Below are 72,089 nucleotides of genomic sequence, written 5' to 3'. Positions count from 1 at the left end.
TTAACAGGTGTAGTTGTGGAGGACCGTTTGAGTACAGGTTATGGAGTTTGAAGCAGAGATTTGTTATGAAAGAATCATTGAGACTGTTTGTCATTAAAGACGAAAGATATGGCGGAGACATCGTGGCGGTCAAATCAAATGATGATTGATTAAGGAGACATGTGATTATACATACTATACACACTTATGTTTCAAATTGCTTTTTGAAATAAATTTTTGCATTTACCTTTGGAACCTTTACCTTTCGCTCGCTAATTTTTCATGTTGATCCACAGGTACCTTGGGCATGATTGATCTTCAAAATTGATTTTTCTTCAATTCTCTGCATACATGATTTTATTATGAACTGTACACTTGTGCCTGAACTGATAAACAAATTGTTGCTACAGAATCAGATTAGCTGCAGAACAGAATCATCTGCAGAACGTGAAACAGAAAGTAAAATATGACTTATGGATCATGAATGAAATGGAAATGGCTATGTAAGTGAAATGAAATGAGATGTAAGACAAGATGACAAATGAAATGAAGATGGAATGAATACTGAAAAAGGAAAAATTTATTGATGAAATATGATAATGGGATGAAGTGAGACTGTAAAATAAACGGAGTGAGGTGAGGTGAAATGATGAATTTTGCATAATCTAAACTACAAAGTCACTGTAGCTTCTTGTCACTACTTATTCAGAAAGAGAAATGGAAAATATAGAGTGTCAGAAACCTCTGATTTTCACTCTGTATTTTCTATATAAGTATGCTAATCAATGATTTGTTTTCAACCTTATACAATTTATTATATATATATATATATATAGGAAAAATAAAGACTAAGTTAGTGGAGAAGAAGAATTCTTCTTCACTAGCTTCATTTTATAGTTGTCTTGGAAAATCTTAATAAACTCCTCTTTTGAAATGGGTTTCTGATATATTTTTAATCTATGACCATTCACAAGAAGAGGAGTTTTGCTTTCATCTATTGTTCTGATCCTCACTGCTCCATTACTAAAGACTTTTTCAATCTCATATGGCCCAAGCCAATGAGTTTGAAACTTCCCTTGAAAATCTTTAAACTTTGAATCAAATAACAATGCCCAATCTCCCACTTGAAACTTCTTGTCCTTGATATATTTGTCATGCCATTTAGCCCTCTGTTGTTGGACTATACCAGTCCTTTGAACTGCTTCTTGCCTGATTTCATCAAGTTCATTTAATTGCTCTAGCCTATGCTTTTGTGCCTCTGATAAATCTAGTCCCAATTGGACTGCCATCTTGAAAGTTCTGATTTGGAACTCTATAGGGAACATAACTTGTTTCCCATAAACAAGTTCATAGGGTGTATGTCCTGTTGTGTTCCTCCATGTAGTTCTATAGGCCCATAAGGCTTCAGGAAGCCTTTCTGCCCAATCTCTTCTATGTAGATGTACAGTCTTAGTGAGGATTCCTTCAATTACTTTATTTGTAGATTCCAATTGACAATTTGCTTGTGGATGATAGGGAGTAGATTTCCTATGCTTAGTCTTGTATTTTTCCACAAGCCCTTCCACCAAGTTAGATGTGAATTGAGATCTCTGATCTGTCACAATTTCTCTTGGAACACCAAAACGAGTGAAGATGTCCTCAAAAAGAAAATTGACTACAGATTTTTCATTAGAAAAAAGTAATTCTTTGGCTTCTACCCATTTAGTGACATAATCAGTGCATACCAATATATACTTTTTCTGCTTAGATGGAGTATTAATTGGTCCAACAAAATCTAAGGCCCACTTTTCAAAAGGTTCGATGAGTACCTGAGTTTTTAATGGCATTTCATTTGAGGGAGCAAGTTTCCCTACCCTTTGGCAGCTGTCACATCTCCTGACATATTCTTTAGCATCTTTGAAGATGGATGGCCAATAATATACTAAAGAAAGGATTTTATAGGTTGTCCTCTTGTTAGCAAAGTTTCCACCACACGGCTCATCATGACATGCCTTAAGAATCTTGGGCATTTCATCTTCCCTTACACATCTTCTGATCATAAGATCTAGCCCTGTTTTATACAATTTGTTAGTGATCCATGAATATCTTGCACTTTCCTGAATAATTCTTCTTTTCTCTCTAGGAAACAAATGTGAAGGTAACTTTCCTGTGGCCAAGTAGTTAGCAATGTCTGCAAACCAAGGAGTTTGAGTAGTTATTGCAAAAAGATATTTATCAGGAAACTTATCTTCAACCGGAGAATCTTCTTTGATATTCTGAATCTTGGACAAGAAATCAACAACTGTGTTTTATTTTCCTGGTCTATCTAACACAGTAATGTTGAATTCTTGCAAAAGTAAAAGCCATCTTGTAACTCTGCCATTATTAATAGGTTTATTCATCAAATATCTAATTTCAGAGTGATCTGTATGAACAAAGATATCATACCCTGTTATATAGTGTCTGAACTTGTTAATTGCATGAACAACAGCTAAAAATTCCTTTTCAGTCACAGTATAATTCAACTCAGTGGGAGTCAAATTCTTACTTGTATAGTAAATGGCATAAGGAACTAAATCTTTTTGTCCCAATACAGCGCCCAAAGTTGTATCTGAAGCATCTGTTGAAATATGGAAAGGGAGTTTCCAGTTTGGACCTCTTAAAATGGGTGCTTCAGAAATTTTTGTTTTCAAGGTTTCAAATGCCAACTGGCAATCAGGATTCCAGTTGAATTCACAATCTTTGTTAAGCAATTTGAAGAGCGGGGATGCTATTTTAGTGAAGTTTTCTATAAATCTTCTATAGTACCCTATAAATCCTAGAAAACATCTAACATCCTTTTGGCAATTTGGAATTGATAATTTAGAGATGACTTCAAATTTAGATTTGTCAACTTTAATCTCATCTCCTGAAATGTGATGTCCTAAAACAATACCTTTTGTAAACATCATAAAACATTTTTCATGGCTTAGTGAAAGGTTTGTTTCCTTACGTCTTTTAAGAACTTTTTCCAAATTTTCCAAAACTTCTTCAAATGTATTTCCATAGACTATAATCATCCATATATACCTCTAGACAATCATGTACCAAATTAGAAAAAAATCATATTATTGCTCTTTGGAATGTTGCAGGTGCATTACATAACCCAAAATGAAGTACTTGGTAGGCATAAGTTCCCCATGGGCAAGTAAATGTGGTCTTATCCTGATCTTCAGGTGCTACCTAAATTTGATTATAACCACTAAAACCATCCAAGAATGAGAAATACTTCTTACCTGCTAATGTATCTAACACTTGATCTATAAAAGTCAAAGGGAAATGATCTTTAAGGGTTGCTTTATTCAATTCTCGGTAATCAATTCACACCCTCCATTTACCGGTCCTTTTGGGCACAATTACCAAAGGAGAAACCCATTGGCTATCTGAAATTGGGTAAACGAAGTTTACATTAAGTAATTTTTGGAGCTCTTCTTTCAAAATCTCTCTAAGATTTGGATTCATCCTTCTTTGAGGTTGTCTGATAGGTTTATTGTTTTCCTCAATATAGATGTGATGGATACAAGTCTTAGGATCAATGCCTTTCATGTCGGTATATTCCCATGCAAATGCAGCAGAAATGTTTTAATTAGCTCTTCTTGTTGTAGTTTCTCCAAGTTTTTGTTTATGTTCAATGTCCTACCTGGAAAAAATTCAATTGTAGAGCTACCAAACTCTTCCATAGAACAGAGAGACATCTGCCTAGATGACAAATATTCAACATTAGATTTTTCTTTAAATTGCTCATGGTCTTATTCTGAAGATGATTCAAAATTTTCCAATGTATTTAAAATTTGACTATCTTCACTAATTTATGAAATAGTAAAGAGAGGTCGGATATCATCTTCATCATCAATCCATTCTTTGTCATCTATTTCTGTGATTTCTTTTGCTGGGGTATATAGAGTAAATTTTTTTGTTGAATTACCATCAGAAATATACATGTCACCAGATCTACAGCTAATAAAAGCATCAGTTGTGGCCAACCAAGGTCTTCCTAATATGAGTGGATGTCCTCCTAGATTGTTCTTAGGAGTTAAGATCATGAAATCAACAAGATATTCCCAAGAATCTAAGGATACTGAAATATCTTCTAGCACACCATTTGGTTTGATTACTGATCTATCTGTTAGTTGCAGTAAGGTAGGTGTGTAAAGAAGATTAGGAAGCTTGAGTTGTTCCATAGTTTGTTTGCTCATGATGTTTATTGTTGCCCCTAAGTCAATCAATGTATTTGGAATTTCAACTCTAGTGATATGTGTTTTTACAATTGGAATTCCTGGATCCACATATTTTTGTATGGCAATTTTTCCCATCATGATGTCTGCTATTTTTCCTACCAGGTGAATTCTTTTTGTTTCTTTTGCTTTTCTTCCTAGTTTTTTTATGCTCAACTCCTTTATTGTTTTGGCTAGAATTGGAATTTCTCTTATGGCTTGTAGCAAAGGAATTTTGATATAGACATTCTTCAATTCATATAGAAAATTATAGTTGGGCAACAAGATCTATTTTTCTACCCCTCTATCAATTTGTAGTCTTTCAGGAAAAGGAGGTGTAGAAGTAGATGCTGGTTGCTCAATGACAGGAGTTGTGTTTACTGATTCTTTTTGTTTTTCTTTTTCAATGTTTTGGTTTTAGAGAGATGTTCCCTCAAAACTTTTATTGACCTTTAGATAATCTTCCTCAGAACTGTCTTATTCCTGAATAAATACAGAAGGTATTTCCTTTTCTAATATCCTTCTAGATCTTAGTTGAACATCATTAAGATCTAGAGGGGTAATCATGTAAGTTGGAAATTCTTTTCCTTCTACCATGTAAGCATTTTAAGGGTTTTTATTGTTGGGGTTTGGTAATGGTTGGGCAGGTAGCTGATTTGGTTTCTGCTAAAATGGCTGTAAGAGTTGAGGATTTTGGTTTTGTTGTGGAGGTTGTTGTGGAAATGGCAATGAAAGTTGAGGATTTTGATTTTGAATTTGTGGTTGTTGATTTTTTTGTTGAATGTGGTGGGGGGGGGGGATAATTCTGATATGATGGAGGATATTGATAATATTGAGAAAATCTCCCATAAGGATTTTGTACTCTTTGTGCCCACAGTTGAGATTAAGGTTGAGGTTGAGGCCAAGGTTGCTGCCAAGAATTCCAGTTTGGTGGAGGCTGAAGATATATTTGATTGTTAAATCCCTGATTTTGTGGCCCCTTCTAAGGTCTTCTAGCAACAAAACAAAGAGGTTCTACAGAATTTGGAACTATTTCTTCTTGAAAGACAACCTTAAGACCTGGGATTGAAGGACAACCCTTGGTCTCATGGTTTTCTGAGCAAATCATACAAGTTTCTACAATTTTCACATCTAAAGGGCATTCCCTTAGAGCATGTTTTTTTTTTTTTGACAAAAAATGGCTAAAGCATTAGCCTCAATTTTCTGCTTGTTTTGTATTTTAAGGGTGTCTAATTGCTCACTAAGGCTCCCCAGAATGTCAGTTTTAAATTCATCAAGCATATTACCAGTTTCTACCCTACTTACGGATCCTGTTGCAAATTTGTTTACTCTAACAAGAGAAGGATCTCTTGGCCCTTTCCCTATTTTAGATTTCCCTCTTGAGAGATGAACACACAATTCTCCTATATCATTTAATTGGAGTTGAGAAATATTCTCCTATGTTATCTTTGGTCTCTGCGTTTGACTTATCCATTGACTGTAGTCTCATGCCATCTCCTTTGTCGACCTGGGCTAAGTGAATGGGACAGGGTCCATGTCACGATGACTTCCAAGCTGTCCATGTAGCTAGTTTCTCCTTCCGACACCTCGAACCTGTTAAAGCATGAAGGTAGTTGTGGAATAGTCGATTAGCTGCAGAATAAGCTGCGTTCCGTAGCTAATATACAAAAACTTATTCAAACAGAAAAACATAAAAGCATAATATGTAAATCACTAAATGTCCTCCTTAAGATAGTATATATCATTCATTCGTAATAAGAATGCATCTTTCTCATGGAAAAACAAAGAAAAAGAATGAAAAGGGTTGCTAAGGAAAGAGTAATTTTGAGGCTCAACAGGTCCAGTCTGAAAATTTGAGGAAACACGACATACAAGTTGTGATGTGTTGTAGCAAGTGGATCTAGTATGAAAATTTATGAAACGTGGTCCATGGAGGTGTTGAGGGTTGGAGCCTTAAATGAGGAAGTCAAAGCTTCCTTCTAGTGGTAGTTGGTAAATCAGATCAAGGGCTTGGAGCTCCCTTCCGGTGGATGTCGGTAAACGAGATCGGGGGGTTGAAGCTCCCTTCCAGTGGATGCTGGAGAACGAGCGAATTTTGTAGCCTTCTGCAAGCGGGTGCTTGTATTCTGGTAAGAGTATGTGCCATTATAATATTGTAAAAATGTTCTATTTATATTAAAGAAGACAGAGACAACAACAACGGTGGTTTTTTCCCACATTGGGTTTCCACCTTAAATCCTGGTGTTCATGTGTGTTGCTTATGTGTGATGGTTTATTTTGTTCTTACTGCACATGGTTACTATCTATTTAATGTTTAATGAAGTACTGATGCACTAGCTCAAGATAAACAAAAGATGAATTAATTGAAAAGTAATTTTACTGGATATACGCTAGTTGTCTTAATAACAATTGCGTACACACGCGGGTTCCCTTCAGTAAAGTCGCGTACAGAAATCAGGATATGAATTTGAAAAGTTTAATGATTTGAAAATACTGATTCACCCACCCGCCCCTCAATATTTTTCCTAACAATTGGTATCAAAGCCAAGTTCTTCGACATAAGCTTGATTACTTGAAGGAGATCTGTCAAGATGAGTAGTCACGAAGGATATCTGTCAAGATGAGTAGTCACGAAGGAGTATTTTCTATCGAACCTCCTATATTTAATGGAACTAACTCTTTCTTTTGGAAATTTAGGATGAGAACATACTTGCTGAAACTAGAGCTGATGTATAGGAAATCATTGAAAGTGGATATCAATATCCAGTCTCTACTCCTTTAGATACTACAAGAAAGAAACTGTATGAAACCAATGCAAAATTTGTAAATGCTATCTTGGGAATTTTGGTTGAGTCCAAGTTTGTGAAGGTAATGCAATTGAACACAACAAAGGGAATGTGGGATAAGATTATCCAAAGTTATGAGGGTGACAACATGGTAAAAAGTGTTAAACTTCAAAAATTCTTAATACAGTATGAGACATTGAAAATGCATGATGATGAAAGCATTGCAACATTTTTTCTTAGAGTAGATGAAATTGTTAAATTCATGAGAAATCTTGGCTAAGAAATAAAAGATGCTACTATTATTGAAAAATATCTTGAGATCTCTGACTTCGAAGTTCGACTCCAAAGTCTCTGCTATTGAAGAAACGTAGGATCTAAAAAGTCTCACACTTGATAAACTCCATGGAATACTTATAGCATTTGAGATGAGGAAAGGTGGTCCTTCAAACATGAGAGAAGCAACCTTCAAAGCTACTGCAAAAGGAAAAGAAAAGGAGGAATAAAATTATGTATCAGAAGAAGAAGAGGCAAACTTTGTAAAGAAACTCCAAGTGGGTACTAGAAGATTCAGAGGTAAGCTTCCTTTCAAATGTTTTGCTTGTGGTAGAGTTGGTCATTATGCTACTAAGTGTCCCTATAAAGAAAATCAGGAGAAAGGAAAAGAAGCTGCAAAAATAAATAGGAAGAGGTTTGAAAACAAGAGAAGTTTTTATACACATGAAGACAATGATGGTCTTTCAAATGGTGAAGAAGGTGAGTTTGATCAATATTGTCACTTACTTATGGCATTTGAAGATAAAAGTAATAATGAGTTTGATGGCCTAGAAGAAGAAGATTGTAATTTTATTGAAAACTTTGACAAGAATATATCAGATGTAGTGACAGTTACAGATGTCAGCAAATATTCAAGTTTGGGAGCAACCCGCTTTCTATTGATCAAGAATGAAGAAGACGAAGCATCATCAGGTATGGGTTTTTGTTCAAAATGTGATCCATTTTCTTGTCTATGCAACAATGATAGTGAAACTACTGAGCTTGCACTTATGGGTAAAAGTGAAAGTAAGCACTCTAAAGAGAAAACAGATTAAAAAATTATGCCTCTTGAAGCAACAGATCAAGGCAAGTTAGAATCAATGGACAATGCAGATGTGCCTATGTTAAGCAAAGATAATTATCAACAATGGAAAGGAAATATGAAGTATAATCTAATGAATCTCGATGTCTGGCATCTAGTGTGAAATGGTTACACCAAGTTTCCTCCATCAGACAAGGAAGTGCAAAAGAACAGTAAGGCTTTGAGTAACATCTTTTGTAGCATATATGATTCAATATTGAATAAGGTTATGCATTATACTACTACAAAGCAAGTGTGGGATAAGCTACAAGCAATACATGAAGAAGTCCCAAAGGAAGATTTCTCAGGTAATCTTATATCTAACAATGTGTCCAAAATGATAGATGGAGTTGTTGATTCAAAAGAAGACAAGTTAGAAGAATTTTTTTTATCTTAGAACAAAACTTGATCTTGCTTTGAAAAAGATTGTTAATCTTAATGATAAGTTGTAGGCTTATGATAACAAGGATCATGTTGGTATGGTATCTAACCAATATTGTGAAGGTCTTGAAGCTAAGGTTGTCTCTCTAAGAGAAAATCTTGAAAAATCAAATAAGCGGAATGAAGAACTACTTCAAGCATTTGAAGAACAAGAAAATGGGTTGAAGGAAGAGATTCTCAAATTAAAACAGTAAATGGAGGAAGGAAGAAGGTTGAAGAAATTATGAAGAAGCAGTGTCTAGGAAAGGAAAAGCAATATCAAGTTGAGGTAAATATCCTAAAAGATAAATTAGAAGAAAAACATAAACATTTGCGATTTCAAGATAGTACTGAGATTTTGGATAATATTCTTAGTAGTCAAAGGTCTCCTGCCATCAAATATGGCCTTGGCTTTCATGAAACTATTGAAGGAGAATCTAGTTCACAAGCTGAGGCAAGAAATTCTAATGTAAAATCTGAAATCTTAGCAAAGAGATAAGAAGTCAACCTCATCAACAACCAAAGAAAGAAAATCTTCAAAGGAAATTATTTACTCCTAACTATAGAAGTGTCAATCGATTTTCTCCTCTGATCAATAATGTTGAATGTTCTATATGTCATAATTATGGACATGTTGTAACCAATTGCAGTAGTAGAATGTTTCAAGCTAATAACCGTCTCACGTAAATATCATCATCTTCTAGGTACTTTAAGGGACATTATTTTGCTTGCAATATATATGGTCACAAAGCCATTGATTGCAATAGAAGAAATATGAAACATATAAGATGTTATGCTTGTAACAAGTTTGGGCATGTAGCAAAAGAATGTAGGAACAAGTCTATGGATTGCCACATACAACATGCTAAGCAACTAGATAAGAACATTAATGGATCCACCAACATTTCTCATAATAAGTAGGAGAAAGAAGAACAAATAAGGTGTGGTCTTGCTCTCTGCTCTTTTGAAGATGAAGCTGAATGGTACATATATAGTGGATGTTCTCATCACATGACTGGAGATAAGAGTAAAATGGAGACTCTCAGGAAAATCCAACATGGTAATGTTATTCTTGGAACTAATGTTTCAGCAAAAATTCTAGGACAAGGTAAAGCCAAAATTAATAAAACTATAGGAGCAGTTGATGCTTTATAGAATAAGTCGAGAGGATATAGAAATCGAGACAAATTATATGTGTTTGAGGAACAAAATTCTCATAGATATGAGAAATATTCAGACTTAGAGTAAAGAAGATGGTGCCTCTTACAGTCCATTATTCTTAAATGAATACTTCTAATAGTGACTACAAAAGTGGTGAGAAGTACTTGACCTCATAAGCACAGAAGATGATTATCAAGTCCTCAGGATCAATGATGTGTAATCTCAGGGGGAGTAATACATGTTATGTCTTGATGATGATTCCCATCACTGACTGTGCCTCTGGTGTAGTAACATTGCACAGGTACAAACATAATAGACTTAGGGGGAGTTGAAGGTGTGAAATTTTAGTATTTCACTATTCGTACACAGACCTTATGAAGACAAGTCGCGTGTATATGCAAGTTCTGAACTGAACAATCGCGTATATCTTGATATGACAAAGAAACAGCAGGATAAACTCAGGAAAAGTGTATGATATGCTTCAATCAATTATTATTTGGATTTTCTTGCTCTGATGGTTGATGGTTACAGTCTGTCGATGCTATTTGGAAGTGCTTTTGGCATGTATAAGTTTTTGATGACTTAATGGATGATTGGTTTATGAATATGCTTTGATGATTCTTACTAATATGTGAGATGATATGATCAGATCTGATAGTGAACAATTGGCACAGGTTCAAGGGAAGCATTTTCTATGCTTCTAATAATGCATTGTTGGCATTATGTTTGCTTCATACATAATGAAGTTTATCGACAAGTTGATGATATTGAAGCTACATTGTCTTACCTTGTGAATTGATGATGGAAATATATAGGTTGTTGTTCTTGGTACTGCTGACAAATGCTCATGATGCAGATCATATGTGGTGTATGATAGTTTTTGATGAATATCATGGTCTTGTTTATTTTGGTTATAAATGTCATATCTATCATTTGATGTAAAGGTAATGTAAAGACCTATGATGTAATCATTGTAAAATTCAGTCATGTATGGACTATTATGGTCAAGTCCTTTTGGACATGTGATGTAATTTGTAACCCCACTGTGCTTGGGAAGTTGATGTAATAATGATGTCAAATATGTAAACCCACTATGATTGGGTGATTGATGTAAGTTTGAGTCCTTGGTGATAGGACAAGTCATATGAGTCATAGAGTCATGTACTTCATTATACATCCTTCAGAAATTTCAGCATGTGCTCAGGGGGAGCATGGTCAGTGTTCATACTCAGCAGTTCAGATCTATGGAAGCCTTCATTCAGCATTGGTCAACCCTTTTCCCTTGATGTCAAAGGGGGAGAGTATCTTGGTGTTTGAAAATCTTGGTGCTTGGCTTGATGTGTTTTACAGTATCTACAAGTTGTGGTGACCAAACACCAAAGTGGTTGCCATCAAGTCCAAAGGGGGAGATTGTTGGCATTATGAATTATGTGTTGTCCTTGATGGAAACCTACCTAATGAGTTGTCCTTGATGACAACCTACTTGATGAGTTGTCCTTTGATGGAAACCTAATTGATGAAGCTGTAAACAGGATGTGTCTACAGATGTGACTGAGTGTTTTGACAAAGGCATAGTCGTTCAGAGGTAGAGGAGTGATAAAGTTGAAATTGCAAGAAGTATACGTGAGTTCAGTTAAGCAAAGTCACGTACACATGTGGGTATGAAGAAGCAAAGGTGCGTAAAGTTTTCGCACCATGGTATTTTAAATACCAAGGGTACTACCATGGTATTTCCCTATGGTATTGAGCCAAACAACGGATGTTTTGATCTCGTCTAAGAAAACCATTAGCTGGAGTATGGTTTTGACCTGTGGTATTGGATAAGGGCTAAGCTATATAAGGAGATGCAGGTCAAAGTGATAGGGAGTGCAAGTGATGAATAGTGTATGAATAATTAGATATGAAGCAAATATGCATGTAATGGGCTATTGATGTTTTGCTTGATCTAAAACTAAGTATGCACTTGGGAATTTGATGATGGATCAGATCCAATAGATCTGAGATGACAATCTTGATTATGAGGTGATTTGATCTGTGTTGATAGTATCTTGACGCGTGATTTTTCTGTGTATGTCGAGATCTGGGTATGTCTGAAGTTTTGTGTTGCAATGAAGATCTGAATAAAAAATTGCAGATATGTACGCGGGTTTTATAGCCTGCAAGGCGCTTACACATGCGAGTGTGATACTAGTAAGTCATGTACGTGTGGGTTTGTCTCCTGAAAAGTGCGTATACATGTAGATATGCTTTGAGGAAAGTGCATACAAAACATAGGGTTTTGATGAAAAGAATGTCTGATTGTTTAAGCAGTCTTTATGTTGTATGTCAATGAAGTCTTCTTGATGGTTTGGGCTTAAAAATTGATGTTTTGCTTATGAATTGACTGATCGAAGAATGATTATGATACTTGTTGATTGTGATTAAAGTTCATTGAATTTTTTGTGGTTGTTTCTTAATGATGCAGTAGATATGAGTACGATTCAATATTTATTTCAGAACGACAATGGTTCACTTTTCAGAAATAAGTGATTGAAGATTTGTACGTGGGTATACTTCATGGAAAGCGCATACACACACGAGGTTGCTACTGTAAAGTAGTGTATATATTTTGACATATGGTTGATTAGCGTTTGTAGTAACAGAATCTGGTTTCTGTGATGTATGTTGATTGGTATTCTAGTTACAATGTTCTGACTATTTTGGTTATTTAAGTTGATTGATTTGGTTGATTCAGTGATTGGTCAGTTCAGTTGGGTCAGAGATTAATGATTGAGTGCAGAGATAAGTTTCAGTTTTTATATTTGGTATTGGGCTTAAATTTTGGTAGTGGGTCCAATCTGAAAATTTGATGAAATGTGGCCTACAAGTTGTGATGTGTTGTAGTAGGTGGATCCATTATGAAAATTTATGAAACATGGTCCAAGGAGGTGTTGAGGGTTGGAGCCTTCAATGAAGAAGTTAAATCTTCCTTCCAGTGGTAGCTGGTAAATCAGATCAAGGGGTTGTATCTCCCTTTTGGTGGGTGTCGGTAAACAACATCAAGGGGTTGAAGCTCCCTTCCAGTGGGTGCTAGAGAACGAGTGAAGGTTATAGCCTTCTGCAGGTGGGTACCTGCGTGTTGGTAAGAATCTACGCCAGTACAAGATTGTAAAAATATTTTCTTTATATTAAAGAAGACAGAGCCAACATCAGCGGTGGTTTTTTCCCACATTGGGTTTCAACCTTAAATCTCAGTGTTCATGTGTGTTGCTTATGTGTGATGGTTTATTTTGTTCTTACTGCACATGGATACTATCCATTTAATGTTTAATGAAGTACTAATGCACTGGCTCAAGATAAACAGAAGATGAATTAACTGAAAAGTAAGTTTACTGGATATACGCTAGTCACACGCTAGTTGTCTTAATAATAGTCATGTACACGTGCAAGTTCCCTTCAGTAAAGTCACGTATATAAATTAGGATATGAATTTGAAAAGTTTAATGATTTAAAAATACTGATTCACCACCCCCCCTAGTATTTTCCCATTAGAAAGTTCGCTTCCCATGGGGCAGCGAAGGGAATTAGACAAATAGGATTGGGAAAAGCACCAAGCTTTGTAATCTTGATATTTTTATTAATGCAAATCTCAAGCTTGTGGCATTATATCCTCCTTTGAGTAGTCTATGTGCTATTTAGTGCATCAACCCCTATTGAGGAGGAAGGGCCCTCCTTCTTAGCAAGGATCGTTGGTTAAGTAGGATACAATAATTATTTTTATTAATTCTTCTCAGTTATGTGAGTGTTGTTACTATTAATTTTATTTATGAGCTGTTGATTGCAGAGAGATTTGAATTGTGTGACAACATAATCCTAGACCATTCCTTCTTAGTAATTTAACAATGAGTCATTTACTTTTTTGTTATAGATTGGATTGCACTTTCTTTGAATGAGTGTGTTCAACATTGACTGAGTGATAAAAAGGTTTGTAGGAGTGTTGTTTATGAATTAGAATGGTTGTGTAACAAAGTAGTTTACTTTGCAATTGTGTGACTCTTTTTTGGTTGTGTTGAAGAGTGTAATGACCTAAATGTTTGTTGAGAGTGAGTGTGCAATGACCTTGGTTTGCAATTTATTTTGCTAATTATCATTTCCCTTGCATAGACTTTGTGTGATAGCCTTAAATCTAGCCTACCTAAATTTCCAATTAATGTGAGAGTGGATCTATTGCTCTGATTTAAAGGAACAATTGTTTCACCTTACACAAACCACCAAGCATCCATAATTGAGATGGAAGTTAAGGTTTGCGATCAATTTATTTTTATTTTTATTGATCTTGGTTCTAATAATAGCTACGTCTGCCCAATGCTTCTGGAACATTGTCAATTGAACGAACAACCACATGACGAATACTATCTAGTTTAATTGGCCACAAGAATAAAGAAGAGGGTCAAGTAATGGGTGAAGGCTTGCCCGATTGAATTAAATGGAATGCCCACTGTGGCAGACATGGATTGGTTGTACAAGCACCACACCAGAAGCATATAACATACTACTAGGCATGGATTGGTTGTACAAGCACCACACCAAGAGGGATTGTTTTGAAAATGAAATTGAGTGCTTAGATAAGCTTGGAGAAAGAAGGGTATTGTAGGGAAAGCGGAAGCCCTTATCTGTGAGGCTAATTTCAACCATGCAAGCCAAGAGAATTAGCACGAAGGGATACATTTTATTTGTTGTGCAATTTTCTAGAATTGAAAAAGTCAAAATCAGCGTTGAGAAAAAGGAGAGTAAGTTCCTATAAAGATATCTTGTTCTACAGAATTATGAAGATGTGTTTCTAGTAGATGTTCATGGATTACCTCCTCATAGAGAGGTGGATTTCTCTATTGAGTTGGTGCTTAGAGCAACACCAACATCTCAAGAACCATACATGATGAGTACTCCTAAATTAGATGAATTAAAATTACAGCTCAAAGAGAGGTTGGATAAAGGTTATATAAGGCCAAGTGTGTCTCCATGGGGAGATCCAATATTTTTTGTGAAGAAAAAGGATGGTACACTCAGACTATGCATTGGTTATAGGTAATTAAACAAGGTGACCATCAAGAATAGGTACCCTTTACCAAGGATCGATAACATGTTAAAACAATTAAGGGGATAAGTAGTCTTTTCCAAGATTGATTCGAGGTCAGGGTATCATCAAGTGTGAATCAAGGAAGAATATATACTTAAGACTACATTCCGGACAAGATACGAGCATTATGAGTTTGTGGAGATACCCTTTAGGATTACTAATTCCCCAGCCACCTTCATGTGTTAAATGAGTAGCATGTTGCATCCTTACTTGGAAAAAATTGTGATAGTCTTCATTGATGATATATTAGTGTACTCGAAGAATGAAGAAGAACATGAAAATCACTTAGCTGCACTATTGCAATTGTTAAGGGAAGACAATATTTTTGCAAAGTTAAGTAAGTGTGAGTTCTTCCAATCACAAATATATTATTTAGGGCACATAATCTCAAAGGACGAGATATCAGTGATCTAGAAAAGATCAAGTCCACAATAGAGTGGCCAACACCGAAAAATATGAATGAGATTAGATCATTCATGGGGTTGGCAGGATACTAAAAAATATTCACCAAAAATTTCTCCAAGATAGGTCACTGAATCACTTCCTTGCGTAAATCGAGTGGATAACTGAATGTGCAACAAGCTTTGAACTATTGAATAAGTTGCTCACTAATGCACCAATGTTAAGGATTGAAGATCCAGACAAATATTTTGTGGTTTGTATAAATGTATGCAAGGAGGGACTCGGTGGAGTCTTAATGTAGGAAGGACATGTAGTTTGCTATGAGTCACAAAATCTAAATGAACATGAGGTAAACTGTATAAATCATGATTTGGAGTTAGCTGCCATCATTCATGCATTGAAAATGTCAAGGAATTACGTTCTCGATAGGAGATTTATGTTCATGACAGATCATGAGGGACTAAAATATTTGTTTGATCAACCTAAGTTGAATGTAAGAAGAGATATGTTGGGTTTTTGTTAGGGGGGTTTGCAGGGGGCAAAAGGCCTAATGCCAAGAATTTTTATTTATTTATTTATTGATGCAGACCCAATAATAGTTGGGCAGGCCCAAAAATGGTGGGCGAACCTACCCATGGTTTTGTGCATGGGTTTTGCACATGGTTTTGGGCATGATGGTTTTCTGTCCATGGTATTTTGTAGATCCGGTCAAGGGAACTACGGTTATGTTCTAATCCATGGTTAGTGGATTAGAGTTTATGAATGCTTCGACATGTATATGTATGTATTGTAACATTGAAAGGAATATAATGAAAAATCAATCTGGTAGTCCTGGTTTTGGGATCTAGGGGAAAATCTTTGTGTATATTTGTTTTATATTCTCACCATTGTATATTTTTCTATTTTAAGAATTCGTTTGCAGGTAATTTTTGTACAAGGTTAAAACTTACAAGCTAGATGGTTGGTCATACTTTGACTTTGAAATCAAGTTCAAAGGCAAGGAAAATAGGGTTGTCAATGCACTCAGTAGAAGGATTCAATCAAATCACATGGTCGTCATAAGCTCTTATGGATTGTACGTAGGCGAACGAGTCAAAAATTAAGGGCAACATGATGAGAAATATCAACAAATAAAGGAAAAACTATAGCAAGATGGTGAGTATGAGGAATATCATCTCACAGAGGATGATCTAATTAGATTCAAGAACATAATATATATGCCAAACAATGAGGAATTGAAGAGGTTCATAATGAGAGAGTTCCATGTTAATCCATATTATGGCCACCCAGGATACCAAAAAACCATCATGGCCATCAAAAAGTTCTATTATTTTCCTAATTTGAAAAGGGAAGTAGTTGATTTTGTTGCCAAATGCATGGAGTTCCAGTAAATGAAGGTCGAGTGTAAACACCCAGTAAGTTTATTGCAGCCCATTCCCATTCTAGAATGGAAGTGAGAAGTGATGTCCATGGATTTCATTACCAACTTGCCAAGAAACTCTAGACAACATGATGCAATTATGGTGGTCGTTGACAAGTTGAGAAAAGTGGCTCATTTTGTAGCAATCGAATCGACCAATTCAACTAGTGAGGTGGATCAACTCTTCATAAAGGATATTGTGAGGTTGCATGGAGTTCCCAAGAAGATAATTTTAGATAAAGATGCCTAGTTTACTTCAAGGTTTTGGAAGGAACCATTTGTAGGCTTGGGGACAAAATTTGCCTTCAGTATAACTTATCGTCCACAAACAGATGTGAAAACAAAGAGGACAAATAGAATCCTTGAAGACATGTTGAGGATGTATGTGATGCACCAACCAAAGAAGTGGGAAGAGTACCTTCCACTTGTAGAGTTTGCATACAACAATGGATACCAAGAATCTCTAAAGATGAGCTCGTTCAAGGCACTTTATGGAAGGAGTTACAATACTCTTATCAGTTGCAATGATCTATTTAATAAGGCTCTTATTGGACCTAATATGTTAAAGAGATGGAGTACAAAATGCAAATCATTAGGCATAATTTAAAGGTAGCACATGATAGGAAAAGAAGCTATCTAGGTCAACATAGGGTGCATAAAGATTTCCAAGTTGGGGAACATGTTTATTTGAGAGTTAGACCCAAGAAAAGTTCCTTGAAGATTGGGTCATGTGCCAAGTTGGCACCACAATTTTGTGGGCCTTTTGAGATACTTGAAAGAATAGGGCCAGTGGCCTATAGGCTGAGCTTACCTCCATTAATAAATGTCCATGATGTTTTCCATGTTTCTTTGCTTAAAAGATATGTACAAGACTCTAATCATCTGATTGCTTGGTATGTGCTACAGGTGGAACCAGAGGGAGAGTTTCAACCAAAGCCACTGTGCATGCAAGACCGAAGGAGCCTCATGCTCCAGATCCGAGCAATAGAATAAGTCAATGTGTAGTGGAGGCACTTTGGGCCCAAGGAATCTACTTTGGAAATGATTGATACAATGCGGGAATCACATCCTTTTTTATTTTTTGGTTGAAGCAAATGTATATAAATGTGTAAATACTATATAGAGTTGTGTGTAAAAGCTCCATAAGTAGTATGTTGGTTTTTAAGCATGTCTTTTGAGTTGGATATGTACAAAGAACATTGAGGATGGTGTTTTCCTAAGGAGGAGGGGTTTGTGATAACCCCGATTATTTCCCACTTACGAAGGCATTGCAAATATTTCATCTATTTTGATCATAAATGAAAAATGGGTTGAGTCAAGGGCCATAGATTCTAGAGATGAGGAGGTTACTTGCTTGGGACGTTAAGGTTTCCTTACAACAAGAAACCTGAATTATTTTATGACAGTCATTGAAGAATGGTTGGTGTGATTTTAATGGATTGGTTTTTTGAAACTGAAGGAGCTGAAGAAGAAGGATGAGAAGCCATGCTACCTTGGAAAAAATTACAAGGCAGAAAGGACATTTTTTTTTATGAAGAATAGGTTGCACTAATAGCAAGGACAATGGAATGTCAACCTAGAAAGAAAAGAAAAGAAAAGTAGGGGATCACTCAAATCAACATGAGGGTGGTCGAGAGTTGAAGGGAAATGTTAGAGGCAGAAACAACACAATAGAGATGATTTTCGGCTAAGTAGTGGCGTGTAGGAGTTTTGAACATCTATAACACTTAGATAAGACATCGATATATGTTGGTTGAGCAATAGGAGCACCAGAAGAATTCCCTTCGGGTGAGGATAAGTCTCTAGGTGCCTTGGGGGTTGGAGGGTGGAGACGATCTTCTCTAGATTCCCTTGATAGCCTGGGGTGGAGATTCGATCCTTGGATTCCTAGTAAGGGAAGATCTTGAGCCTCCTTTGCTTGTTCATCTAGTTTCCGGTAGTGAGTTCTAGATTCCCTTCATTGAGTGGAACCACCGTGTTACATGATTTTGGGGTGGAGGTGAAGACTCTAGACTCCATGGTGTTGATTTTAAGGGTGGAGAGTTGAATCTTTGGAATCCCTTGACATTCTAAGGGTGGAGAATATATCTCTGGATTCATGGAATTTACTAGTTGTTGAACAACTATAGGGTCGAGGCAAGAGGCCTTTGGATTCCCTGTGTAATTTTTGACTACTAAACAGTTGGTGGGTGGAGGTGAGAGAACCTTTGGAGTCCCTGTTTCAACTAGCAATTGGATGCTTGAACCCTTGAGTAAAAACCATCTCAATCTCTGGAATCTGGCTTGGGGTTGACAACTTCAAGTGATGATTGGTTGCAACTTGTCTATGGTTGAGTGGAGAGTCATTGTCCTAGATTTAATTGCCCAATTTTAGCTCAAGATACGTATCTCCCTATGTAAAATTTCCATGAAGTTTGTGTTAGACCGTTAAATGAATTTTGTATTGGTTACATGAAAGGTTCATGGTTTCCTTGTGGTTACAAGAATAAAGTTTTAACAATCTTCCATATAAGAACGTGACTGAATGGATATATATATATATATATATATATATATATATATATATATATATATATATATATATATATACTTTAAGCACAAATAAATACAACAATGCACTTAATGTGTGTAAGCACTAGGAAAGGTGTAACAATTTGTGTTAATTTGATTAAATATGGAACCTAATTGCTGAGCTGAACAATGATGGCTCAAAACCACAATGGGCCTTATGTTAGGAAAAGTGTGTCATATTTCCAACACTGATTAAATTCATTATGATTGATATCCTAAGGTGTATGGACCTCATTGCCATGAATGTAAACATACACAAAGAATTTTTACATTATTGATTGTGTGCAGGAGAGAGAACATGCCCATAAATTAGTAACAACATTGTCGAGTTGAGTATGTGATTCCATAAAAACTAACACTATAAAACAAATAAAGAAAAGATTTTAAACCTCGAAATTACCATCAAATACCAAATAGATCTAACATAAATACCATATAATATCATTATAATTTATTTGAACTTAATAATTAAACCACATTCATATCTTACCATCCTTGTTGAGCCAAGAGACTCATTCTATAGCGTAGTGTGATGTGTAACGATGTCCATCTATAATCAAAATTGAAATTTTGCCCATGTCGGCAAAAAAGAAAAACAAGAAACTATACAAAACATTTAAATAATATAGGCTCATAAAAAAATTTGCACATGAAGAAATTGGATCCCTCTCGACTCATGTTAGATCTATATTTAAAATGAATCTATGTTGGTCGCTATAGCAAATCTCAATATAAACAACCTTGAATGAGAATATATGCTAGCTCTTAGGGGCTTTTGCCCATCAATTATTCGTAATCATGCTATACTACTCTTCTTCACAATATAAATGTATTGAAACTTTAATTAATGAAACACAAATCATGGCAGATGGGGCGGAAGCAATCCCTTTCCATCCATTCTTGACTTACATTCAAACCTATTGTGTTAGGGTCCTATATTTCATAGGAAGAGTTGTTTTCACCCTATGATTTTATATTTGAAAAAGGTAAATAATGTTTCATGTTTGAAATTTATTTTCAAAAGAATATATATATATATATATAGAAAGAAAAAGAAAATAAATTGTAGGGGACAAAAAAAATAGAATAAAGAAAGAGATTAAAGGAAAGAAAAGAAAAGAAAAAACAAAGAAAAGACAAGACAAAAGAAAAAAATATATGAAAAATGTCCCCCTAGGTGAGCAAGTCCAAGTCCCACAAAAAAAAAAAAAAACACATGAAGACGTTCATTTAGAAATGTTTGTATATAAGTGTGTAACTTGTTTAGATGCCACTTAGAACTAAATTATTCATTTAATCATGATGGCTAATCATGATTAAATTTGATCCAATAGGTTAGGTTAGGGAAATAAATCAACCATCTAGCTTAATCTTGGTTGAAATGTTCAGTTAGATTAGAGAAAAGCTAGTCAAACTGTCTAAACTTGGCTAAAGTTGGATTAAGTGTTTTAATAAAATTTCATAGTGTTAAATAGGAAAAATTAATAACAAGGCTTACAAATAGAAATGCGCCTTTAGAATAGATTAATCCTGCTTAGGATAAGTTAATTAGGTTTAGAATAATTAATCGTGTTATTTAATCACAATTAGCAACTTGTAATAAGGCATCTAGTGCTAAAGTTTTCGAGTTTATTATAAATTCAAAAACGACAAAAATGATTATCGTTATGTAATATAGTGGGCACATGATTCAACGACTGTGATCTACCCCACCCGAATCAATGACGAGGGATCGTTTTCGCCCCCCAGTCCATTCTGCCGTTATCGGTGGTTGTGGGGGGGGGGGGTGTTCGAAGAGCGGTAATCAAATCCCCGGGCCCCACGCTATGTGGCGGTCGTTCGTGACTTCACACCTCCCCAGCAAAAAAAAAAGAAACTATACAAAACATTTAAATAATACAGGCTCATAAAAAAATTGCACATGAAGAAATTGGATCCCTCTCGGCTCATGTTAAATCTATATTTAAATTGAATTTATGCTGGTCGCTATAGAAAATCTCAATATAAACAACCTTGAATGAGAATATATGCTAGCCCTTAGGGGCTTTTACCCATCAATTATTCATAATCATGCTATACTACTCTTCTTCACAATACAAATGCACTGAAACTTTAATTAATGAAACATAAATCATGGGATATGGGGTGGAAGCAATCCCTTTCCATCCATTCTGGACTTACATTCGAACCTATTGTGGTAGGGTCCTATGTTTCATACGAAGAGTTGTTTTTACCTGATGATTTTATATTTGGAAAAGGGAAAATAATGTTTCATGTTTGAAATTTATTTCCAAAAGTAATATATATATATATATATATATATATATACAATTTATTTTATTTTTCTTATATATATATATATATATATAAGAAAAATAAAATAAACTATAGGGGACAAAAAAATAGAGTGAAGAAAAAGATTAAAGGAAAGAAAAGAAAAGAAAAAACAACAAAAGAAAGACAAGACAAAAGAAAAAAATATATGAAAAACGTCCCCCTAGGTGAGCAAGTCCAAATGCCAAAAAAAAAAAAGATAATACACGAAGACCTTCATTTAGAAATGTTTGTATATAAGTGTGCAACTTGTTTAAATGCCACTTAGAACTAAATTGTTCATTTAATCATGCTGGCTAATCATGATTAAACTTGATCCAATAGGTTAGGTTAGGGAAATAAATCAACCATCTAGCTTAATCTTGGTTGAAATGGTTAGTTAGATTAGAGAAAAGTTAGCCAAACTGTCTAAACTTGGCTAAAGTTGGATTAAGTATTTCAATAAAATTTCATAGTATTAAATAGGAAAAATTAATAAAAAGGCTTGCAAATCAAAATGCACCTTTAGAATAGATTAATCTTGCTTAGGATAAGTTAATTAGGTTTAGAATAATTAATCATGTTATTTAATCACAATTAACAACTTGTAATAAGGCATCTGGTGCTAACATTTTCGAGTTTATTATAAAGTCAAAAACGACAAAAATGATTTGTCGTTATCTAATATAGTGGGCGCATGATTCAATGGTCGTGATCTACCCCGCTCGGATCAATGACGGGGGATCATTTTCGCACCTACCCAGTCCTTTCTGTCGTTATCAGTGGGGGTGTGGGAGGGGGGCAGGTGGTTTGTAGTCAAATCCCTGGGCCCCACACTACATGGTGGTCATTCGTGACTTCGCACCCCCTGCGCCTAAAACCACATACCACCACCCCCCTCTGAAAGCTGCCTTTCTCGCCTCTGCTCCTGCCAATGGTCCACTACGTCAACTCCCGTATCCTACTCTTCACTCCTATCATCGGGCCACTTGTCTCTCCCTCATTCGCATATCAATCTACCCATTACGCAATAAACCCATTGCAATTTCTCCGTTGTGATTAATCGTTAAATCATTTATTCCCTAATCCACCCATTCTGTAACGGACTTGCATGCAACGACCACCAATCTGATCACTATAAATAAACCCTGGTAAACTTGTGTGAACGTCCTTTGCACTGTTGGTTGTTTTAGTCACAGGTATTGATCTTTGAGATTTCATCTCGCGTCCACCACCAACGCCTGTCATTTCTTGCAATTCAAGGCTAAAATTACTCAGCTAGGTAGCGATCTGATCGAGTCTTTGTCCTCTCTTTTGTCTTTCCACAATTTACAGACATTTCTCCCAAGGGAAAGGGGAAATCTGTCAATCCCAAACCAAACGATGAAAACCCTATGTCCTCTACCACCCCAAACCTCGACCATTTATCCCTGGTTGACCAGTATTACAAAATTGTTGATACAGAGTGTGAATTCGACTTGTTCGAATTGCACCACTGGTTGAAGCAAACTTATCTGGACTAGGGGGATGACATCAATCTCTGGGAATCCCTATTGCCCATGTTTATGTTTCCATAGGTCCACCATTTTCTTGATTTTGTCATATGGTGTCAAACTAAATATAATCCATTTCAAAGAACCATTGTGGCCCAGAATTGAGACATTCTGGTCATTATTTTACCATAAACCATAAATCAAATGTTATTAATTCCTGAAAATGATTCTCTCAATCAGTTTTTTGTAGCTGCCCTAATGGATCTGTATCATAAACTCACTTTCCCTCAAAGAGCACAAATCTTTGAGATTTTCCTCCCAGAGGATGCTCAACTTCCCAAGAAAAGTCCCTCCTATCTGGCTTCCATGTTCCCAGAAAAAACTAAATAAATCATCTCTTTAGTGTCTTGCCTTTTAGAGTACTAGTCAGACCGATGTGTGGATGAGCCTATTCTAGGTTTTCTTTCCATTTTTCTAAAGAGCATAAGCCAGTCACTTTTTGGCTGATAATATGCATGAACAATTGATGAAGATCACTACTGAAGGCATGTTCAAGTATCCATCTATATTAGTTTACATGTTCCTTTTTCAGCAAGGTGACAAATTTCCAATAGCATTGCAAAAGCAAGATGATCAAGGAGTCAGTCAATTAGTAATAGAGTGGACCTCATTGGTGAGAAGAAATTCAATAGAGTTCAGTTTTACATATTTCATAGACAGGTTTATTCATACAGCTACAGGGCTTCTCAACAGTCAGATTGAGCCAAGGATCAGTTCAGAAATTAAGAGGATTTTTCACCTAAGTGAGCAGACCAAAACTGGAGACTGGTATCTGTACTAGAGCTATACAAAAATAAGAGTATATGGGTGTGAACTACCCCCATATAAGCTGCCCAAATATGTTCCAATGAGGATATTTTCTCTGGAATATATTAGGCAAATGATTAACATGGATGAACTCCACTTTGTTTCAGGTAAAAGAAAATCACAATTTAAAATTAAGTCACAAGTGGGACCTTTTATATGTAATAGTAGAGTAGCAAGGAATGAGGCAGATTCAATCCTCAAACAAATGAATTTCCACCCAAGTTTTACCTGGTCATATGACCCCTTCAGTATAATTTCTAATTTAAGGGTGGAGCACAAAACCACACCTTATAATCATACCCCCAGACCAGAGATCGAGAAATTCATGAATCAAGACCAGTGGGAGGAAAACACACTACAAGAAGCAGAGGAGAAGACTCTGTCAACAACCACCTCCCAAACTCTAGTGCCTCAAGAGAAGAAGAACAAAAGACCAAGGGAAGAAAGATCTTCACCAGTTACATAAATCAGTGCCAAGGAATTCATTATTTATCAGAAAAGGCAGAACACTGACCCCAAAATAGTCACCATTCAGCATGAAGAAGGGCAGGAAACCATTGTCATGATTGGTACACAGGTCTCAACAAGGTCAGAGGATATTTTATCTGCAACTCCATCCTCCTCAACCTCACTGGATCCTTCAAAATTAATGCAGTGAACAGAATTGGGAGATAATCAAGATGAGCCAAACATATTCAATAAATTTCTGAAAATCAAACAGAAAAAATGAAACACTCAAGGCCAACACATATGCTCAGTTTTGGAAACAGACCTCTACTTCCCAACATAGACTATTAACAACATTTTCTAGCGAGGAAGGAAGAATGCAGATGGCATTTTTACAAGCTCAAGTGCCATTCCCAAAGTCCCCTTCGGATTACAAGAAGACTATTTTTTCATTTGATGCAAAGCATATACATCCTATAGATCAAATGGATATGCATAGACAATCTGGAGAAATGATTTCCTCCACCATGACCAACACTGCTATGGTAGCTTCAAAGTTAAGGACATCACTCAACAATGTCCAATCATAGTTAAAGCTGGAGAAAATCTCCTCATTAGCAAAAGACAACAAAATCAAATCATTGGAGGACCTGGTGATCAAACTGGGTTATGATCCCAGTGATGTCAAAGCAGTGGAAGAAATTTTGAAGAAAAATAATATAGATATAGCGACACTTATAAAGCAGCTTGAATTACCATCTACAGAGGATCCACATGCAAGAGAGATAGAAGAAAATGAGCAGGATAAAGAAGACATGCTCAAACTCATCATTGAGCAAAATGTACATATTAAGGAGATGGAAGAGCAAATAGAAAAGTTACTGAAAGAAAAAGAAGATGATGTGCAATTAGCTATGACTGTAGTCATAGCTATACCAATTTATGTTGCAGGGACAACCGAAGATTCTATATGAGCATCAAGTGACCTGAACAAACTCATGCAAGACCTGTCTCTTCAAAGACAAGATAATGACAAGCTAAAGAATAAATTGAAGAATCCGGAAGAACATAAGTTGAAAATGAACACTTATATGTCGCTTAGTTGCATAAATCTCACCAGCTTACCTAGAAGATTGAAAGTTTGGAAAATGAGTCACTGATGGCTCAAAATTTGGCACAGGGCAGGGAAAATGTTTGCTGGAAATTAGTCAAGCCATGACTGATATTTGGCCATCCATTCAGATCATTTTTGAGTAAGAAGAGATGATAGAAAGATCTAAGACAACGATAGAACATGTTAGAAATTCCCTGGGACACAAACCAGGTGAGGCCATACCATGATTAAATTGTTAAATTCAAAGACCATATCAGAATTAGAACATATGCAGATCACAAATAGGACAGAGACTATCTTGGATATTAAGAAAGTATTGCAGAAAAGAAACTTGATGACCCAATTGGAGACCAAAACTCAGACTCTGGAAAATGTTGTCCAGAGATTTCACACCAAGTTCAATTTATTGAACCAAAGAGGATTACCAGGATTAGTAGCACCAAATGACAGATTGATCAACTTGGAAGATTACTGTAAAAAACTCTACATTATTGCTACAGATAAATCCAAATTTGCAGGTATCAAGGGACACATCACAGGGAAAGCTTTCTTAGAAGCTTTGGAGTTTGATTTAACTATCAAACATGAAATCAAACACATCTTCATCAACAAGCCAACCTTTGAGAAGTATACTGAAGTCGATGAAGTGTATAGAAAGTTACTCAATCTTTCTATCCCCAGTGATGAAAGATGGGATCAATTGTGTGACACTATTGAGTGAAAGATTTTCATCTCCAATAGACAAACAACAAGGCAACACATTTTGAGGCCAAGTCATCAACAATTTTCCTCGAAGTTAGTACCAACAGTTCCAACAGTTAGAAGATTCCTAAATTTTTGTACTACTTTTGTAATTAGTTGTTAGATATTTTTAGGATCCTATCTTGATATTTTGAATCAAGATATTTTGTAAATTTTTCTATAAGTACTTCATAATTCGAATTATGAAGGGTTGGGATTAATTTTGAAGAAATGACTTATATTGTAAAGAAGCTCACAGAGCTACCTTTGATCATATATAGTAATACAGCGCAAGCATTACAAGACTATTGCATCAATTTCATTGGTGAAGTGCATTTTTCTCTATTAAATGTTTTCATTATTTTTTCATATATGTTTCTACAATCTAAATTATTCTAAGAAGAGTACGAACATAATTTATTTAAAAGTACACTCTGTATCTATCTGACTTATGAATAATTTCTATGTTTTCTACTGAAAATTAAAAATGAATTCTTAATTGCTTTGTTTATTAATTGGATTGCCTTATTTTTTTTTCTCTTTCACATCATAAATATTAAAGGATCCAGTGAAGTTGCCTACCGTGCCCTGTAAGTTTAGCTTGTAAACTTTGTGTTTGATCAACCTAAACCTGTGACTCCATTGCCCAATGGCCTAATTCCACTATCTCAACCCAACAATACATAAAACCCAAACTTGAACATGATAACTAGCCTAATATCATTAATAAAATAAAGCTAAATCATATAGAGATCCCTCTCTAAAACTAGAAGGGCTAGATTCCCAGTTTCTAAAGAAAGTGGCTTTAAAGTTACCTTTGTGATTTACTCTGCAACCTCAAAAATTACGGAGTGATAACATATTGTATTTGTACTTCTTTTAAATCTCGAGTTTTTTTTTTTTTTTTCATTGAAAAATTTATTTATTATTATTCACACTCAATAAATAAAATAAATTTTTCACTATTTCACTCGCCTAAAACAATTCAATTTTTTTTGTTAGATCTTGAGTTTACTAAATAATTGTAAACTAAAAATACATAAATGAATTTAAATTATCAAGCTTTACATTTTTTTTTTTCACAAATAAAAAAACTTATCGATCAAATTACTAAATAAATAAGTGTAAACTAAAAATACAAAATTACTAAATAATTATAAACTAAAAATACAAAAACAAGAAATATTTAAATTATCAAACCTATCATTTTCCACTAATTATTTCACATTTATCTCCTCAAATAGTCCCATTTAAAAAAAAAAAAAAAATAATATCTCGCCAATGGTGCAAGTATTCCAAAACCATGTGAGTGATAAATAAGTATTCCAAAACCATGTGAATGACAATGACAGATTAAAAAGTTATATCTTATGCAAGAATAAAAGAACCTTTGACCAATTCCTTTAATAAGCCAAAGGTAATAAATATCTAATAGAAAAATGATGGAATGCTGTGAGATTAAAATTCTTATATCAATTATTAAATAAAGGAAAATACATAATAATACAATATAAATCTAATAGTACAATCATTAAAGTTAGAAATTATCGTTAGAATCTTTTTTATTAAATTAATAAAATAAAATAAAACATATATAATGTAATAATATATAATATATAACTTTTTAGTTTGACTAATACTTAAACTATTAAAATTAGAATTTTTTATTATTTATTTTAATTAAGATAAAAATAAATTAAAATATATAATAATGAAAATATTAATTAAAATAAATTAAAATATATAATAATGAAAATTTATGTCATGTTTGGTTTTATATATATAAATAATTGGTATTAATTATTTTTTTAAATAATTTACTTAATATATTTTTCCATATAAATATTTTATATATTATAAAAGGAATATATATATATATATGTCATAGCTTATAAAGATTATTAAATAACAAAGTTTTAAATTATTATTATTATTTTACATTTATATATTTATTATGAATTGAATATCTTATATATTTATTATGAACTTAATATGTTATGTGCTAAAATTAATTTTAAGTGAGAAAGATAATAATAAATTTCCAATCACTTAACTATGTTAGTTTAATTGGTGATTGTTATGTTATGAAATATTATGTTAGTTTAATTGAAATTCAAGTCTATGAATTTAAAAAACAATTTTTTAACTACCCAAATTATATTTAATGGAGTAATCTAATTTATAAAGGAAATGATCTTTTCCACCATTATTTTTCAGATTAATTTTATTCAAAATTAAACAATTTTTTTAAAAAACTTGAATTTAAATTATTTAATTTGTGAGAGATTTTTAAAAATACTATACTAAATCCAATTATGTATTCAAAAATATATTTTAAACAACATTATTGACAGATATAAATTATATAAATATTTTTATAAAATTATTATTAAACATTTTTAAATATGGAGATGATTACCTTTCCATTCAAAAGTGTGTGAGATTTTGGAATGTGTATGGTCTAGATGTAGGCCTAATACTTTTGAGGTTTCGGGGTGTTAGTCCCAAATTTTATATAGTTTGTTATAACTTTACAAGGGCACTTCAACATGGATTTCATGATAAACCTTGCGTGTTGTGATAATGGTGGAGAGAGTTGAGGTTGTCTATGTAATGCCCAATAAAGCAAATTCATCTTTATTTTAATGTTGCTCAATCATTTTTTATTTTTATTTATTTATTTTTTCATATAATTTTATTATAAAAACAATATTAAATAATATATTTATTATTTTATAAGTTATTTTTAATTATAAATATTTATTTTTCCATGTATTTTTTAATTGAATATAGAATTTTTTTAGATTAAAGTGTTAATGGTAATTTATTAAAACAATAGATTTGAATCTACTTTATTCATCAATGAAAATAATTAATCGATTAAGAAATCACTAAGCATACAAGAGAAAGAATTTAATAAACACATTAAATAATTATTTCCTGGAGAAAACCACAACTAAAACACCTATATGTATATTGCATTAGTCGAGAAATATGAGAAGATTACAATGTTTTGCTCAAGTGCGAGCAAGAAATCACGAAGCATACAAGAGAAAGAATTCAATCAACACATTACATAATCATTTCTTGGACAACCCTTGGCCAATACTACCAATTTTTTGCTTGCCCAAGTCCCTATTTCATTGCGTTGTTTCCTTGGGAATTAGCCCCCTATTAATTAGGGTAATTCCTCAATATGAATTGTGCAATCCTCATAGGCCTTCCTCTGAGTGCATGTACCACTTGTACAATTTGGATGATTATACAATTGATAGTACGTTGCCCTTGAACTCCAATCTCAAGTGGGTAACTCTCATATCAACCATGCATGTGTTATTTATGAGCGAATCATCAGTTAACACATGAAACAACACCCCTCTATCTAACCTCCTACTAGTTCACAACTAAAACACCTATCATTAGTCGAGAAATATGAGAAGATTACAATGTTTTGCTCAAGTGCGAGCAAGAAATCACTAAGCATGAGAAAGAATTCAATCAACACATTACATAATCATTTCTTGGACAACCCTTGGCCAATACTACCAATTTTTGCTTGCCCAAGTCCCTATTTCATTGCGTTGTTTCCTTGGGAATTAGCCCCCTATTAATTAGGGAAATTCCTTAATATGAATTGTGCAATCCTCATAGGCCTTCCTCTGAGTGCATGTACCACTTGTACAATTTGGATGATTATACAATTGATAGTACGTTGCCCTTGAACTCCAATCTCAAGTGGGTAACTCTCATATCAACCATGCATGTGTTATTTATGAGCGAATCATCAGTTAACACATGAAACAACACCCCTCTATCTAACCTCCTACTAGTTCCTCCATCAGTTGGAACTAGTTTAACTGACTTTGACTTTAACTCAGTTAAACTGAGTTAATTAATTACAACTCAAAATAAAGTCAACCGTGCTCCTAGAAAGTAGGAGATACTCTACTTGCCTCGAGTTAGACCCTCAAAGCCAACTAAGTCAAATTAACTTAGTTAACTTGTACAAGTTGTCTTGTGATGTGGAATTACAATTTTATTCTTAATTTAATTCAAGGGAAAACTAAATCAAGATACAACTAAGTCAAATTGACTTAGTTAACTTGTACAAGTTGTCTTGTGATGTGGAATTATAATTTTATTCCTAATTTAATTCAAGAGAAAACTAAATCAAGATTTTCTTGTTGCATTTTCAACCCAATATACATGTTGTGGTTTATATATATCATAGTTTGAAGTTATCACATCAAAGTTTATAATGTAATTTGTAAAAAAATGATTTTTTTGAGAGATTAATTCTTTCTCTTAACCACAAATAAATCTAATTGATTTTTATAAATATTTACTTATTTACTTAGGCAAACCTTTTGTTTTGTTTTTTAATATATTTATTTATTTTTAATCAATTTATTGATGAAAAATTAAAGTTCCATTACAAAACTAAATAGAGAAGAAAAAACAAAAAAATAGAAAAATCTAAATCAAAATAGAAAAGGTAAGGAAAAAACTTATAACTAATGGAAAAAGCTAAAAACTATTTTATATTTTAAAGACTCCAAAACATCTCTCTTCATCTATTTAATCTAATGCCAAAGATGAACCACACCACACTCTCTTCATCTATTTAATCTAATGCCGAAGATTAACCACACCACACTAGATAGTTCCAAAGGCCCCGACTTAAAGTTTCTTTATATGTTTTTTACCAAAATATCTCTCAACATTCATAATATAAATCACATAAGCCTAATTCATATAAAAACTATTTTATAATATGAATTACAAAAACCTAATTCACATAAAAACTATTTTGTTTAATTTTTATTCTGTGTTTTTTTTAGCATTCTTAATTTTGTGAAATATTTTAACAAAACTATATATATATACACGCACTGATCCATAACTACTCATATGAACTTACTTTTTAAATTTTTTTATTTTTATTTATTTATTTTATTTTTTTAAAATAACCAGTTCAATCTCTTTTACAAATTTTATAAATAAATAATAATTTTCATTTACAAATTTTAAATAATATTTTTCTTATTTTAATTATCTTTTAACAAAAAAAAATACTAACACAAAAACATTCTATACAAAAATCATATAAAATCTAACCATCCATTATATATTTTCCAACTATTTCTATAAACTAAATTACCATATAACACTTATTTTTATTTATTATTATATATACTTCTTTGTAAACTCCAATAATAAAATCAGTACATAAAATCTTTTACCTTTTTTTTTTTTTCCGAACGTGGCAAAACCTATCAAACTCAGGTGTCAAACCAACAGTGAGGACAACCATCTCTGGCTGCTATCCGCGAATGTCGATTTGACTCATCACCGTTATCAAGGAAAACCACGCCACCTGTAATAACCCGCTGGTGGTCCGTAATTTCACTCCTGCCAGATGCCTCTGGGTCTTGGGCCGATGCCTCTGGGTCTTGGGCCGTTAACCTGTTTCCTTAAGTCCGAGGAAGACGAGCTCTTAGCCAAGCAGAAGCAGTTTTACGGCATACTCCAGGCCGAATAAAATCTTTTACCTTACCTTACAAAACAAAACCAAAAAAAAAATTCAATTATCTCACCAACCACTTATTAAAAAAAAAAACTGAGGAAAGAACCATAACTATACCCTTAGAATTAAATCATCATTACAACTTTACAAAACATACTTCACTGCACTTCATCCCAGAATTTCATCCCGCAATGAAGGCTATATATAACATCACATTGGTCGCTGAGTAACATCATATTTAATCCAACTCCAGTGAAGGCCTAACCTGAGGTGGCCCTTAAATTCTGCGGTCCGTCCCCCTCCGAGGTAGCGGGGCATCTTCGTGCACGCCCCGGCTACTTCGCCCATTCGTTCCTTGTTCAACGCGCATCATCCTTTCCCCTTCAAAGTCAACAAAGTCGGATGGTTGAAAGGAAAACATATACAAAGTTACCGAGGGAGGGATTCGAACCCGTGACCTGATCCTGACGCAATTCCCATGTCACAACCGCACTTGCAGTCGACCACCGGACGCGTCGGCTTCCCACTCAAGAATTCCTAGTTAACCACGCCCTAATTTCTTCACAATTTCTGCGTCCTTTCAGTTCCCCAGTCTCAATCCGCGGATCCTTTCTGTAAATCCGAAGCCCTGCGGCTCTTTTATTTTCTCCTCGTCCCTCTAGCCCGCTTCCCAGGTTAACCTATATTGTTCTATACGGAAGTTGCTGTATTCAGTTTGGTGGATTTTCCTTTTTTTGAACCTTTTTTTGTGTACAGACGAGGGTTTGGGACAATTCGGCCACCGTGAGGTTTTTAACGCTCGTTTTTAGTGGTAAGAGTAGGTGCAGGGAATTCGATCCTGTGACATGGAATCACGAGTAGGCAATAAGTACAAACTGGGGCGCAAAATTGGCAGCGGCTCCTTCGGCGAGATCTACTTAGGTTTTGCTCCGTTTTTTTTTTTCGCATTTCCAGAGTAATTGTTTCGTTGACTTTATAACATCTGAATTCGTTTAGTGCTGTGGACTTTTAAGGGAATTATAAGGTTTAATAGGGAAGACTTGCGGAAATTTAACTGATTTTTTTGGTGAATTACAGGAACCAATGACCAAACCAACGAGGAAGTCGCCATTAAACTGGTATGTGCTTTGTGTCATCCTTTGAACATCGATTCAATTTAATTAGCAGTACATAATGGCAAAAATATAATTCATTTTTTAGTTAGAGTTTACAATTTGATTCTCTGGTTTGCGACTTTGTTCTAATATTTGGATTGTGCTCCGGGGTTTGTTTTGTTGGATATTTGTATTATAAATAACAGTATTTAACATGATGAAATCACCTGATTATGTGTGAAAAACCTATGTAGACATGTATACATATACAATTTGAGAACTGGCAATAAACGAGTGTACATGTGGATACAGTGTGTGAGAAGTAATGTAATCAAAGAAGCACACGAACGGAGATCGCAGAGTAACAATTGCAGTAAGTTAAGCATGTATCACCATACTTTGGGGACTCTTACACTCGATGTTCACTCTCAATGCCCTTACATATCTATATCTACTCATCCATAACGCATAAGAGCATATTATCCAATAAAACTTGCCTCTATACATGTATTACATGTACACACACTTTTTTATTATAGTCATCAGTAGAAATATGTAACTCCTCTTCTCAGGATGCTAGATATGACGCATTTTCTATGACATATTTCTCAACTAGTATTATCGGAACTGTTCGGTCTGGGCCAGTTTGCCCCTTCTGGGGTCCGAACCAGTTTTTTAAGTGGATCAGTTGGCTGGTTATCTCCCGTATCAGTGTTCGGTTACCAAACAAGTTGGTTAGAATGGAATGGGCCGTTTGTGATCCGGACCAACCTTCATCATGTTTGTTTTTACTGGGTTTTCAACCCAGTTTTGTGGCTGGCTCCAGTTATGGTATGGGTCAATTCCCGGTCTGACCCTTGTCTAGTTCAGCTTTCAGTTCTGATAACATCGTTCTCAACACTAGGCATATGTAGGTGAAGAGGGGAAGATAGTAGCCCCTTCCACTTCTGTTTGGAGGTCATGATGGTTCAATTAGACATTGAGGGATGCTCAAGAGCGAGTTGAGGCTCCTAGGATCACAATTAGAGAGATTAGACCTTCAAAGAAAATGCTAGAATACATGGCATTGATGAGCAACATTCTAGATTTCAAACCTTCCAATTTTCAAGAGGCAGTAGATTGACAGGTATGGTGGGATGCCATGGTGGAGGAGTACACCTTCAATGTGAAGAATGATGTTTGGGAAATAGTGCCGAGATCAGATGGGGAAGTTAGGTTTGAGTTCCAAGTGGAGTTCTAGGTGGCTCTGCAAGATCAAGCATGTAGTAGATGGAAGCAGTGAGAAATCCAAAGTGAGGTTCATGTCAAGAGGGTTCTCTCAGAAAGAGGGAGTGGACTATGAGGAGACATTTGTTATACTTTCTAGGTACACCTCCATTAGAGCAGTTATGTCCTTAGTTTTATTTAAGGGATGGATGATACAATAGATGGATGTGAAGGCATCTTTCCTAATGGGATCATTGGGGAAGAAGTGTACATAGAACAACCTCAGGGCTTTAGGGTAAATGGGAAGGAGTCCCATGTCTGCAGGCTTAAGAATGCTTTGTATGGGCTCAAATAGGAACTAAGAGGATGGTATTCCAAGATAGATGGATATCTGCAGAGTATGGGCTTCACCAAAAGTAAAGCAAATTCTAACTTATATCATATATTTGTTGGGATTGATTTGCTCATTTTGGTGTTGTTGGGAAGGACTTGTTTCTTACAGGTGTAGAGAAGCTCATTGCAGCTGCAAAGTAGACATGGTAGCTAAGTTGGAGATGAAGGACATCAACATGGTGCATTACTTCTTGGGTTTGTAGGCTTGGTAGAAGTGAGGGGATATTTTCCTTAGGTAGGGTAAGTATGCAGTTGAGATCGCAAAGAGGTTGTGGATGGAGGACTGCAAACATGTGGCCATGCTCATGATCACTGAAGTGAGAACTTCAGATTTAGAGTTGGTGGATCCCATGATTTAGAGTTGATGGATCCCAGGTTCCTTGACGTATTTGGTCAACACTGGGCTAGATATATGCTTCACAGTGAACACCTTGTGTCAGTTCATGGTGGAGCCAAGGTAGGAGCATTAGGTCGTACAAAATGTGTGCTAAGATATATGAGGGGCATATTGGAGTATGATATAAAATATCTTGAGATGGTGAAGTGAAGATGCATTGGTATTCAAATTTAGATTGGGTTGTTATTCTAGTAGATAGGCAGAGCACCTCAGGGTGCTTCTTTATCTTGGGATCAACGATGACATCTTGGTTTAGTAGGAAGTAGGATTTGATGGTACTTAGCAAGTAATGTTGGTTGTGAATCCTGGTGGCTTTGCAAGTTACTTGTAGGATTGTTTGATCAGGAGTTGGATCCCACAACCATTTACTGTGATAATCATAGTTGCATCAAACTGTTTGACAATCTAGTGTTTCATGATAATTCCAAGCATATATAGATTTGATATCATTTCATATGAGATAGGGTTCAGAAGGGAGTAGTGAAGCTTCAATTTATTCCCATACATCAGCAATAGGTGATATTTTGACTCTTGACCAAGCCCCTGGCCAAAAGAAAATCTGAGGCATTCAAACATAGACTTGGATTGGCACAGAATTCCTTCCCTACTAAGAGGAAGCGTTGAGAATTATGGCTTGGATAAGAGCTTCTGCAGAGGTTTGAACTTTGGTGTGAACATGCAAATAGTAGTTTGAGATATTTAATAAAGTAATTCTATTTTGTAATCCACTTTAGTAAAAAATGTGAAGTCTTATATTTAGCTGTTGAGTTTAAGAAGCGTATTTCATGCATGCATCTTATATTAGGAGTAATCTCAAATACAGATTAAAGTTTTGGTGTCAGCCAAAAGTATAAAGACAGGTTTTGTCACGGTCAAGCAGGTTGGTTGGAGTGACCAGGAGGCAGAGAGAGATAGAGAGAGAGAGAGTTGGTTGATTCAAGAAAGGGGCAGCCATATAGAAGCAGGTCTGGAGAGGCAGATCCATATAGTGTATGGAATGGATCATCACAGACAGATTTATATAGTTGTATGGATGGATCTGTACAGTCGTAAGGAAATCCGTACAACTGTATGGACATGTCTATACAGTCATGCAGACAGACCGTACAGAAGCAGGTCTGTAGAGTTAGATCTATATAGTTGTATGGAATGGATCACCACAGACAGATCTATATAGTTGTATGGACGGATCTGTACAGTTGTAAGGAAGTTCTTACGACTGTATGGACATGTGTACACAGTCATGCAGACAGACCGTACAGCAGTTTTTTGCTTTTTCCAGCAGGTCATGCCTCTCTCAAGTGGGCCATACCATACAGCAGTTTTTTGCTTTTTTCCAGCAGGTCATGCCTCTCTCAAGTGGGCCATACATCTCAGTTTCAGTGTGATTTATTAACCGTGCAGCTGCTGCTTTTAAGCAGACTGTGGAGATTTCCTTGTAAGTTTTTGGAAGTAATAAGAAACTGAATTTGAAGAAGTAATTAGTTGTGTATGTGTGAAACTTTTTTAGGCTTCCACTATTAATTTCCAGCTATTCTGTGATTGAAGCTATGGTTTGAATTTATTTCCTGCTTTAATTAAATTCAGTAATTTACTTGTTTAATTGAGATCACAGAAACATTAGTCAAATCTAGGTTTGTTTTTTTTTGGATGCAACACATTCCAATTCACTCGATGAAATCCTTTTTCACCTTAATTTTTGGCCCCACAAAAGGAACATGTCATATTTTCTGTTTTTCCATGATATTTGCCTGATGGTGCCCAACATGAAGAGCAGTAGACATGGGAAGCAATGAGCACCTTGGTGTAGATTTTGTGATGGGTTGCTAATGATAGAGGCTTGGTGGTCAATTCCATTATTTTCTATTGAAGTCTCTACACAGCCAATTATCATACATCTATAGGGAAGGCTACAAAAGCAAAGAGGGTGCCTAGATGTAAAAATTTGACTTAGCTGGTTCTTCATACAGCTCCTGTTTTCTGGCTGCTTTGGGAGTTGGTTGAGGCTGTGTTTTCTTAAAATGAGAACATGTCTTTTTTGTGGATGGTAAACCTGGATATGAGATTGACGTCATTGACCTATACGCATACACGTAAGTGAAGAATAGGGGTTGCTGGTACCTTGACAGTGCCATACAATAGTCTGCCTGAAGGCTAGATCAAGAATATTCAATATAATCAATAGAGACATTCTTCAAAGCCCACACAAAGGGAGGAGCATGCTTGCCAGGATTTGAACATGGGTTATTGTCACAACCACTGCTTCAACTTGGTGCTAAACCACACAGCACACAAGACTTTGTTTGAGGCTGTCTCTGACACAATGCATATCCATTATATATTAGAGACTGACTCTGTGCAAGAGAAGCCAACATGTTCTAGTGTTGTTGTATACGATGCCGGGTCTCCACAAATGTTGAGGAAATAAGTGTCTGCAAAATATCCATTAATGAGGTGTCTTTTTTGGCCTTGAAGTGGAATTCTCCTCATGGCCTCAATACCAGCCTTTGTCTGAAGCAAATAGCTGAGAGGGTCTCTGTTTCAATAACATAGAGAGTTGGCACTAGTGGGCAACTCTCCCTGATGGGCTGGCATAGTTCAATCTCTTAAGATTATAATTTGATGTCGTTTATGGTTTAGGCATGGGGCCTCATCTGCAAAGCATATCTCTATGGCATGCAGGAGAAAATGATGAAACTCTAGGACATTTACCATAGTAAGAATAAATGACTATTTTAAATGATTATAAGCTTTTTCAAAATTAATATTAAATCTTTTTCATGTTCATAAGCTTTTTAAACTTCTGACCCATTCCATTCTTTCTTCCAAAACTATTAGATTATCAGTAACATATCTCCCTTTGATAAAGCATACACCATGGTTTTGCCTTTCAAAATATATTTCTGTGTTCAGTGCAACATAATTTCTTTATTCCTTTTTCTAATGGGGAATGTAGTCTGGTGCGTGCGGGCCTTTCTAATTGTTTTAAATGTTCACTGGTTGTTTGGAAAAGGGGATTTTCAATATTGTTTGTTATCTATGGAGTGCTAAGGTATTTGGCAGAGTGGAGGTTTTGCTGATTGTGGATTGGCTTTTACAGTTTAATATTTATATTTTAAAACACATCCATAAAACATTTTACCGTGCTTTTTGGAGAAATTCAAGTTTTGGGTTGTTACTGTTGATATCGCATATGAGCTTAGAAATATACCCACTAGTTCTATTCAACTATAGATGAATGCATTTGATGTGGTTGTCAATTGCTTGGTATAGTATTTCGCTGAATTTCCAAAAAATTATGGCTTGGATGTAGATTAATGGTGGTCCTCTATCAAAGAAAGTTTTATATGCTCACATTGTTTTGTCTTCAGGAAAATGCGAAGACTAAACACCCACAGCTTTTATATGAATCTATGCTTTATAGGGTCCTACAAGCAGGAAGTAAGAAAATCTTGACCTTTTACTCACATTTAATTGATGGAAAATTCTTGAAGGTTATTTCAAATGAGCTTACTTTTATTTGGTTCGTTTGCAGCGGGAATTCCAAACATAAGATGGTTTGGTGTTGAAGGAGACTATAATGTCCTTGTGATGGACTTATTAGGGCCTAGCCTTGAAGATCTTTTTAACTTTTGCGGTAGGAAGTTTTCCTTGAAGACTGTTCTCATGCTTGCAGATCAGATGGTATGAGTTCTGAGTGCACTACTTGATGTAACTTATAATTTTTTTTTTTTAAATAGGACTTTTGTGGGAATTCACAGTGCTAATGGAACATCGTATTTTGCAGTTGAATAGGGTTGAGTATGTGCATTCAAAGAATTTTCTTCACAGGGATATCAAACCTGACAATTTTCTCATGGGCCTTGGGAAGCGAGCAAATCAGGTATATTGTTTACTCCATATAAGAAATGCAACCTTGTGCTTCTGCTAGTTGTTATCTGTATGCAATTGGATGCTTTTATTCAAAATTATTTCTTGTCGGAAACTTCCATTGCAAGCTTATTTTTTCCTTTTTCAAAGGTGTATATCATTGATTTTGGACTTGCAAAGAAGTATCGAGACCCAGTGAGTCACAAGCACATCCCTTACAGGTGATATTTCATTCATTCAAATTTGTTCTTCTATATATTTTAGAATATTATCTGTTTGGAACAAAGTAGAGCTATATTTCTGTATTTCATAGATTCATCTTCTAATAATATCCTTTGAAGAGGTTGAAGATTCACATAATAATTATATTCCACTTAGTGTTTTACTTTTATAGGTCTTGAAAGGGTACATATGGAATATATAAACTTTGCTTAAACATGGGGCAATTTGTTGTGTGTCTTGACTTGTAAGGCTTATTGTTGTTTAGATATATGATATACATAATAGTTAGTATATTATGCAATCTGATATATCTAAACTCTATAATCTATAAATCTTTTAATACAAAATTTTGTGCATTCTACATCATTTTGTGCTGCCCTGATTTGCAGTTTGGTGTGCTTGCTCTCTTAGCCCCTAACTGGGAGCTGATGTTTAGAAACTGAACTTTGTACATTATACTTGGTGTTCTGTATGTGCATGGAAAGCAAAAAGATTTCTTGATATTATACAAATACGATAAGCAATCTAGGAATAATGAGATCTCAAGTAATTTTTGATCCAGTCACAACCCTTCAAAATATGAAATCTTTAAGAATATAAGAAATTCAAAGTTAAATACATCAAATTCTAACTTTTATAAGATTGTATGTGGTATATAAAATTGCAGCTGGCTATGATTTATCTTCTTTTGGGTATGACCAAGGACCAAGTGCATTTTAAGTTAGATGTTCTTAGTGCTTCAGCATTATAAAATAATGATATTTTTGTTCCTCCTAGAAGCTTGACAAGCAGAAAACATTCTATTGGTTTGATCAATTGAAATCAGCATGCCTAAGTCATTAAATGGTTGATTTATCGTCAAAGTGTACAAGGACAATGCTGGAAGAGAAGAAGAATTTCAGTCATGACCAATGGATAGTAATCAGCTCGAAGGCAGGATGGCATCAGTAATGAGCAGCAGAGTACTTTCTTTGGGACGATAGGTGAAAAGGGATGTTGGCTTCTGTTATATACATGCAGTCAATGGCCCTGCAACTACCCTGTAGACATGCACACCAATTTTCATCACTCCAAGTTGCATATCAATTGCTTGTTAGCCAAAAATGAGAAAAACACATATAGCAGGTGGTTAAAGCACTAGAGCTATTACATGAAATGAGAATGCATCCCCAACATGTCCTTCAACAGATACTTAGTGATATAGTGTGTAGTGGCTCATAAATCTAAGTTGTACTGCATCTTGTAGTCTTGCAACTCAGGAAGTTTACCCACTGTCACCACAGTAAAGGCTATAGAGTGGAGTTTTTCATTAGTGACCAAGGGTTTAATTCCTATGAGGTTACCATAGGGCCACTCAAAGGTAGTGGTTGAATGTGTGAGCTTGTATTGAACTTTTGTGCACACATAAGTGGATCAAAATACCCACCCTCTTATCATCTTAAAGACTAGATGCTAAACGTTTCAACCAATGTTTTAAACCTTTGACTTAGTCAAGGGTCAACTCAAACTCGACTTAGAATTAGATTGATTAGAATTTTATGACTTACTTTCCCATCTTCAGGATACCAAGCCAAAATTTTGCACCAGCTGCATTCTCTCACAGTCACAGATTTCTGAAATGTTAAAGGAAAAATAAATAAATTTGTTTGCCTCAAGACTGGTGACCTGGCACGTTTTAAAAGAAGTGAATATCCATGCCTGGCTGGCAGTTGGATCACATTCACTTCAAGTCCAATTCACTAATATCCATTAAAAGGAGTGGACCCACACACCTGGGCAGCTCACCCTAGACAACAACCTTCCCAGACTCAAATACCCAGGCAACTTAAGATTGTATTCTGAATTGGCACTGGGCAGTGAATGCTATCAATCTGATGGCTTATGTGATACAGATACTCAGGTTTTCCTATTAGTTCCTGAACCCCATGCTACGTTACCAGCGACAGTTGTTTCAATGAACAATCCTCTAAAAGCAACAACAATACATTAAAAATCAAAATGACGACTCCCACCATACCCGTATTTATCAAAATCAAACAGCAATGATGACTTATAGTTGTAGTGGACCCATATTTATCAAAATTGCAGCTTCTATGAGGTATATGATGGTGGCTACATATCTCTGCTCTACTAGGTGGCGGATACACTAGGGTGTTTCTTTCATTGACTCTTATGGCAGTTCATTGGACCATCATTGGATAGGCCAGTGCCTAGGCATTCACCTGCTTCAAGCCTTGGTTGCTTCTCACCACGACTTTGATACTTTATCAGCACAGAGGTTGAATAGAGAGGAGACCAAACTCTTGAGAAAGACGTTAATTAACCTTTTTCTTTTTTATTCATTATTAACTCAGGTACTTAGTGTGCAATGTATTTATGTAAAGTAAATGCTGAATGCTAATAAATGACCATTATAAATAATTTCACAAAGAAAGGAGTGGAGCTGAGAGCTCATCATATTAGGAAAAGCCCAAGCACAAAATACCAATAGGAAGAGATTAGTTTGAATCCCAATTTGCCTAAAAGTTTCTCAACTATTTTACAAATTGACTGAACACAAATTGCATGCAAAAACGTTCAAAGAATAATGGCACAAGGCGTCTAAGTTAAGCCATGCATTTTTGTCCCCAAATGCAATGAATTCATATTAGATTACATGTGGCATATTGGATGAATTGATATTCTGGCATATTGATCATTTAATTAAAATTGGGAAACATGTGATACTGTTTTACATATAAAAGCAGAATCATAACTGGATTATCTAGAATTTAATATATCCACCTTGATATGGGTGCGTTATCATGATGTGGTATGATCAGTACTGTACATTACTCATTTAACCTCTACAAACTGTTCTATGCCATTGCTCTTTTTATGTTTTGTGGGGGGGCAGGTTGGTGACTGCAGGTTGGACAGACTTGCAGAGCTACCTACTTGTTTTCACATTGTTTACTTAAATTGATGCTTAAGTGTCTCGTTATTATTCTCATATAATGGACTTCTTCCATAGTAGCATTTATTTGTTTCAGTGTAATTCAACTCTTCATAATAATTGAAAGCTACACATGATTTTCTACACCATTTCTTTTCACCAGCTTGTTAAATGCACTTGCCTTTCATTTTGGCATGATCAGATTTGGTTTAATTGTACATGTATTTATTTAATGCAGCGTATGAAATTATGTTTTGTTGCATGCCTTAGTTTCTGTTGTGGCTAAATTGGGTAGGATATATGTCTTTACAGGCTCTGCTGGTTGCCCTGCCATCCCAAGTGGACTATACATGATCCTACTAACTATAGGATTTAAAGATGGTTTGTTACAAGAGGTTATAATAAGAAAAGATCACAAGCTGATTTTGGTGCATATCTCTTTTTGCGTGCAGTCTACCATTGGACATTGATGTAAATTGAATTTGTGCATATTAGTCAACAAGATTGAAATTGTGAAAAAAATCACCAATCAGTGCCCTTTGAAGAAAATATGCTTCTTTGAGCTTTGTTTTTTTTACTTTCTCGTGTAGTCACTTGCATTTATTGTGCAGAGTTTCCCTACTTTCTGCTCTTGTTTATCATGTTTTTGGTAAATGCCTTTAAAGGTACTGAGACAGTCAATAGTTAGGAATATTGTCGTCATCTTACAATTTTTTTTTTCATTATTCATCTGTAGAGTTAATTGTTTTCTTTCCTTAGGAGGTATTGGATGTGTTAAACCTCATGCTATATGTGGAGAACAAATTTGAAAATGTGAACTTAACATTTAGATTTTGTGCTGCAGAGAGAACAAAAATTTAACTGGAACTGCTCGATATGCAAGCATGAATACTCACCTTGGCATTGGTAAGTTTAGGTGAACTTTTCCTTACATGAACACAAAAATTGGAGTGTTCTTTATGATGCTGTATCGGATCAGTCAGTTGATATGATGCTTACCTTTCCTAGACAATCTCCTTGGATATAATTTAGGAAGGGCTTTGTATTTGTTGTAGTTTTTTTGTCTTTTTGCAGTTATTATGGATTATTAACTTGGATTGCTCCAATTTATTTTTTGTGTGGTTAGAGCAAAGCCGAAGAGATGATTTAGAATCTCTTGGATATGTGCTGCTGTATTTTTTGAGAGGCAGGTTAGTTGTTCTTTCTTATACTTACCTAAGATATTGCATTATTTGTTGAGAATATGATTTGGATTTAACAATACAGTGTCATTTTTCCAGTCTTCCTTGGCAGGGTTTGAAAGCTGGTACAAAAAAGCAGAAGTATGATAAGATCAGTGAAAAGAAGGTTGCAACTCCCATTGAGGTAAAAACTTTTATTCAGTGCTAACTCTTCTGATACTACAGATGGATTTATATTTCAAAATTCAGATTATCGTATGCACATTTTTCAGGTCTTGTGCAAGGCTTACCCATCCGAGTTTGCAAAGTATTTTCATTATTGCCGCCAATTACGCTTTGATGATAAACCAGATTATGCTCATCTGAGGAGGATATTTCGTGATCTTTTTATTCATGAAGGTATATATTATGTACACTGTAGTAATTTACAACAATAACAATTTATTAAGGTTTTACCATCATTTACAACTTTAACGATTTATAACATCTAAGTTTGGTGGTGTAGAACTTGAATAGCTTGTTTTCTGATACACAGATATATTGTTCAATTGATATTTTCTTGATGTGTGCAGGATTTCAATTTGACTATGTTTTTGACTGGACCATTTTGAAATATCAACAAACACAGATTGCTCATCCACCTCAGAAGGCCCTTGTAAGTCCTTTATCTATATGCAATCAGTCTACAAAATGCTTTCCAGTTTTAATTTGACATTGTTTCAAACAATCCGGTTAAAGCATTCATCCGAGCTGCAAGATTCTATGGGATGATTGCTCGTCAGGGTGCTGTTGGAGGAACGAGCACAGGACCCACAGCAGCCACTGGGCCCACAGCAGGTACCGGCCCGACCGCAAAAGCAGGTGCAGCTTTGGATAGGCATTCAGGTATTATTATCTATGATCAGTCTGATAATACTTTGGATAGGCATTCAGGTCCAAAATTTCTAGGCAAGGGTAATGAATGTAATTATTTAAGCTTTCTAAAATAGCACAGTATTGTTTATTTGACACATGAAATACAGAAAGTTTCAGTGAATCAGTCCACCTGCTTCTGTAGGTTTTATTTATACAATTTCACTTAAGCTCCACATTATTCTTTTTAAGGCAGCTATATTTGGTGAAAAGGATTGTGATGTGCATGGTCATGTTGTTTTCTCGCAGTAGACAAGCATATATACGTGTACACATGCATATATATGTATATATATGTTGGTTTTATTTTTTAATATAACATTAATTCTTTTGTCTGGTGATTTGTCCTGAACTTCAGGTCATCAAGGTGGTAAGGACAATGATGGTAACAACTTTGCTGTTGATCTTGCTCACAAAAGAATGCCAATAGCTGTTGTGAATTCTGGTAGTTTACCTAAGTTCAAGAGTCCTGTTGCCCATGAATCTCGTACTTCAAAAGACGTGGTAAGTTCAAATTGGTTGAAACTTATATGCCATTTGAGAAAATGCTGCTATGGTCCAACTGTGTAGGAATGAAGAAAGCCACCATTCTGTATTCATAATTCTGCTAGTTAATGAATTATTGCTGTTTTTAGTTTCTTGAAGTGCTAGTATGGCGTTGTGCTCTCAAAGAAGATGATCTATGTCCTGGCAGTTCAATTTCACTATTTGTTATACATTTTACCAGATATTGATTAGTCTGGTTTGAGTGTACATAAAAGCTTTTTTTAGATTATAAATATTTGTACAAATTGTGCCCTACTTTCCACATTGGGAAGCCAATTGTTTAACAAGCATGCAATCTTAATTTGCGTGCAGCTAGACCACACTATTGGAATATTGATTATTAACTGAAGTACACTTCAGAATATGGTGTTTTTGTGTATAATATTTGTACAGACAATCACACAAAATTCTAAAATCCCCTGTTCCAGTTCTTCCCTATATACGGGCAGCACTATTTTTACTAAAATTCAGACTATTTTGTGATTGCTTTGTTGCCTCTTTTCATTAACTTCTTGTTTAGTTTTTAATTAATTAATAATATTGTAAGGGAATTAGCAATCTTATAAGAATTTTAGCTTTTTGAGAGATTGGCAGTCATCTTAAAAAATTATAATCAACCTTATAAGTGAATTGCGAATTTCTCAAAAGCAAATTTTTTTGTGAACATTTTCAAACATTGTGCCCTCTTTACATTAACATGCTGGTAGCTTAACAGCTGGATTAGTATATTTCAATTACATGAACAATGAAAAATGCAGAGTGAAAGAAGAGCAGTAACTATTAAGATCATTGACAGGCGAAGCATATTAATCACTATACTGATATTCCTTTTGTCAATCTATGTTATATAAGAAGGCTCTTGTTTTTCATTGTGCTGTTTTGGAAGACTATCTATTTCTTATGTGTGGGAGGTTTGTCCATGCTCACTTGGTTGACTCCTTTACTGGAGGGAGTGACATCTGTTTTCTCTTGACATGCAATATATGTAGATGTTGGCACAAATCTATAAATGCTTGACAGTAGTCTGATACCAAACATTTATATTCTCAAGTAGATTCCAGATAAGTAACTGCAATAGTAGGAAAATAATTAACTACTTTATACTCAGAGGCAATTTATTGGTTCTTGGGTGGAATGCCATTTGTTGCAAACCATAGGAACAAAATAGTTCTCTGCAATTCTAGAGTAGTCGCTGCATGTGGATCTCTGGTCAGATGTTAAAAGTACATTTTCCCTAGGAAAGTTGAAGCACCTGGAGCATCTTTCTCTGATTTTCCTTTTGAAGGAATATTGTGGTTGGCTTTGTTTCAAATTTTGGGAATAAGTTGAACTCTGAAGTGTGTTTGGGTATGTGTGAGGTAGAATACAACGATGCATTCCTTTGAAGAAAGGCCCAATGTGCCTGTGCATAAGACGCGCTCTGAAAAGATAGGCTATGCTGCATAGACCCTTTCATGAGTTTTCACCAATGGATGGCAAAAGGGGTGCTGACAATAAAAATGATAATAGAAAAGGTGGTTGAAAATAAAATAATAATGTAACTTAGTTTTGCTAGGAGCTGTGCTGTGTAGGGATCACAAAACCACAAGATATGTGCCTGTCTTCTGTTGGTCAGAGTAATGGCACATTGAGATGAGCATCAGGCAGCAGGGGTGGCTGAGGTTGATTCAATGTTGTACAAGGCTGATCCAACACTGGTGTACACTTCTGTCAACTGCCACCACTGCTTGCCTGCTGCTGAAAACTGGGCAGTATGCCAATTCTGTAGTTATATGATCCCAATGCCTACCTGTGCATTTAAGTTACTATATCATCTTATTGTCAAGAATCTTTGCTATCCCTTGGTGTAAACCCACAAAGGAGATTTATTCATAAAAATATTTGTACAGAAGGATCTATATAACAGTATATTTATCCATTGTGTTTTCAATAAAAGGATTGGTCCTGTCCTCAAAGGTATACATCATTTATACTTTATCTACAACATACACAGAATGAAATTCAGTCCACTTTCCCAATATGAAACTAAGTCAGCCACAAAATCCCCTCAAAAGGAAGACATAGAAAGATGCTGCAAGGTTTATGGCATACAACAACACTTTGAGAGTGGTAGATAGCTGCGTTAAATTTTTAAGAATGCAGGCTTGGGCACAATTGGGTATGTTATAGGTAAGAGTACAAAGTATTGCATCCCTTGGCAGAAAGGACTGATGTCTTATATGAAGATGATCCCTGAAAAAATAAACTATCCCTAGATCCATAAGTACAAATGCTTTTATCAATAATCTCCTGTTGTGGGTTTTAACTTTTCACCAAGGGATGGAAAATGTTGCTAACAGTAGGAAAGGTGGTTGACAATAAAAGGTAATGTAAGTTGGATTTGCAAGGAGGTATAGGGATCACAAAACCACAAGGTATGTGCCTGTCATCTGTTGGTCAGAGTAGCTGCACATCAAGACAAGCCACAGATTCAAGAAGGCAAGTAGTGGTGACTGAGGCCAATTCAATTCTGTCTCCTGCTGTAGATATTAGCCCATTTTCATTTTCCAATGGTAGAGGTCAACAATGCTCTCCATTAGGTTCCAAAGGGCTCAAGCTCCGAGTCATTAACCATGGTGCATGAAATTCTAGTAAGTATGAAGTTACATTGAAAGGCATTAATCTTTCTCTTGATAAGGGCAGAAAGCAGTAGTTGAGATTGATAATGGAAGCTTTCTGGTTTTACAATTTTGTTGGGCACCTGCATTTCAGGGATCAATTTAGTTGGCCCTTGGGATTATTTCCTCATGAGCAATGGAAGTATGTGATATGGAATTTTCAGCAAGGCATAGCGATCAGAAAATGTTATTTAGGAGAAGATTGCCGAACTATGCTTCAAATTCTAGCAATTATGAAGCTACATTGAAAGGGGCCTTAAATGCCTCTCCCTTGATAAGGGCAGAATGCTGTAATTGGGGTTGATAATTGAAGTTTTGTGGTTTTACAATTGTATTGGGCATTTGCAATTCAGGGGCCCAAGTTAGTTGGCTCTTGAGATGATTTCATCCTCAGCAACAAAAAGTATGTGTGATGGAAATATCAGCATGGCATCAAATTCTATGAATTATGAAGGGGTACATTGCAAGGCATTAAATGTGCCTCCCTTGATAAAGAGCGGAAAGTATTAGTTGAGGTTTTACAATTGTAGTAGGCATTGCAATTCAGGGGCCTAGGTTGGTTGGCCCCTGAGGTTATTTAATCCTCTGCAATGAAAGTATGTGAGATGGAATTGTCAGCAAAGCATAGAAAACAGACGATGTTATTTAGAAGAATATCTTCACAACTGGTTTGGTTAACTGAGGTTGCTTGATAATTCCAAAACTACATTTTTACTACCTTGCACCCCAATTTCTGTGGAAGGATTAGGCCTTTTTGCTCTTTTCATCACTGGATCTTGTAAATTGAAGATGTAAAACATTGAAATGTGCAAACTCCAACAATTTCTCATAAATCTTTCACTGAAGCAGTAATATTCTAATATAGTGTGTCCTATATTTCAAGAAAGACTCGCAGTTCTTGCTATGTGTTTGTTAGTGGTTGCTACTTTTATCATCTTTCTATGTGACCTCTGGCCCTGTGCTCAAGTAATCTTAGTGCACTGAAATAAAGAAGAAATGATGTATAAAGTGTTCAGTATTTCAAGAGAACATACTTTGCTCTTGCCATGCCTTCCTTTGTGTTTCCTGGGTTTAATGTGTGTATACCAATTTCGTGGCACAGATTGCTGGTAATGACTAGCACACATCTCTAGTTTTTCTCAGCTTGAATTAATTTATCACAAAATCGGACTAGGTGTGGGATATTCTTGTATACTGCTAGTCATTGGCCTTTAAAAAGAACATTTTAAACTATATTCTGCATGAACTAGTGCGTTAAACATTGCTGTGAATGTTTGTAGGGAGTTTAATGGAAAAATAAGGCTATAAAGCAGTTGAAAATTTGTTATATGTGTGTTCAGTTATTTTCTTTTAATTTTGGATTAGTGTTATGGTGTATGATTGTAGTCAGCTTTTGCTTCTAGTTCTCTTTGTGCAACTTTGTTTATTTGAGGAAATGGGGAACTATGATTATGTTTTTGCAGTTCTCTTGAAGTTTGTTTGTGAGGTTCTTGTTTCTGTTTGACACTCGAAAGATTTCCAAAAGGTTTTGCTGGCACTAATATTTGGCAGATCCAAAAGACTCAAACATTGACCGCCACTATTGTTTTACTCTATTGATAGTAGAGTTATAGTAGTCACAGTGCTTTATGTTCTTTGCAGGTAAGAAGAGTCAGATTTTGAGCATGTTCGGTTGAGATCATTTTGCCCTTTACAATTAATATTCTTGGGTCTGTGTTCTGGTCATATCAATCAGGATTTGAGCATGTTCTGAAACTGAACTCTGATGCAGAAATGATGAAATTTCAAATTCATAGGTATTTTATTGCCCCAATTCCATGGTTCCTCACCAGCTGGGGGCCACCATCATAATATGGATGATGCCATTTCACCATTTATAAAGGTATTCAGTGCCCTCTGAAACTAATTTACTGTGTAGAAAGTGCATATAGGTCATCTTACATTGCTGGGGTTTCTGTTCAGTGAGTCCTGTTTAAAGACAATGAATTTGGATTTCTGAAGCAGCCCTCATCAGATCTTATTACAAAAAAGTTTACTTTTTGTAATGAGCACTGAATAAAATCAATGAATTTGAGATCAGAAAAAATTTGGGACAGTATTTGGTTTTGTAGATGAGCTTTTGTTTGGCTTTAAATGTTTTCAGTATATGCATTTTTAAAGACGTTTTATAGCAGGTTCAAGATATCTGTTCTTCAGAACTAACTGGCAGATGTTTTGGTACCATGTATTGAAACTCATACATTCAAAATTTTGGTAAGTTGCTTTTCCAGTGGGATTTCTGTTTTGTTTCAGCAACCTATGAGATCTGTTTTGACAAGCCCCTTGGGGAAAATGGAAATATTTTATATTTGCGGGAGGGTATTTGAGTTGATAATTACCTGTTTTGTTTTAGCAAACTATGTTTGATGAGTCCCTGGGAGAAATGGACAATATTTTAAGTTTGCCAGAGTTTTTGAGGTGATAATTATAAATTACTAGGATATGCTTTAATAATTTTATGGGCCATTCTAATCATATCTTAAAATAGAAAATACACCCAAGAATCACCGGGTATCGAGTACCTCTATATTGTGTATATTGTATATTCATTCCGAGGTTAGGTCTGGGTCCAAATTCTCAAGTTTACAACTCTGAATCATGTTGAAGCATGGATTGGTAGAGGTATGATAAATTATTCCGAGGCTATGCTATGTTGCTTTAACCAATTTGCTTGCAAATCCGGGGGCTGTTTATCAGCGTAAGATAGGATTTCTGTTTTAATAAACTAATTTATGTTGCTTGAGTATTCATATAAAAGTAGGATATGCCTATTCAAAAAGAACTAATTGAGGTTTTCTGAATACTTGTTGATTATTTGAGTTGGCAAGGCTTAGGGCTCATTTGTAGCTTATTAGGCATCCATGTTCTTGCATTGGTTTGGGATGTCTGTAACTGCAGTTAGATGTTTGTTTAATTATAATTACAGGAGACATGCATTATTCATCATGAAGGGTAAGCGATATATTCTTCCATTTTTATGAAACCAGGTGACCTCAATTATGTTGGTGTCCTTTTTATGATAGAGAGTATTTGAACAATAGAATACTCCTGATATTGGCCTGCAAATAGAGAGAAGTAAATCAAATTAATATTGGTAGGGAAAATTGATGTGCATGTGCGTAAATATAGAGATAAAGTGAACGCCCATAAACATCAATTGGTGCGAGTATGTAATGTGGTTGGGGAAGAATACTAATTTTACACAGAATAAAGAAAGGATGCAAGTCAGGTGATGGTATACATTGTTGATTCTTGTCTGAAAGGAGATCGGCAGACTGCAGAAATTGGGAGTAGAATTGGATTTTTAATTTGTGGTTTAACTGGATACATGTGAAAATATAATGAAATTTTTTTGTTAAATAAGATTATTCGATGTTTTGTGGGACTTTCATTCTACAATAATAATAATAATAATCATATAGAAAAATAGAATAGAAAAAGAAATATCAAACAAATAGTACATTTACAGTGACCAACCAATCAAAGTCTTTGTTTTCCTACAACAAATACCTAGTAACAATACAATTGAAGTCCTTGTTTTTCCTACATCAAGGTGATGGCATACTAACAATGGTACACCAAGGCGATGGCATACTAACAATGGTAGCAGACTTGGCACTGTTTAAGGAAACGTTGGTGGCCCTTTCAGTTATAATTGCAATGATATGTTATATATTCATTAGTAAGAGTTGGCTGTCTTGTAATCTTAGTGAATGAATTGTTTAAAATTATTTATTGAACTTTAAATCTTTTAAAAATTTTGTAGAAGGGTTTTAACAGAATCTTTTAAGTTTTAACATTGATAGGGAAAAAACTTGTGATATTTTATGTAATTCAATGAAATTAAATTATTTATAGCAATCTTGATGATTGATACTACATATGTTATTACTATATGCAAAGATGTGGGACACAGAATAATAAATGGTTGATAGGCAAACCATCATTGTTTTATTCTTACCAATTGGAACTAGGGGAAATACAATGGAAATCATGCCACAACCGCATAGATTAGGGAATGATTACGTTGAAATATATGTAATCCTTTAATTCGTCAAATTGTTTCAACGTTTCAAATAACTGTACGTAAGGCCCCAATTGACAAGGGACCATTAAGGCCACCTTATTACCACCGTTGAGATATTTTTGCATTACCAAGTTTGTAAGTCATTGCTAGCCATAACTTTTCAAATTATCAAGGGTCATTTTCAAAGAGTATATTTCATATTGTTGGAGAGTATATTTTCAAAGAGTATATTTCCTTACAATTGTAAATATGTTCTCATTCTATCTATTCCAATCTATTCCAATTTATTATTTAAAATGGGAATAGATAGGGAATAATTTGAATAATTGTTCATTAGTAATATGAATAATAATGGAAAAAGGCTTGTATTAAAAGAATACTAGATTGGGTAAACTTGGGAAGTCCAGTTCGATTATGATCCGAATAAAGAAAGAGTTAAACGATCGAGCATTGCATAATGAGGATGAAATGCCTACCCAACAATTATGTGCTTTATCCATATAGATAAACGAATATCGGGAAAATATAGTCATCATGACACATGATCATTGCCAAAGAATTAGTTCTTATACAATTGATAAGATGATCACAACAGATCTATATATGATCATAATATGGAATGGATCAGTTAATCTGTCTTAAATTATTGATTAGGTGATCTAAATACTTCAGATTAACAGGGATGATTGAGGATTTCCTAAAATAGGAGGAAGTTGGAGAAAATGTTCTTTCGTCTTTTCGAGGGGGGGGGGGTGATTGAATCATTACCTTATTTATTATCTATTTATTTCCGAAAGATTGAACTGTTTGTACTCGAACAAAAAGAATTTGTAAGAAAGTTGCTATTGACTCATTTTCTTAATTAGAACCAAGAGATCTCATAGGAAAGATGGTCGAGCGGTTCAAGGCGTAGCATTGGAATTTCTATGTAGGCTTCTACTTACCGAGGGTTTGAATACCTCTCTTTCCGTATCTTCGCCCTACGATTTCCGTCTCATCCATTGTTTTTCCAATTTATTGAATCCCAATAGGACTATTTCCTAATTCCAGGATCAATCTACCTTTATTTGTAATAGAGAAAATAGAATGAACATTGGTTCGTGGTATGGGAAAAGTCAAGACTATTTTAAGAAGCAATAAAAAAATTTATCGTAGATAAAAAATAACGTACGGAATGATCATAAAATGTCTCCTTCGGGGAAGGGAAAAAGAAGGGAGAAGAACATAATTCCCAGGTGCCCAACAACCAACCCTTCCCTTTCATTTCATTCTCGATTCAAGCTTGAAGGGAGTAATACTCTATGACCAATAATTCATTAATCTTCAAATTGATCCATTTACTATCTATTATTTGATTGATGAATCTTTTATATTGTAAGGAATGAAAAGTCAAATGATTTGGCAATTTATCCCTTTGAAACAAATCTATATTCTTCTTAATGATAGCTCTCAATCTTTGTTGATCTCTTATAGTAATCACATCTTGAGGTTTGCAAGGGTAATTTGGTATATTTACCATATGGTCATTGACCCGGATATGTCCATGATTCATTACTTGTCTAGCTTTGGGAATGGTGGGAGCCATACCCAATTGAAAAATAATATTATTTAAACGCATTTCAAGTAATTGCAATAGGACTTGACCCGTTGAGCCTTTGGCTCTTCTAGCAATACAAACATATTTCAACAATTGTCGCTCCGCTAGTCCATAATGAAAACACAATTTCTGTTTTTCTGCTAGCCAGATACGATATTGAGATATTTTCTTGGAAGAAGATCGGTTCATGGAATCCTTTTTGTTTTTGGGTCTTTTACTAATGAACACTGGTGAAGTTTTTAGACAACGTATTATTTTTAAACAAGGTCCCCGATAATGGGACATAGAAACTCCTTATTCAATTAACAAATAGTGCTAGAAAGAAAAAAAAATAGTATAACCCGTATGAGTACTACTGGAATTCCTTTAAATGGAAAACAAAGATCTTTCTCCAATTTGTTATAGATCCTAATAGCTCCAATCATTTCATTCATCTCGTTCCTAGTTGGGAGTAAATGATCATGGCATGACGGATCCGACGAATGATCGTAAGAGTATTCTCCATTCCATCTTGATCCTAACAAAACTTTATGGATTATGGAAATGAGAGGAACAGAAAAGAGCCAACTATCGAGATCGAATCGATGACCATCGCATTACAAGTGCGATGCTCTAACCTCTGAGCTAAGTAGGCTCGATGGAATATCACTTCCCATTTCATTGGTGTGAGATCCATAGATTCCTTTGGAATCCTAATGATTATAGCACGAATCAAATTCAATGACGCAATCCAGATTATGATTACAACGGAACATTGTTTGACTGTAGATTCCTTCAAGGGAAAGAAAGGAGAAGGTTGGTTTCATTGATATCGATTGTTTTACTCACTCTTCCAAATTGACTAGGGGAGGATAATAACGTTGCATTTCAAATGGAGAAATAATATAATGATTCCCAATCATATTCGATTGGGTAGAGATAGAGATGGTGAGAGAAGGGGAGTAGGGGAGGATATTTCTCCCACCCACTATTGAGCAAATATCCAATGAATAACGTTGATGGATATTACATAATAGGATTAGATCAAGGTATGATCTTGTTCTTCGAGAAGGGGATATGGCAGAATTGGTAGACGCCACGGACTTGATCGAATTGAGCCTTGGTATGGATGATAGCTTCCAAATCCAGGGAACCTTGGGATATTTTGAAAGGGTAATCCTGAGCCAAATCCAGTTCATGAAGACAATGTTTCTTCTCCTAAGATAGGAAGGGGATAGGTGCAGAGACTCAATGAAATCCATTCTAACAAATGAATCTTATTTGGTTCAATACTATAGTTATAGAACGCTCTATTTACACCTCAAAAGTGGAGAGAGATGTTATATAAAATCAGAAAAAACTGGCGATCAGAACTTGAATCGTTCCAAGCATTTTATTCATAAGATAGATGCCAGATTCGAGTTGAAGTACTGATTTGACATTAAGTAATCCAATTATGAACTTATCTACTCTAGATGGAGAATTGAATCAGTTTTTGGAATAAATGGTTGGACGAGGATAAAGATAGAGTCTAATTCTACCTGTCAATGTCAACAACAATGCAAATTGCGGTAGGAGGAAAATCTGTTGGTTTTATAGACCGTGAGGGTTCAAGTCCCTCTTTCCCCACCTAGGTTCGTTCTCGACGGACTGATCTATGTCCTCCAATTCCATTGGTTCGAATCCATTTTAATTTCTTGATTCTTTTACCTTGCTATTTTTTCTTTTCTTTTTTTTCATGAAGAGAAGAAATTAGAACATGAATCTTTTCATCCATCTTATGACAAGTCGAGTTGAACTGTTAATAAGTTGATCATATGATCAATTGATTTTGTGATATATGATCTACATAGATTAGATCATTTTGAAATTATTCAATTGTAGTCCATTTTTATCATATTAGTGACTTCCAGATCGAAAATAATAAAGATCATTCTAAAAACTAGTAAAAATATCTTTATACTTCTTTTTAGTTGACACAAGTTAAAACACTGTACCAGGATGATCCACAGGGAGGAGCTGGGATAGCTCAGTTGGTAAAGCAAAGGACTAAAAATCCTCGTGCCACCAGTGCAAATTTGGTTCCTGTCAAGATGTCAATATCCATGTCTCCATATCCATCTATCTAAATCTATTCTATCTAGATGTATATCTACATACAGAGACACCACGATAAAAATAGATAGATGGATCAATCTGTTCTCTCCCTCTTCTTTGCTCATATTATCCCTCTTTGTCCGTCCCAATTGAATCTCGATACTCTATACATATAAAAAAGTAGGATCAAGAACTCAGAAGTCAAGATTTGATGGTGGGACTAAGAATTCGGCTCGATACTAGTCAGAATCTATTCATCCTATTCCATCCGAATCGAAATGAGATATATTATCCCAATGATAGATCTATAATTGCAGAGTTGAAGTAGATCCAAACGTTGTAGAGGGTATCTCAAAAGTAGATTCAAATTGAGGTTCATAAGATTGATGTAATAACTTTTGACCATAGTTTCTAGTATGAATACTAGATCCAATATGATGATCCCTATGATTTATAGTGAAATATTTTCTTCTTTCCTTGTTGGAGTTCGGGCCTCATATATCCATCAAACTATCTTTTCTTTCATGAAGTTTCGTTATAGCATTTATAATAGCCTCTGGTTCAAGTGGGCAATCTAGCAAATAGACATCCACAAGAATTAACTTATCTACTTTGCGAATGGTACTATAAGAATCTGTACCAAACATTTCTCTGTGATAGTACATGCTCCCAAGGAACCTACATATTTTGGTTCCGGTATTTGTTCATATAATAAATATCACTACAGAAGGAGCCTTTTTCATGGTCACAGTGCCCGCTGTTATAATGAGGTAAGTTTGTCTAGGACCAGATCTTGGTACCAGACCGTAATGATCGGAGTCGAATCGTGAATCTATTAATGAAGCGAATTCGATGAAACCACAATTAACACTATAAAGGAGCGGTCATCAATAGGAGACTCTGGCCCAATTCGTTCCACAGATTGTTTGGGGTAGTTGAAATATCTGGATTCAAAACTGTTTGATCGAGTAAAGGTAACTTCATAGGATTCATCATTGGCTTTATGTCATTTTGTACTTCCCTCCCCCACCCGGAAATTAAGGACCATTCCAATGTTCCTTTTTGCCACGCATGGACTGAACCAACGATGAAAATAAGCACGAGAATTGAAGCTCCTATAAATGCAGATATACCTCGTATACTAGAACTCATAGCCCATAGAGAAAGGGAGATTGTTCCAACATCAAGAACAACAAGAACTGGAGCAAAGATATACTGATCTTAGATCGGATCCAAGTATCTTCCTATTGGTTTGATACTTGATTCGTAACTAGTAGTCCGGTTCTTGACCAATGGGAGCCAAAGCTCTGGAAATCAAGGATGCAAGAATAGGTAGGAATGAGACTAGATATTAATGAAAATATCCAGCGAGAAAGTATTATATTAGGGAAATAGGAACATGAATATACTCCTTTGAAATAGATCAAATTCTTATATTTTTTCATCAACTTCTTCATTATTCTCCCACCCACCATGAGTGGAAGACCAAAGGACCGAACAATAAATACAATCAATACTAATTGATTCGCATATTATTGTTTGTTTTGTCCATGGCTTATTATCAAATTCATTCAATGAAATGTTATTTGAATGTGTATTGATAATATTTGACATGAATCAAGTATGAGAAAGAATGTAAATGGGTCCCAACCTCGAAATACCCAATTTTAGATTTGAGTCTATACTCATATTATAGAATGAATATGTTGATGATCTTTATCTAGCGTCCATAGTTGAATGGTTAAAGTGCCCAACTCATAATTGGCGAACTCACGAGTTCAATTCCTGCTAGATGCAGGGGAACTGCACATATCCATTATTGATGGAATGGGAAAAAGTATGAAGAATAACGCCAAACAATTGAAGCATACCAAGCCTTTCAATAAAACAAAAGGCTTGGTATGCTTCAATTAAGCAATACATGATAACAATCCATCAGAGTATTATCCGCCTATTGAAATAGATTCAATAGCGGCTAGATCCAGAGGAAAGTTATGAGCATTACGTTCGTGCATAACTTCTATACCTAAACTATGATATATCTGTATAATTAAAATGGTATATGATCCGATATAATAATAGCTACAGGCTTTACGGGAAAAAAATATAAGAGGAGGGAAAATTTTTACGGATGAAGTGAAATATGTAGTACTTACAGAGAAAAGTATTCGTCTATTGGAAAGGAACCAATATACTTCTAACGTCGATTCACAATCAAACAAAAAAAGATTAAAAATTGGATTGAACATTTCTTCGATGTTAAAGTAATAGCTATGAACAATTATCGGCTCCTTGAAAAAGGAGGAAAGAGAGGGTCAATGATATGACATCTAATACGTTGTAAACGTATGATTATTACACTTAGAACCGGTGATTCTATTCCACTCTTTTCAGAACAATAAGATTTCAAATTTGAAACTAAATGGCCATCCTTTCATATAGAATTTTAACTCCGGATACACGCAATAGATCTGTATCAGGTTTCGATGGAAGAGTGCAGTTGGACTCATAGAAGAAATTGACCTCTCGACAACATCATTGTGGGAAAGGTGTAATGGAAGAGGAATTATTACCGCAAGACACAGGCGAGGGGGTCACAAGCGTTTGTATCGTCAAATTGATTTTCGACGGAATAAGGAACACATATAAGGAGAAATTGTAACCATAGAATACGACCCTAATAGAAGTGCATATATTTGCAAGATGCATTACAAGAATGGCGATAAGAGGTATGTTCTGCATCCCAGAGGGGTCATGATTGGAGATACTATTCTTTATGGTCCAAAAGCTCCTATATCAATAGGAAATGCCCTACCTCCGAGTGTGGTTTGAATTATTAATTTACATGATCGGAAGCAAACGGTTGGGTTTACAATGAAACTTATAAATCTATCACTGATCCAACTAGGACACTTTTACGGGACGAACCCCAAAGGGAAATTGAGGATAGATGACAACAGGTGATTGGATTAAAAAATTGTTCATATCGGATCATTGGTTGCGAAGATATGATAATATGGAGAGGAACAGAATGTTTGTCCGATGCATGAACAAAATGGGATAGAGGCACCCTCTAAAAAGACAAGTTACTCACATTTGATTTGATGGCCAGAGGCGGATTCAGAGCTGGATAATGGTAGTAATTCCCAAAAGAAAAAGATGGGGAGAGGAAAAAAGTAAAAAGAGAGAAGAGAAAAAGATGTTTAATATGCCTCCTACGTTATCCATAACATATGAAAGTTTAAGCGTAATTTGATAAAGTCATTCATTCTAAATGCTACATAAAGAATATAAGCTAGATGATGGAATAAAGAGACCTAAGATGTAGAGAATCAGGACATAGAGAATACAATAGATGCTCCTTCTCATCTCAATTATATTTATTCAATATATGTGAATATAATATACATCCAGAAGCCCCAAGGGTTAGCTTAGTTGGTCAAAATCAATGCCTCTCCATCGGGAGGTCACAAGGTCCACTCTCCTCTAAGCCCTTGGGGTTAGGCCTTGTTAGTGGGCCGCAGGGCTAGATTCCCTTCAGGGTCGATCAACCCAGATTTTTCCGTGGACGTAGCGCCACCCGTTGACTAGGGTGTCCGTGAACCACATCATATATATATATATATATATATATATATATATATATATATATATATACATCCAGAAAGTTGTATGCCCTAAGAGAGGCTTGTATAGTTTGGGAAGGGATTTTTATTCATCAGAATAAGAATCTACTTCAACCAATATGCCCTTAGGCACAACTATACACAACATAGAAATAACACTTGGAAAGGGTGGACAATTGGCTAGAGTGGTAGGTGCTGTAGCAGCACTGATCGCAAAAGAAGATTGATCGGCCACATTAAGATTACCATCTGGAGAAGTTCGTTTAATATCTGAGAACTGCTCAATCACAATTGGACAAGTGGGTAATATCACTACAAACATTAGAAGTTTCGGTAAAGCCGGAGCTAAATGTTGGTTGGGTAAGCGTTTTGAGGTAAGAGGAGTAGCTATGAACCCTGTAGACCATCCTCATGGAGGTGGGGAAGGAAGAATCCCAATTGGCAGGAAAAAACCTGTGACCCCTTGGGGCTATAGTGCACTTGGAAAGAAAAGTCGGAAGATAAATAGATACAGTGATGCTTCAATCCTTCATCGACGTGAGTAAGAATGGTTGGATATCCATAAAAAAAAGGAAAGAAAGGTAATTGATCATGGCACGTTCACTGAAAAAATCCTTTTATGGCTAATCATTCATTTAGGAAAATAAAAAATCTAAACATAAAAGAAGAAAAGAAGATAATAGTTACTTGGTCACGGGAATCTGTCATTGTACCCGCAATGATCGGTCATACAATTGATGTTCATAATGGGAATGAATATTTACCCATTTATGTAACAGATCGTATGGTAGACCACAAATTGGGGGAATTTGCACCTACTCTACTTTTTTAGGGACATGCAAGAAATGATAAGAAATCTTGTCGTTAATTGAGAAAGACTTGTCATTCATTGGGGAGGATGGAGTCAATGGGAAATAATAGTCTAGGTCCAGAGATACGAGCTTTGGCGAGAAATATACGGATGTCTGCTCATAAAGCGTGTAGATTAATTAATCAAATTCGTGGTCGTTCATATGGGCAAGCACTTATGATATTGGAATTGATGCCTTATGGGGCCTGTTATCCCATATCACAATCAATTCGGTTCATATGGATGTTCCTTCCCAACTTGATTTTAATTGGAATCTAACATTCATTTTTCATAATGTTGGAATGGTGAAATTGAAATGCTTAGATTGCATAATGTGGGTGACTTGATTTTCTTGAGGCCTATGAATCCATTTTTGGTATCGACAACATCAATTCTAGTAATTTTTGATATATTTTAGGCTGAATTTTCCTTGTTTGATTCTAATTGCCTCATTAGAAAATGCAGAAATCATTGGCTAGATATTTGATTTCATATCCAGGAAACCAAGTACGTGTTCTAGTCATTTTCAACATTTTTACGCTGAATTTTCCTCATTTGATTTTAATTTCCTCATTAGCAAAGGAGTAAATCATTGGTTGGATATTTGATTTCATATCCAAGAAACCAATTATATGAAAAACAAGGTCGCATAGCTAGCGTTCCCTGTCACTTAGTTTAGTTATTGAACTTTGAAAGGTATAAAATCACGGTCACATTTGAATAAGGGCTACATTGTAGATACTCTTGCTTAGTTTAAGTATCGTTAAGTTAGTGTCAAAGACATACATGAATGAGAATTTTTTTGTTTTGTTTTTGTTTTCCAATAGTCCTACAACATTGCTAATGACATAAGACTAGTAATAGTACCTCTAACAATTAGAGTGGCGTGGATAAAAAATAGTACCTCTAACAACTAGCGTAGTGTGGAGAAATTAACAATAACTAGAAACAAAAAATATTGATTCACTATAATTGGACAAATTCTATTCGTAAAATATATTTTTAATATAAAAATATATAATATTTAAATGATAACTAAAAATAAATATGGGGGGAAAAATGGCTCTGCGGTTAAGCTTTCGCGAGGGTTTCGGTTGAGGGTTTGGGCACTGCATGTTACTGCAAATAACCCATGACCAGGTTTCAGAATAACCCTGAGGACTATTAGCCACGCATTTGTATCTCTACGGTCATTGCCTACCATATCTACCAGCATCCTGTCAGGGTATTAAGGGGTTTTTTTAACCTGTTGTTTTCGTTTCACCCGACTGTTACATTTCCGACGCCCGACTGTTACCCCTGTCTTTATCCCTAGCAGTCCGTTACCATATTTGTTTATTCTCCGTTTTACCAGCATTCTCGAGGTTTCCTCCATTTCTAGGTGCAGCTGTCAACATGGATGACCTCGATGCCGTTGATTATTCTGAAGATCCGTTGGAAGGGGTTTCCATCTGGCGATACACGTACTCCGCATCTGTAGGTATGTATAGCTTTGGCTCCAGAAATTTTCCTACATTCTCTTATGCGGGACCGTCTCAGTCACAGTTTGTCGTTCTCCCGGATGAACCGCTCACATGGCTGTCACTCTCAACTCCTCTGTCTTCCCCGGCTACCCTTGGGTTCGTTACTGACTGTCTAAACCCTAACTCTGGTTTGGACCTCCCTGTTTCTAAGGTGCCGCCCCGACATGTTGACCCACAGTCTGTGCCCGTTGGATCTGCCGACATATCTCACCCAGCTTCATTTGCTCCTCCTTCTGGCAGTTTCACCGTCGTTATGCCGCTCGTCGGTTCCTTACCTTCTGCCGTCGGAAACCCTAACCCCTCCTCGTCAAACCCTAACCCTACCCCTGTTTCTACAGGCCCAGTGCCGGGTAGGGTGCCGCATCAGTCTCACTATCAAGGGTCTAAGAAGAAATACAGGTGCCATAAGTCCAAGGCGGACGACATTTTTCTCAGATTGGAAGAGGACATACAGTGGGGAGAAACAATGGACTTTGCTGACAGAGTCTTGGTAGGGCGCATCAGAGGACGGAACTACATGGCTGCTCGTCTGAAGACCTGGGCATCAGAGGTTTGGGGCCACCATCTGGTGGACATCCCATTTGTATAGACTTTTGTGAGGGGATGGTTTGCACTAAGATTTGCTCGAGCTGACCATACCAACTGGGTTTTGTCCTCCTATTGGCATTTTGAACATGCCCCGGTTCTATTGAAATGCTGGACGCCTCTTTTCGATCCGGAGACTGAGCAAATTGGTATTGGACCGGTATGGATTCGGCTCCCGGGTCTTCCCCTACAATACTGGTCTGAGGATATCTTCAGGTGGATTGGAAACGCTATCGACACCTACATGGAATATGACAAATCATACCAATACACGGGTATGATGGCTTATGCCAGGATCCTTATCAATTTGGATACTCGGGGTGGCCTGCAGGAGCATATTACTATTCAGTGGAGGGATACCTCCCGCAAGCAGATGATCGACTACGAAGGCATACCATATTGATGCCGTAGATGCCACAAGGTGGGGCACTTATTCAAGGATTGTCCTCTCAATCGCAAGAACAAGGGTACTGCCCAGGACATGGAGACGGAGCAGCCCAGAGAAAACCCTACTCTGCCTGACAAGGATATTGAATTGGCGAAGAACGACAAGGACGCAGAAGACACCCGAGGAGTACCAGAGGAAGTGGGCACTGATAAGGGTTTCAAAGACACAAACCCTCCATCATCTCCTCCGCCTGCGAGCTCCAGTCCGGCCAAGGAGGACATCTCTCCACCGGGTATGTCATCTACATCCTCCTCACTCTATTCTCCTCTTTCTGGTATTTCTGCTGTTATTGCATCCCATTTAAACAATACTGCATCCCCTCTATCCTCATCATCTCCGGCTTCCACTACCCCTCTGGAGCAAGCTTTTTTAGGAACTCGGGGTCAAGCTCCTCCCTTCTCCATTCATTGCACTCTTCCCCTTCCACCTCCTATCATTTCCCCCTATCACCCTTCACTAACTTCATCCTCCCTCCCCTCGATACCCCTCCCCTCTCCCTCTGTATCCCCTGATACTCTCTTCGCTCCAGAACGAGGTATAGAGGGTGTGATGCGATTGGTTTAGACCTGGAGGTTACCTCGGCCTCTCATAAGCCCACTAGGGGTCGCCCATCTCATCTCACTAGAGCTAGACACACTGCGGGTGAAGAGGTTGCCCTTGGGCGACAACAAACCATAGATAGGGCCCTTAGAGCAAGGAATGGCCCTTTCTCTCACCCTCCATGAAGTTTCTTTCCTTCAATTGTAGAGGGATTGCTAGCCCTCCTAAAAAGCTAGCACTCAGAAGACTTCTTACTTCGAATCCAGTGGATATTATTTTTTTACAAGAAACCTTATGTTCGGCTGAATCCCTTATTTCCATCCTTAATTCATGGATGCCGAATTGGACCTTCCATGCCCTGGACGCGACCGGGAGATCAGGGGGCATTGCTATTGGTTTATGTAACAAATCTGTAGATATTAGGAATATCTGGGGAGGTAGGGGATATATTGGTGCGGATATATATGCCTCTTCATTGGATACAGAAGTCTGTATTATGAATGTATATGGACCTTGTATGGATAGGGAAAATTTCTGGAGATGCCTATTAGACTCAGAGTTTTTGCAGGCATACAATATCATACTTGGAGGGGATTTAAATTTCTCATTGGGTTTTAGTGAATCTTGGGGACACATGGCTCAAGTAGATGGATTAACTGATACCATATCAACCTTACTGGAGGAGCATCAGTGGGTGGACATCCCATCTGCCAGGATACAACATACTTGGACAAATAATCGTAGTGGAGATCATAGTTTGGCTAGGAGGCTGGACAGATATCTCATTAAAGAAGCATTCTTAAACACACATCCTCGCATCAGACAATGGGTTGGTACTGGAGGCATTTCTGATCATCGGCCAATTTTCATGGAGCTGGAAGACATAAATCAGAGAACAAAAGGCCCTTTCAAATTCAATGCCTCTTGGCTCAAGGACCCTTCTTACATTCAAATGGTCACTGACTTCTGGCAGTCCAATCCTATACCGGAACACGAGGACCATACTGAGGGATTCATCCGCAAACTGAAAGAACTGAAGGGGATCTCCAAAATCTGGGCACATCAGAAGCGGAAGAGTGATGACAACACTCTAAGGGAAGCAGAGTTGGCCATTGCCACTCACGAGGAATCTTCGGATGGCACTTTCATATCACAAGAATGTAAAGAACACTACACCTCTCTCATCACGAAGCGATCTCAAATTCTAAAGGAAAGGGAGGAGAGCTGGAGACTCAGGAGCAGGGCTATCTGGCTCACTGAAGGTGATGACAATACCAATTCTACCATAAATTTTCCAATGGTAGGAAAGCCATAAATACTATTTGGGAACTTCAAAATGATCAGGGACAATCTGTAACATCACAGCGGGACCTGGCTAGTCTAGCCACTAAGCACTTTAAAAGCATATACAAGGCTCCTAGGGCTGCTAATATTATGGAAATCATGCGGATGGTTGAACACTTTCCTAGATTTGTGGAACAGGAGGATGCGGAGGACCTGATGAAGGAAGTGTCGAAGGAAGAGCTTGAGGCAACTATAAAATGGTTTAAGAAAGACAAGAGTCCCGGCCCGGATGGGTGGACTATCGAGTTCTATATAGCATTCTTTGAAATCCTGGGGGATGACTTGCTCAAAATTGTGGAGGACTGCAGAAGGAGGGGAAGAATATCATCTGCCATCAAATCCACCTTCATAGCCCTTATCCCGAAATCCGACCATCCTTCCTCTTTCAATGATTTTAGACCCATATCCCTTTGCAACTGTCTATACAAGATCATCGCCAATCGCCTGAAGCCTATACTATCCAGCCACATATCCTCTGAATAGTTCGCCTTCCTTCAACACAGACAGATACATGAGGCCATTGCCATGGCCCAGGAACTCCTCCATTCAGTGCAGACGAGGAAACTAAAAGGCATGATTTTGAAGGTGGACCTATCTAAGGCTTTTGACAGAACAAATTGGCTCTATATTAGACTGTTGCTGACTCATCTTGGTTTTCCTTATGCATATATTAAATGGATTATGTGTTGTATTATGGATGTATCTTATAGTGTTTTATTAAATGGGGAGGCCACACCTTTTTTCCTTTCGGAGAGGGGCCTCAGGCAGGGATGCCCACTCTCCCCTTTACTTTTTCTACTAATCATGGAAGGATTAAGCAGAGCTATCATAACAGCTCGTAACAGGAGTCAATTGGCTGGTATTAAGATCACTGAGAACTGCATACTTACCCACCTTTTATTTGTTGATGATGTTCTCATTTTTTTAAATGGTAGTATTGGTGATACCACGGTCCTTCAGAACATTTTCAATCTCTTTCAGCAGGCAACGGGGATGATTATAAATGACAATAAGTCTACGCTTACAGCCTTTGGTTGCACACAACATGAGATTGTGTACACCACTCAGCGCTTCCCCTTCACATTACAGATTTGGAAGATGGTCTAAAATATCTGGGCTTCAGGCTTAAGCCCCATGGATACAAGATCGCGGACTGGACTTGGCTCATTGCAAAAGTGGAAAAGCGACTACATGTTTGGTACCATAAATACCTCTCCCATGCAGGAAGATTAGTCCTTATAAAAGCTATGATCGAAGCTACTCCTGTTTTTTGGATGACCCTTGCCTAGATACCGAGGGGTATACTGAGCAGACTTCAAAACTTATGCTGCAGATTTCTATGGAGAGGCAACCAACCGGGCAGGTTATTTGCCTGGGTCAAATGGGAGACGATAGCAAAGCCCAAGAAATGGGGAGGATGGGGAATTAAAAGGCTAGACTTATTCTCCAAAGCCCTGGTGGCTAAGCTCAGCTAGCAACTTATCACTACAAATAGCCTTTGGACCCGGGTTGCACATGCAAAATATATCTGGCCTATGAATCTGATGGACTGGCTCAGACAGCAACACAGAGTAAACAACAATGCATCCAATATATGGAAGGCAGTAATCAACGCTATTCCACTCATCCGGGAGGGTATAACTTGGAGAATCAAGGAGGGCAATGCTGTCCGTATAGGCACGGACCCATGGATTGGTTGTGGCAATGCGCACAGATTTCCTGCAGAGTTGTTACGATACTTACACAGCAGGGATATCACTCACATCAGGCATATTGGAGATAGCAACAACTCTACCTTACTACAACAGGCCTGGAAAACATCACTCGATCTGGACATTCCTTTACAATGGCACCATGATTGGCATGGCTACACGGAAGCTCTAACCCAGGCTCATATTCGGCTAACAGAAGGCCCGGATGAGATTATATGGGCTTTTGCCAAACATGGATCATACTCTCCCAAGGAGGGTTATATTAGATTGATGGATCCGTACAAACCCCAGGATATCAACCCGATATGGAAATTACTCTGGAAGCTCAAAGCTGCCCCTTGAACCCGTTTACTTATGTGGAACATTTTGTTTGACAAGATTCCAACGGGTCTTAATTTGATGAAAAGATCTTTCCATGGCCCTTTCTGGTGTCAATTGTGCCGTAATGATGAGGAGAGTACTGAACATCTCTTCCTTAACTGCCCCATCACCAAGGAGCATTGGAACACCATTATAGCTCACTATCCAAGCTTAAATAACTGGCATGGCCGCAACATTATGGACGCTTGGAGCACATGGTGTGAAAATCAAAATGGCAAATCCAGGAACATGCCTCTTCTTATTTGCTGGTCACTATGGATTGCAAGAAATCAATCTATATTTAACCACAAGATACCCCATTGGCCCACTATCACGATCAAAACTATTGCAGATTTCGATCTTCTACCCGAGGAGGACTCCAATACCCCTCCCCGCATTATTAAGCTTGAAATCATAGACAAATCATTACCGTGGGCATACTTTGATGGTTCTGCTCAAGAGGCGGGATGTGGTGGTGGTGCCATACTTTATCTAAATGAAACTCATTGTTTCAAAATCCAAATGAGATTAGGCAGGGGAACTAACAATTATGTTGAACTATGCACTGCAAAACATCTCATACATTTTGCATTAGAAAAGCATTGCAAACATCTTCAACTATTTGGTGATTCCAAAATCGTTTGCAATTGGTTAAATAGAGCATCTCACTGCAATGCATATTCATTGAGGCATATATTAGAAGAGGCTCACAAACTGATATCTACTTTTGACTCATTTGCCTGTCGCCACATTTACAGGGAGCGAAATTCAGGGGCAGACTACCTTTCCAAAGAGGCAGCGCTTAGACAGAGCGATGACTGGCTGATACAGGAAGAGATTGATGGGACTTTCCACCAGCACTATCACAGACCATTTGTGGAACTCAGAGAAAATGGGCTATAGGCCCTTTATTTTGCTTAACTTTGTATATATTATGTTATTTATATTTTCTGCACTTGATGAACTACACAGGACATATGGTACCGATTTTGATACTTAGATTCTCTCTCTGAGAAGAGACAGAATGCAAATTTTGATTTAGTTTTTCTCTCTATAAGAGAGCTGGCACAGGAACAGTATGAGCTGTTACCAAGACTCCCTGCGTGGAGATACATAACGAAACCTTTTTTGTCTATTTTTGAACTCGATAGGCAACACTGCCTCCATTTGCATATGCTTTAGCATCTACAAAATGCAATTTCTTATATATTAATAGAAGTTACGACTTTTTTCCAAGGGAAAAAAAAGATAACTAAAAATAAATATAATATTATATGATAAATAAAAATAAATACAAAATAAAATATAATAATGATGACAACTTCCAAAAAATAATCTAAAAAAATTTAGTTGAAAAGTGAGAGTGTAGTCAAAAGATAAGTATGAACAATCTATGTCAAAAGACAAGTATGAACAATCTATGTTATAGAACGAAATTGTTTAGATATAGGTTTGAAGGAAAATGTGATAAAGTTAAATATAAATAAGATATATAAACATTTTGTTGACTAAATAAGCTATATGAGTATTATCCGATAAATATTTGTTTGGATAAGATATATAAACATCTTGTTGACGAAATAAGATAGATAAATATTTTATTTGATTTTAGTTATGTAATGAATATAAAGAATTTATAAAAAGTTTGTGTACTAAATATAAATTAAATGGTTGATAAGTATTATTGGGTATTAATTCATTCTAAGTATCAAAATAAAAATTTCATAAAATATTTCACATTGTTAATATTAAAAAATATATAAATCAATTAAATTATAATTCTATTTTAAATTAGTATAGTCGTCATTAATTATAGAAAATTAATATGTAAATATATTTCTAATTAAAAAACAAGTAATAAAAATAACCGAATAAATTAACACTAAGTGTTCAATGATAGTTATAGACATAGTATACATTTTATTAATTTAATTAAAAAACAACATAACTACATTTGAGATAAATCTCAATACTCTAATTTGAATATTACACAAATATTTGATACAAATTAAATCAATATAATTTTTCTAATAACTATTAAAAGCCTTATTTAAAAAATAAATGCTCTTCCATGAAACTATTGCCAGATTTGGGAGGATGGTGTGAATAAGTTCTGATTAAATATTTAGAAAGTAGAAAAAATAAAGTAATCTTAAAGTTTTTCTTAATATATTTTGGAGTTTATTGCAATAAGTAAATAATTTTCAGGAAGAAAAAAAGTAACATAAATAATTTTCTTAATATATTTTAACAAAATAGTAACATATCATGGACTGACGTATGTCATGTACCGGGGAAGATGTTCAGTGCCAATAAACTAAACAAAAAACTCAGATAAGAAATGGACATTGGCAGAAATATTTTCAGCATCCCGCAATGAGCGCGCAACAGCATTGGAGTTGATCATATGAGACCATAATCGAGAGAAAAACAAAAAATGATACAGACCAAGTGTGAAGTTAATTTGACTTATCTTTTTATTGAAGTGAATTTATAAGTAATTTCTTCTGAAATTAACCAATAAAAAAGTTTGTTTATTTTAATATACATAAATATAAAAATAATTTACCAATTATAAAATATTACCTTACCAATGCCAAGAATTTACCAAATCTAATATGCTTGGGAATTTATTAAATTTAATATTTTTGAAAATACATAAGTTATTTTATATTTCTCTTTAGCTTTAAAAAAAAAAAGCAACTTTAATTTCTCAACATAACAACAAAATTATAATAAAATTAAATATAACAATCTTTTCCCTTTTTAATAACAAAAAAGTTGTTCCATCTCTAATACTTTATAATTTGACAAATTAATTAATATTAGTATTTTTCAAGAGAACATAATGAGTAATTTGTAGCTAGGATAAAATACAAAACTTATTGATCAAAGTTCAAGCTGGCATAAACTGAGAAATTTCAAAACAATTGTGAAGCCCGCAAATAGGCGTTGGAGACGCCAGGCAGGTGCGATCTAAGACTTGCTTAAAGTAAGAGCTCAGGTTTGCTTATTTTAATACCCTGATATGAGAAGCCTGCAAATAAGCGTTGGTAAGTTAAGGTAATAAATGGAGCCAAACCATTAACCTATTTAGAATGAAAATTAAACCGAAATATGTACTTTTGGCTTTTTATTTGATGCATGAGGCAATAACATATTTAAATTGACATCTGTTAATACCATTTAATAAATGGTAGAAAATAAATAAATAAATAAATAAATATATATATATATATATATATATTATACGCTGAATCTTATTAAATTGAAAAATATATCAGTGACTTAATAGAGAGTCCACTTAAAACCCAATGCATAATCTCTCTGCGACAGGGATAATAAGACATGAACATAGGTGCAAGGAAAAGATTGGTAGACCTGAGGCATAGAAATTTGAGTTTGTTAGAAGTTGAAATGTTTTTGAGGTTAAAGGTGGAATAAAGCAAGGGGTGAGTTGCATTATTATATGTGGCATTTGAGTTGGTTTGGAGCAAGCGAGGAAGGCCAGAGGTCAATAGAAGATGCATCAATCTTTTTGATAAGTATAAAATAAAGAAATGAAGTTTAGTCGACTCAAGTATTAGAAAGTTGACTTAGAGGGATTTGGCAATGTGCCACAAAGATTTGGAGTGGTCTTTAGATTGTGTGGCTTGTGAGAGATTGGCTCGAGGAAAGGAAAAACTCCCTTGAGAGTAAGCTTGGGACTAAGATGTATTCATAGAGTTATAGACTAGTCTAGAGAACTAAGAAAATTGGTTTTGTAAGTTTATGTGATGTAAATACTAAGTTTATATGGGAATGAATAGATACCTATTTATGAATATTTTTGTTAGGATATTTAGACACATAGGAGTTACTTAAGTTCAACTTGGTCTAATGTGTTTATTAGGTAAAATTGTCTTTATTTAGTATGCATTATAATCTCACAGTCACAATATGTTCTAGACATAGAGTGATAAGACGATTCATATTATTCTCAATTCTAACAACCTTTGATCTGGTTGTGTGTGGTTACTTAAGGTGTGCATTTTGTATGGAATACCTTGTCTTCCTAAACATGGTATTGAACCCATTTGAAGAATTGCTCTCATTGGTGATTGATATCTTAAGCCTATGTTGTTGCATTTATGAGATCTACTATTTGTATACTTTTTTGACCCGAATAGACTCTTTCATCATGTTAGGAACATTGTTTTTAGCTAAGAATTCCTTTTGTTTCATTTGAAAGGTGTTCATTTGCCTCAGATACAACATTTTTTGTTAGATCTAGAGGTATATTTTCAAATGTATCATTTTTTTTTGGTAGAGTTCATATTTTACTTTTATATTTATATTCCTAGTTTGCTATTCTTTTTGGTCTACATATGCTCTTTGCCTTGCATTTTGTGCAATTTCGACAAATTGGAAACAAAATCAAAAGTGTTTTTTTAATTATGTATGCTCTTTGTCATGCACTTTGTGCGATCTCAGCAAGTCAAAAATAGAGATAAAACTTGCATTTCTTAGGTAAGTTAACTGAGATCTAAGCTCATTGTTGTTGAGTTTAGGATTTTTTTTTTTAAATTGTTCTTTGTTTTTGGATAAGCACATTTTCTATTATACACATGCACATCGAGGAAGAGCTCCAACAACACCATCAACACCCTTAACCTCTTTCACTACTATTATTATGTCTTTTGCACTCGCTCACATGGTTAAAGGTTACTTATTTAATAAAAGACATTCAGTTTAGATCTCTTTTTAAGTTAAAAAAAATTCATGCAATCTCTTGTAACTTTATTGTAAAGTGCATTTCACTTTATTTGTTTATTTTTATTTTTTTAGGCTGTGGTTCACGGACACCCTGGTCAACGGGTGGTGCTACGTCCATGGAAAAATTTGGGCTAATCGACCTCGAAGGGAATCTATCCCTGCGGCCCACTAGCAAGGCCTGACCCCAAGGGCTTCGGGAGATTGGACCCTGTGACCTCCCGATGGCGAGGCACTGATTTTGACCAATTGAGCTAACCCTTGGGGCTGTGCATTTCACTTTATTATAAAAGCATATCATTATAATATAATTTTAATCTTTTTATTTTTTTGGGTTTTTGTTTTATTTTTGTGCGCAACTCTCATTTATAAAGCAACTTCATTGTAAGTGATTCTCACTTGTTTTTATTAAAGTGGGTCACTTGATAAAGTAATTTATTTGTAAAAATGAGGTCATAGGCAAAGCAAGTGAGGGATTTTTTATTTTTTATTTTTTAATCTTTCAGCAACATCCATTACCACATGGTTTAACTTCTACCTACAACATGGCTTTTTGATATTGTTAATGCATTTGTTCCAAAATGACATAACTTTCACATATGATGTCCATTATTATTATTATTTGTTAAATAGCCTTTTTTTTCAAGAGCTTTACATCCAAATAGTCAATTTCAACTTTTGAAACCATATTATATGCATATTTTAATATGGCCACTTGAAGTGAACTTTTGCTTACCAATACCAACTACTTGTATGGAAATCCCACATGGAGGATATAATAAGAATTAAATGATTGCATCAGATTACCTTGTGAAAAGATAAAGGCCTATTGATACTGATAAGAGAGTCAAATAAGATATTAAGAATGATGAAGCATGTGGATTAACTAGAATGTTCATTTCTCCTTGTTTACAATTTTATATTCAAGGAATCAATGAACTGGATGAAATTTTGGAAAAGTTGAAAAAGATATTTGGTGAACCCAATATTATGATGCGTCGGATTACCTTGTGAAAAGAAAAAGGCCTACTAGTACTGATAAGAGAGTCAAATAAGATAATAAGAATGATGAAGCATGTGGATTAACTAGAATGTTCATTTCTCCTTGCGATTTTATATTCAAGGGATCAATGAACTGGATGAAGTTTGGGAAAAGTTGAAAAATAGTTTTGGTGAACCCAATATTATTAGATCTCATTAGCTCGATAATCATATCATAACTTTACTTAATGATTTCTCTTGCATTAAATATTATTTATCTAAGTTTAAAACACTTATACATTTACTTAAAAACTATCAAGTGAAACTAAAGGATAAGCGTTACATATATATTATTCTTTCCAAGCTTGGTTCGACATATTATGTTTTCATATTTCATGCCACTAAAGAAGCTCCGGGGATTGTCTATCAAAAGCCTTCTCTTGAATCTTTTTGTGATTCCTTGATTGGAGAACAAGAAAATTTCTTTCATATTTGAGTGATTAGCATTAAAGG

General features: G+C 35.6%; 3 protein-coding genes across 5 annotated transcripts; all 3 read left to right on the top strand.

Moving 5' to 3' along the window:
* Positions 1 to 31,942: 31,942 nt before the first annotated feature.
* Positions 31,943 to 49,391, top strand: LOC149189552 (casein kinase 1-like protein 2). Of its 3 annotated transcripts, none has more exons than XM_089411841.1 (14): positions 31,943 to 32,624; positions 32,781 to 32,821; positions 38,165 to 38,234; positions 38,329 to 38,477; positions 38,581 to 38,676; positions 38,814 to 38,884; positions 42,665 to 42,726; positions 42,947 to 43,010; positions 43,101 to 43,185; positions 43,274 to 43,400; positions 43,574 to 43,656; positions 43,784 to 43,886; positions 44,272 to 44,417; positions 44,549 to 44,692. In XM_089411841.1, the coding sequence occupies exons 1-14, from the start codon at positions 32,549 to 32,551 to the stop codon at positions 44,645 to 44,647; spliced, it is 1,272 nt and encodes a 423-aa protein (XP_089267967.1). In that variant the 5' UTR covers positions 31,943 to 32,548; the 3' UTR covers positions 44,648 to 44,692. The 3 variants fall into 3 exon arrangements, with proteins under 3 accessions (XP_089267967.1, XP_089267968.1, XP_089267969.1); XM_089411842.1 differs by lacking the exon at positions 44,549 to 44,692 and adding an exon at positions 44,772 to 48,818 and having other exon boundaries at positions 31,944 to 32,624; XM_089411843.1 differs by lacking the exon at positions 44,549 to 44,692 and adding an exon at positions 48,758 to 49,391 and having other exon boundaries at positions 31,945 to 32,624.
* Positions 49,392 to 62,761: 13,370 nt separating this feature from the next.
* On the top strand, positions 62,762 to 64,254 carry LOC149189551 (uncharacterized). The gene is made up of 2 exons (XM_089410274.1): positions 62,762 to 63,727; positions 63,910 to 64,254. The coding sequence occupies exons 1-2, from the start codon at positions 62,762 to 62,764 to the stop codon at positions 64,252 to 64,254; spliced, it is 1,311 nt and encodes a 436-aa protein (XP_089266400.1).
* A 1,583-nt stretch (positions 64,255 to 65,837) lies between these two features.
* On the top strand, positions 65,838 to 66,746 carry LOC149189550 (uncharacterized). Its single transcript, XM_089410273.1, has one exon. It carries the CDS (start codon positions 65,838 to 65,840, stop codon positions 66,744 to 66,746), a length of 909 nt encoding a protein of 302 aa, XP_089266399.1.
* Positions 66,747 to 72,089: the final 5,343 nt, after the last annotated feature.

The sequence above is a fragment of the Pinus tabuliformis genome, chromosome 3_1, assembly GCF_031772625.1.
Source record: "Pinus tabuliformis cultivar Carrire ecotype Pingquan chromosome 3_1, CPIR1, whole genome shotgun sequence".
NCBI classification, from domain to species: Eukaryota; Viridiplantae; Streptophyta; class Pinopsida; order Pinales; family Pinaceae; genus Pinus; species Pinus tabuliformis.
The sequence above is the reverse complement of the archived record's forward strand: the minus strand, read 5'-3'. Positions and strand labels throughout refer to the sequence as shown.

Bases quoted from the DNA above. Each gene is read 5' to 3' on its own strand.
- LOC149189552 (XM_089411841.1), top strand. From the start codon at position 32,549: ATGGAATCACGAGTAGGCAATAAGTACAAACTGGGGCGCAAAATTGGC. The intron at 38,478-38,580 runs GTATGAGTTCTG...CGTATTTTGCAG, and splicing joins TCATGCTTGCAGATCAGATG to TTGAATAGGGTTGAGTATGT. The intron at 38,885-42,664 runs GTGATATTTCAT...TTTGTGCTGCAG, and splicing joins CACAAGCACATCCCTTACAG to AGAGAACAAAAATTTAACTG.
- LOC149189550 (XM_089410273.1), top strand. From the start codon at position 65,838: ATGTGGAACATTTTGTTTGACAAGATTCCAACGGGTCTTAATTTGATG.
- LOC149189551 (XM_089410274.1), top strand. From the start codon at position 62,762: ATGCCGAATTGGACCTTCCATGCCCTGGACGCGACCGGGAGATCAGGG. The intron at 63,728-63,909 runs GTAGGAAAGCCA...TTTGTGGAACAG, and splicing joins CTACCATAAATTTTCCAATG to GAGGATGCGGAGGACCTGAT.